General features: G+C 34.5%; 1 long non-coding RNA gene across 1 annotated transcript; it reads left to right on the top strand.

Moving 5' to 3' along the window:
• The first annotated feature begins 34,063 nt into the window (after nt 1-34,063).
• Nucleotides 34,064-69,167, top strand: LOC131912444 (uncharacterized). Its single transcript, XR_009379635.1, has 3 exons — nt 34,064-34,152; nt 34,963-35,018; nt 69,063-69,167. It is a non-coding gene; the product is annotated as an uncharacterized LOC131912444 (long non-coding RNA).
• The last annotated feature ends 2,922 nt before the right edge of the window (nt 69,168-72,089 follow it).

The following is a 72,089-nucleotide window of genomic DNA, read 5'->3' as shown; positions in this document are numbered from 1 at the left end:
GAGGTTTGTGGAGCAAGATCTTTCTTTAATGTTGTGTGACTTAGATCCATAAAAAGGTTTTCCTTTCTATGTGAAGTTTCAGGAAGTCGATATTTATGTGGCATCAAAGCTTGATGTGGCTTCTAGCATGCGATAGAAGAGCAACTTTCCTGATTATAACTAGTAAAATCTGTGCAGGATGACTACATATAAAATTTATTTTTGATCATCTTTGGCCCAATTAAAATGGGCTATATTAAAATTTAAGGATAGCTTCTAAACCATGTACATACCATTAAATTTGCAGAAATAATGAAGCCAAACAATTTGATTCCTCTTTAATAATGCATCCTTATATCTGCTCTTAAGGTAAGGTTAGCATTTATTTATTGATCATGATGCATTATCTGCATAGACGAAGCTACTAAGCACTTTTCATCTCCTGTGATATTTTTAAATAATTTAGAAACTAATTTTTGTTTTCTTTTCCTCATTAAAGTTTGTCTCTTTTAAATGTACCAAATTAAAGTGACCTATGGCTTCATTTGTTTCTGCATTTCCCAGATTGCATAATTTATATAAAATAGCTGAGTAGAATTTGCAGACAGGAGAATCTCCAGTAGTTTGGCAGTTTTCTATAGTAGTGCATTTCCTCTCCAGATGCTGAGGAGCAAACACAAGGAACAACAAAATCTAATTTTTCACATTTCTTCCCAGTCCAAACTCTGTGGCGATGGCAGACTTAAATGCCTGCATTTGCTCACTTTTCATGAACTGCTATAAATTGGAAACCGCATTTCTTCACCATTTATACATTAAAACTGAAATTCTAAAACCAACAGTCAATTCTCGATATCTTATTTGATTTTTCTGTCAAGGACAAGCGTTTGATTTTTCCTCATGTAAAGGGTACATGGACTTAAAACTTAGATTCAAAGTTAAGGATAAAGTATTCTTTGACATGGAAAAATAACAGGGATTCTGAAAAGAGAAAATAACTCTTAATGTTCTTCTCTGTTAATTCTATATTTGTTTTCTTTAAATAAATTTTTTTATTAAGAGATTTTCTGTTCATTTTACATATCAACCACAGATTCCCCTGACCTCCCTCCTCCTGCCCCCAGCCTTCCCCACAACACATCCCCCATTCCCACCTCCTCCAAGTCAAGGACTCCCATGGGAAGTCAGCAGAGCCTGGTACATTCAGTTGAGGCAGGTCCAAGTCCCTCCTTCCTGCACCAAGGCTGCACAAAGTGTCTCACCATAGGCACTAGGTTTCAAAAAACCAGCTCATGCACTAGGGACAGGTCCTGGTCCCACTGCCTGGGGACCCCCTATACAGTTCAAGCTAAACAACTGTCTCTCTTATCCAGAGGGCCTAGTCCAGTACCATGGGGGCTCCTCTGCTATGGGTCCACAGTTCATGCATTTCCAGTAGTTTGACTAGTTGTCTCTGTAATTCTATATTTCATAGCTCATCTTATAGAAATGACTTGTAGCATTGAGTTTTGTTTCCCATACAGTAATTTCTCTAATGTTTTCCTCTTCCATTTCAACCTACATGCCAGCTTGTTTATTATTTATTTACTATATTTACCAGAACTTGTCTTATTAGATTTGGTATTAGCTAAACAATGAAACTTTTGGAAAGTTAATTTCCATCTCAGTCATTCAGCTTTTAAAAGTAAGATGCAAATAATAAACACAGATTTATTATGTTGTAGTGAGAATTAATCTCCTTAATATTCATACCAAAATTAATATGATGCATTTTACTCAGTACAAAATAGAGATTCCAGAAAAAAGTAACTTATATTTTACTAAATTATTCATTAGACTGGCAATAAAGAAATCATTTGCAAAATCTTTTGAATAAAGTATTTGAGTGGTTGGATAATTGGATAATTATATCTAATCTAAAAAACTATAATTTCAAAGTAAATCATATTTTCACTAACTTGAAAGGTAAATTAATAGTACTTTTAAAATAAGATAAAAGAGAACATTTTTCTTACTTTGGAGTAGGCAGAGACTTTTTAATATACACGAAATATAATCAAACATGAAATAACAGAAAGTAACCCAGTTTTCTTAGAATACACAAATCAGAATCACAAAAATAGATCAATGGAGTGCACCATAGGATGGGCGGTAATAGTTAAAATAGACATACTAATCATGGGAGCCTCGTGCCAAGATTATAAAGGATTAATTCAGAGTCGTAAGGTTGATGACATAATAAAACTGACCAAAAGCTCAAGCATATGTTAAACAAAACATATGAAACTCGTTTTAAACCCTGCCTACTAGTAGCTTACTTTAAAGGGTAGACTAGTAAGGGAAGGGCATGGCGGAAGACAGGACAAAGAGAATTATTAAGTTGTGAATAAAATAACAAATATTCATTCATCATTATATTTTTTACATAACTGTCAACAGTTATTATTAAACAAGTGGCCAAGTCTATCTTCTTATGTGCATGATAAATGGTTTTTCTGTTTGTTTAGAAAGTACTTTTGAGAAGTTTTCCTTCAAATCCTTTTTCAGGGTAATACTCTACTGTTCCTTATGGTGCAGAATTTTTATAGACCTCATGTTGACTTTTTTGCTGTTTTCTCATCCCTGAACAAAGGAACATCTGTTATGCTGAGCACTTGCCAACAGCGGGGTGTGCCAACTGCACTTGACCCCCACTAACTGTCCACATGAACTCTTGTAGACTCTCCCACATGGATGTAAAACAGAGAGCAGGTTGAAACAGCTCCTGGTTTAATTTTCGGAGTCTTACAGAGATGCATGTTGTGCTTTCCTATCAAACTGAAGGGCTTCTTTTCCTGCCGCATGACCTTATTCTCTCAAATACAAGAAAAGGAATATATATACGTCACTTTAAAGGTTTTGCAATGTGTTCCCCAGAGACAAGCTGAAATGTTCATTCAGAAGAGAACCCCTTGAAACATACTGTGGAAATGACAGTTCTGCATATCATGGGATTTGAAAACTCTTTAATTTACTTAAAGACTTTAAGTTCCGGAAAAGAAAATGGCTTCAAATGAACAATTCGTAGGTGATATAAATTCTCTTTGACCATTTAAACTAGATGAAAACTGGAAAAAAATATCCATAACTCCCCATATACAAACTCAAAGGGATAAGCGCTTCATTTTACAAACTAACACTTTAGTGAGCCAGTGTGCTTATCACATCATAATTGCTTTTTTGAAGAATTCAATACATAGCAGACTTGAAGCAGCCCCGGAAGGGAAAGTGATGATGTAGTTGAGGGAGTAGCAATTGCCTGGATGTCTCAAAAGGCAACATAATGGCATTAGTCTGGTCGCTGCCTGTTTCCTTGCATGTGTGGATGCTGTTTTTTGAAATGCAAAGTAAAGAGAAGAAGATGAGAGCAGTGTACCACAGAGTAAAAAAAGAACGGAATAACGGGGTGGGGATTCAAACATTCAGAGTAATTTTACTCTTTCTTTGAAAAACATGCATTTGATACTAAGCTGAGTCCAGAAAACACTGTAAGAAGGTTGTCACTTTCCATTTTACATGAAAGACAACAGAACATTAAAATGAATATGATTTCCCCAAAGAATACTGTCTTTCTCTCTCAATATATAACACAATATGTACACTAACACAGAAAAGAGATTACGCATCAAGTTTAAGTAGTATTCAGGGAAATGCCTATATTTTATAAGCTCTGTTATGATACTCTAAAATGTGGATTGTAATATCCATAATGTGTATGCTATGCATTCTCACCAAATAAAGAAATATTAAAATTAATATTGTCATCATATGAAGATGAATGCCTCTAACACAGTCTCAATATTTGCAACCTGATTGTAGAGAGCGAAGAGCCTTGTGCACACAGATAAGCGCTGGAGAAGTCAGGGAAGTTAAACACACAGCTTACCTCTTCAAAGGAATGAGGTTTGAAGCTGCTCTTTTTGGAACACCAGGAATGATGTAGTTTAAACCTGGTGATCCTTTGCTGTATGATGTGACAGGCTCTCCCCTCATTCTCCAAAATTTATGTTTTTACTTATCCACAATCTTTTTCCCTAAATCTTGAATGTTGTTTTTAGACCATAAAACCAACTATTATGGATGAGATCACTTGTACTTTACGATAGCCTAAGTGACTTCTATGTTATCTTAGAATCAGACCGATCCCACTATCCACAGGCCTTATGTTTATTTACCTCATTCATTCTCCCTAGGCCTTAAATCTTGGGCACTATCTCTGAGTCAACAGGACCCATTCTTGTGAAAGAAGCCAGATGTACTTTCTAAGGAATCTCAATGTAAATATGTCTTAAATTGTTGTGCACTTGGGACTGAGCTAATTGTTATCTGAATACTTTTTTCAAAAATACGGCTGAAGTAAAATGATCTGGGCCAGACTCAAGAAGGCTTGGTCCAGCACCAGTTAGAATAAAATTGGCCTGAGCTAATTTCATTCTTGTCTCTTCATAGATTGTTTCTTCCCCTGCCTGCTGTAAAGCCTGAAGGAGAATCACTACACAGATGTATGTTACATAAGTTAAATATAATCATTATTGGTAAAGAAAGTGATGATAATTAATTTATTTTTACCTGGGAGTAAGTTGAAAGCAAAAGCCTCACATCAAATGTCTCGTTTTTCTATAGAAGCTGTTAATGTTGTGCTTGTTTGAAATGTAGGAAAACAGAACACTGATAAACTAGTATCAAATGTTAAATTTATTTTCATCTTGGTAAAGTATTTGATCTGAAAAATTACTTAATACATACTTTTTGATGAAATGTATAATTTTTGAGACAAGGAACCTCTAAAGGGCATTATTTTTAACCATGCAGTTCTTTTTGCTTATATATTATGGCTTGTGGTTTTGTGTTTTGTGAGATTTCTGTGTGTACAATTGTGTGTGTCTCTGTGTTTATATGCTTTTCTTGTGCTTTTTCTTGGGCTATTTATCTTATGCTTATTTGTTTGTTCCTATTCTGGTTTGCTTTGTTTTATTTTAGTTTATTATTATCCTTTAGATGCTTGTTTTCTGATGTGAGACAGAAGTGGTTTGAATTCCCATGGATTTGGATGAGAGGAGTAATGGCGAGGATCTTGAAAGAATTGGGGAAGGGGAAACTGTAAACAAAAGATACTATATTAAAAATCTATTTTCAGGTTGGGGATTTAGCTCAGTGGTAGAGCACAGGGCCTGGGTTCGCTTCTCAGCTCTGAAAAAAAAAATCTATTTTCAGTAAAAGAAAAATAGGAAAAAATGTACCATTTTTGTTTTAGAGTTTACAAAGAAGATTGATATATTAAATCCATGGAAATTCAGATGAAGCACATGAGACATGTTCAGTAACAATCTCCCCCTTGTGGTTTCCTGTGTCTAGAAATTTTTCTCTCAACAAATTTACCCCTCTGAATGTATTGTTCTTCTAATTGAGCAATATTACCAAGGATGTTCCGTAAGTTAAGTATAATAAATTCTTGAATTTTCTTGTACAATCTGGACAACCTTAGTCAAAAGGTTGTTTAAGGTCTGAAACACATTGTGGTTATGTGTCATGGCTTCCCGTCTCCATGTCAAATATGTTTCTTCACTCCTCTTTGATTTCTGCAATGTAATACTCCTAGGATATTTCAGCATGAAGTCCCTGCTTTGGTTATAGGTGGGCATACGTTCTTGCTACTGTTTATTCTGTACTCTTGTTTTCAGTCTCTGGTTCACTTGTCTTTTGGGATCTTCTTTACATCTGTGAAAAGTAAACTCTCTGCCCTGTCATTCCTCGCCAAGGGCATCCTAAAGAAGGCTCTGTTCAGACAGTGTCCAGTTACTGCTTCCTTTCTCACCTGAAAAAAAAAATCAGCACTCTTTTTCACTCTGTAACTACACCAAAAGAAAGTGTGTGTAAGTTATATAAATCTTCAGTGCCGTAATGGCCAGAAGAGGAAATCCAGACCCCATTCCTTGACTATAAAGAATTGTTACACTCTAGCCTAAAAGCTTTTATCTCATTTCTACTTACCCTGTACTTACTTTCCTGATATAATCTATTTTCATTGACTTCATGAGCTCTATTATTTTCTAGATGTAAGATTTTATACAAAAAATATTTCAATGTTCTACTATGGACAAGCTTTCTTTCAGAAACCCTTGCTTCTTTACATAAGCATTGTACTTAAGGGGATATTCAGATGACAATGGTTTCAATGCTACTTTCTTGATTTCAGTGTATTTTCTTAAATTTATTTTTCAATGACATTTAATGTAGAATAAAAATAACATATGTCTTCCTTCAAAAGCAAAATCAGCATACAATACAGGTAGCTATATATCATCTACCTATTGTTCAAATAATGTAGCATCTGATAAGAATATTTTCTCAGTCATTGTTAGGTTCATTTTCCACAGAAATGCCACCTGTTGAATCCCAGACTTTACATCTGAATCTGTGTATTCAGGGTTTATATTCTCTTTCTGAATCTATTTCCGTAGAAAATTTTGTAAGTGGTGATTTGTTTATGATGTTTTTTTTTCAAAGTCTTTCATGAATGATTTAATAACTTAGTAACTCTAAATTATTAAATAAAACTATTCAATATTAGTTCTGTGATATTGTGATAATGTGAACAGATTGTTTACTTCTAATGTTTACATTATGTCTGAATAACACTTCTTTTGGTTATCACATTTTCCTAAAACATTCTTCTTTTATACTTTATTTGCTGCTTTAGCTCCAAAGAGAAGGCATTTCTAAAGTTTTTATGTAGCTAGTCCAACCGTTTCAAATTCATTCAGAAAATAAGGGTCTTTGACATTTTCTCTTCATTACAATAGCAAGTACAGATTTTTTTTTTTTTTTTTTTTTTTTTTTTTTTAAGAAGAGGGGAAGCCAGGCGGTGGTGGCGCATGCCTTTAATCCCAGCACTTGGGAGGCAGAGGCAAGCAGATCTCTGTGAGTTCGAGGCCAGCCTGGGCTACAGAGTGAGTTCCAGGACAGGCTCCAATGTTACACAGAGAAACCCTGTCTTGAAAAACAAAAAAAAAAAAACCAAAAAACAAACAAACAAAAAAGGTTATAAATCAAAAGTCCAGGGTTATTGGGTTGGAGATTTAGCTCAGTGGTAGAGCGCTTGCCTAGCAAGTGCAAGGCCCTGAGTTCGGTCCTCAGCTCTGGGGAAAAAAAAAAAAAAAGAAACCTAGGGGAAATCTTTAAGTCCTCCAAGGGAGTAACAGTATAAAGTTTAAAGGCAACCTGCAGAAGGAGTCAGTGTCTGTAGCCCTCTGAACACTGTGATATTCAGTTCCATGGAGGTTAAGTCCATGAGCTGAATGTGCTTTCTCATTGAGTAGCATTACAAAACACCCAATGACTTTGTTGTCCTGCTCAGGATTACAAATCAATAACTATAGGCATATCTTCCGGATTTTCAGTCTGCAGTTTCAACTCTGGACACCAAAAATCTCTTGTACTTTCTTGTCCGATTCTTCCTGTTCCCTGTTATTGCCTGCTGCAGACGGAAGGCTGTGACAAGCTGTCCAACCACAAAGGAACCTGGCAACACTACAGCTGCATCCGTCTCAATTTTGGTTTGGCACCTGTCTGGGTTTTAGCCTCATCTGCACTTACAGGCCAGACAATCTTGGAACCTCTAAGGGATGTGGGCAGCTGGTTGTTTTTTCACATTTTAGTGGTCGTTGTGGGCAAACATTATCTACAGGAGTATTTCTCAGCTAAGCCATTTTGTCAACAATATCTTCGTGGACACTGAAAGACTTTGAAATGCACCGTTTGGCTGTTCAAGGTCCCCTAAATCTAGAAATATGTATGGCAGTAAACACAAAGGTTAGAGAGGGTTATATCAAGCTTAATGGAAAATGTTATTACAACAGAAAACTCTTTAACATGAGGTGAACTCCAACCCCAGAATATTTCAAGCTCACAAACAGATTTGCTTTCACTTCTCCCAAGATGTGTCCTTACACACACACAAAAAAAAACCAAGCAAATAAACAAATAAAAAATAGAACAACAACCAAAAAGAAAAGACTCACAACATTGTGTTTTGGTTGATTGTGGCTTTCCGTATTGGCCTTTGTCTGCTTCAAAAAGAAGATTCCTTAATAAGGGTGAGAATGACATTTGTTCATGGGTATAATGACAAACGTTCATCGATTATTTCATATTATTCTGGTTTAAATAAATTAATAGTTATGGATTCTCCCCAATAACCATGATTTTACTAGCACTCACTATCTAGTGAAATTAATTAATCCAATACCAGATACTGTCTCTCTCTGTTGTTGAGTGAATCTTAATTTCAGTGCCAAATGGTCAGCCTTGAAAACAGAAAAACATACCTACAAATAACATTATATGAACTTAAAAGATTTCAATTAGGAATATACATATATGTACAAACATGTATAGGCATGCAATAATATGAGAAATAACAACCTGCCATGAATTGAAGGGGAGTGAGGTTGAGGGTGGGTAGTTAGTTACATGGAGGGTTTGGAGGGAGGAAAGTGAAGGATAAAACTACAATTAAATTGAAATCTCAAACATTAACAAAAATTAAGCCCCAAACCTCACAATATACATTTAAATACAGTTAAACAAATTCATAAGAACTGTCAATACTAGTGTCAGCAAAATTAAAATAACGTTTATAACATTAATTTAAATTTGTCTCTGAATCGATTTGTCTGAATAAGACTCTTTTATTACCTCGACAACTCCATGTACTGATAATTACTACCATTAACTGTAGTTGTTAGCTACACTAAACTTCCTTAACATAGATGTTCCTAAATGGCAAGAGTCATCAGTATGTCCTTACTTAAATCATACAATGTTATCTTGCTCTCCTAAAAACAACTATAAAATTCTACAACTACAATTCTACCAGGCTATTTTAGATAATTCCTATTCTGTTGCCATTCACTTTCTTGTTCTTTTTCTTTTCCTTTTCATTTATTTATTTATTTATTTATTTATTTATTTATTTATTTATTTATTTTGGTTTTTTGAGACAGGGTTTCTCTGTGTAGCTTTGTACCTTTCCTGGGACTCACTTGGTAGCCCAGGCTGGCCTCGAACTCACAGAGATCTGCCTGCCTCTGCCTCCCAAGTGCTGGGATTAAAGGTGTGCACCACCACTGCCATTCATTTTCTACTCTGATTTCCAGGTGGTAAAGCATGCTTTAGCAGAAGGGGTCTTCTTGGCTTCTGGAATGCTCTATCCTCTTTTAGAATCTTAATTCGTGTAACTCTCAACCAACCATTCTAACACCATGTACTTGCTCTTTTATTTCTTGGGTACCCTCATTTGTCAGCTTTTAGAAGTAGTCCCTGACATTCCCTGGCATTCACACTGTACCACTGTTATAAAAAAAAATGATTAAGTCATGATATCACTTCCTAAGTCAGCTTTAAGTGCTTTTAATTATTTCTGTCTACTTCATTATTTTCCTTCCTTTAAATCCATTGAAATCGTGCAGAGAACATTTTAATTTTGTTCCCTCTTTAAATATTGTTCTGTATATCCATTATACAAATACTTTGATGATACTAATTTGACCCAAAATGACGTCAAATTTATCAACAGCGACATCATCATCATCAAAGAGTCATAAGTTACCAAGTTGGTCCCTGATTGCCCATATATAATTAAATGATTTTATTTAGAGAATGTACTGTCTAGGTTAAAATTCATTTAATGTGCCCTCAAGAATTAGCACTCACAGTAATTACTTCAGAAAATTAATGTTTGCTCTACTTTATAAGGTATGCAGAGATTAAGTAACTTCTTCAAAAATATGCCAGAATGACTAAATGTAAAGTCAAGATATAGACACAAAAATTCTCTTTAGCTTTGTATCATCCTGAGTTTTAAAACTGTTTATTTCACTAGGGTGGATAAATTGAGAATATTTCATAAAATTCAAAAACACACATTAAAATAATATTTAAAAATATTTTAAAAAATCTCTTTGACTGGCTCCTGGAGAGACTACTCAGGATTTCTGAAAACTGGGTGTTCTTGCAGATGACCCAGGTTCAATTCCCAGGATCCAAGAGAGAGTTCATAATTCTTTGAACCGCAGTCCTAGGGGATCTGAGATTTTCTTCTGGCTCCTAAAGGCAATACCCACGTTTTACACAGATATACATGCAGGCAATAAGTCCATACAAATAAACATAAATAAAACTTTTTAAATTTCAACCCCATATGTTTTCTAGAGTGATCTTTATAGTCATCAGAGTAAGTATATAAGGCGCTTGTTAAGCCTTTATGCCTACAATATTTAGTAACAGCCAACTAATCACACACTGCAATTTAGATGTGGAAATTATTTTCATAAATCCTATCAAAATATAATGTTGTTGTCCTTGTTCAACTCCTGTAGCAACGATAAATGAAAGAATAGTTCATGGATTTGAAAGAGAAGGAGGGTTATAATAGAGTACTTGGAGGGAAAAAAAAGAAGGGGGAAATGATATAACTAATCATGATCTCAAAAACAAAATTTAAAAGTCCTTTAAAATATAATGTGGGCCACAGAAATCCACAAAGATACCCCCACAACAGACTGCTGGCAATGGTCGAGAGACAGCCGGAACTGACCTACTCTGGTGATGGGATGGCCAAACACCCTAATTGTCGTGCTAGAAACCTCATCCAGGGACTGAGGGATCTGGATGCAGAGATCCATGGCTAGGCCCCAGGTGGAGCTCTGGGAGTCCAATCAGCGAGAAAGAGGAGGGTTTATATGAGTGAGAATTGTTGAGACCAAGGTTGGATAAAGCACAGAGACAAATAGCCAAACGAACGGAAACACATGAACTATGAACCAATGGCTGAGGGGTCACCAACTGGATCAGGCCCTCTGAGTGGGTGAGACAGTTGATTGGCCTGATCTGTTTGGGGGGCATCCAGGCAGTGGGACCGGGTCCTGTGCTCATTGCATGAGTTGGTTGTTTGAAACCTGGGGCCTATGCAGGGTCGCTTGGCTTGGCCTGGGAGGAGGGGACTGGACCTGCCTGGACTGAGTCTACCAGGTTGATCTCAGTTCGTGGGAGAGGCTTTGCCCTGGAGGAGGTGGGAATGGGGGGTGGGGTGGTGGGAAGGTGAGGAGGGTGGGAGGGGTGAGAACAAGGGAATCCGTGGCTGATATGTAGAACTGAATTGTATTACAAAATTAAAAAAACGTGGGTAATTTACAAGAAATAATTGAAAATGGACATATATAAATATTATTATCTAGAATGATTCATTGCCATGAGTGTGGTTGTTGAGTGTTATTTTTAGTTTCTGTTATGAACACAGTACATTGAGTTTCTGACAAGATTCAGTGTTGCTTAAAAGATGATCTCTAATAATATGCCCTAGATTTGTTCAAAAAAGGAGTTTCTCTGTGTCGCCCTGGCTGTCCTGGAACTCACTCTGTAGACCAGGCTGGTTTCAAACTCAGAGATTCACGTGCCTCTGCCTCCAGAGTGCTTGGATAAACGACATATGGCACCACTGCCTAGCTCTTATGTCCTGTCTTTAAAGGAGCATGCACTGTCAACAGATTCCTTGTGATGAGACCCTCAAGCCATTAGCTTAATTCTCAGTTCTAAACCTCTCCATTAACACACAGATTCAGTTTCACAAAAGATTTTAAAGTCTAATGTACATCAACTAGACGGTTGCATTGATACACACACACACACACACACACACACACACACACACACTGATCGATGGAAAGCTGGCAGATTTTATCAGTAAATTATCAAACATTATGCAAGGCAAAGCTTGGCAGGAAAGGACAGAGCATGGAATCAGTTAGGGAAGTATCGACATATGGAGATGCAGCTTCTTAAACTGATACCTACAAACTACAATGTTAAATGCAGATGATAGGGAATCAGACGGGGATTAACTTCTAAGTGCCCACTGATGTTCAAACTTAGCCAGCTGGCCAGCTTGGACTTTTGATATTTTCTTTGCAATTTGATAGCTTTTACAGAGCTGAAATTCAGACCCTTTAAAACTATTTTAGATGTGTCTGTCTGAATCTTAAACTTAGCCGTTATTTGATATCCAAACCTTAATGTATGATAGATAATTTTTTTTTGTTTAATTTGTTCATTCAGCAAAGTTGTTCTCAGAAACTCTTAAGTAAGCAAGTTACTGTGAGTTATGAATGTAGTATCTGGATATATGCGAAGATAACTCTGATAGATTTAGGTTTTCTTTCTTTTTTTTCTTTTTTTTTTTTTTTTTTTTTTGATTTTTCGAGACAAGGTTTCTCTGTGTAGCTTTGTGCCTTTCCTGGAACTCACTTGGTAGCCCAGGCTGGCCTCGAACTCACAGAGATCCGCCTGGCTCTGCCTCCTGAGTGCTGGGATTAAAGGCGTGCGCCACCACCGCCCGGCCGATTTAGGTTTTCTAATCATCATGTGAAACAGAACTTTATGGAAGGTTCATAAGGCTTCAAAGGGGTGTATTTCATAGCAGTGTATCAGAGGAAAAGAACTTCAGTATCCAAAGAGTGTATTTTCTACTTTCATTAAATTTATCCAAATGTGATTTATCTTCCTTGGACTCAAAGCTTAAGCATATAGACTTGAGTTAATTACTATGACTACCTCATTGAACAAAAGTTGTTTTATGTTTATAGCGAAAACAATTACTTTGTTTCTAATGAATGTGTACATAACATGAATACATGTATAATTTGAGCTCAGATGATTTTCTGTCTTTTGATTTGCTTAATATTTTCATTTTAATTAAATTAATAGAGACTAGAAAGGTGATCCATGCTACTACAGAAAATTGACTTTGACTCATTTTCAAATTGAGTGACTTACATTTTCACAATAAGCAGTAGTGGATAATATTCATGAAATTTACTTCCTACTTAAAAAAAGGAAATTTTTTCACAATGCTTAAATGTCAAGAAAAATTTCTAACAGGGATATTATATTAAGATGCTCTTTACATAACTGGATGAAAGAAAGGAAAGGAACCATTATCTGAAAAGCGTTTTTAAAAAGCACTATTTGCTCAGTGAAAACAAGTTCTATCATTTCTGTATTTTAGTACTGAATAACTCAATATTGAATAGAATTCTAAGATATCTGTTACTGGATAGCTTTATCTTGATTCTGGGGAGTCCTACAGACTGAGATTATTTATACACAAGGAATAAGAAAGGTATCTGTTCAGTATGACTACACAAGTTAAAAGACATGGACTTCTTCCTAAGTCAGTTTTCTGTTGACACTAACAAGAGCTTCAGGGTCACATAAGGAAGGGGCCAAGGAGGTAGGAGAGTCTTTGCGGTCAATCAGTACAGATTAAATTGTAAACTGCGATCATTATCTTATATCTGTTTCTGTGAGATCCTGTCAGCTCCAAGGATATTATCAGTGTGAAAAAGGGCAATTTAGTTCATGGATTGAGGTTATTGCTCCAGGTCAGATGTCAACCTTGGTTCAAATCACAAGGGACCTGCTCCTAAATCTTTCAATGCTTGAAAATAATTTGCTTTTATTTTTATGTACTCTGACTTCACGCAGAACAAGATATCATACATAAACATTGAATTTTCCGTGTCAAGAAAGAGACTTCAAAAGTAATTGCCATGTTTATACACAGAGTTAAGCAGGAAACTTACTGAGTGATCAACACAGCACAAGGGACAGATACTGACACAGCTGGGGTCAGTGCTTTCAGCAAGAGCAACCTGCATGTATGGCCAGTGTTCATGTTTCAGGAGACCTTACTACTTGGTGTACTTACCTGACGTTACAAGTTGAACATGTAGATCATTTTAAATAAAAGCACAAATTGGCATCGCGGTGCTGGTGAAATACCAGAAATCTCAAGTGTCTAAGACAATTAGGTTAATTAATCATTAATAAAAAGAAGTCAATGAGTTCCTTTCTCCATTTTCTAATATTGAACAATATGCAAGTTCCCTAGACCAGATTATTAGAGATATGATTAAAAACATTCTGAAAATGGAGTCTACAGCATTTTTGTGGCCATTGTTCCATCCTGGAACTGGAACAATGTTGCTCCTAATAAACCAGTAAAGCTGTTGAAAATTCATGATGCAACCTAATTGTACTAGAATTAGCCTCATAGGCATTAAGAAAAAAATTTAGAAGTCCCAACAAGCATGAACATGTTACACAGAGTCAACAATATCCCAAGGGTTCACAAAAGAGCCAAAGAAATAATTCTGCATCACAGGTCACCAGATATATCTCCTCTCCTCAACAGAGGGGTTCTGCACATAAAACGTAACATATGTTATTATAGTATGATTATTATAGTGATGAGTTTGTTTGAGGCACTGTCCCTGTAATATACAATTCTTTAATCAATGATCTAGATTCCTCTTTCAGAGCTGTATTGTTAAAGTGGTAATTTAAGAAATTTGATTAACCTTATGTCTATTTTCTTTTTCCTAAAGATATGATAGTTACACAGTCTTAGCATCATGGCTGAAAGAATTAAAAAAATAGAGTTTCTGTCCTCTATACAGTATTTAAAACTACTAGTTATTAATATAATCATTAGTGCTAATAGTTATTTCTATGCTTTAGTCCAATGTCCCAGAGGGTTGACAACAGTCCTTGTTCTTTGTATTTGTAGACTATCACACAAAGCCCAGGATCAAATAGACACTACTTTAATTATTTGCTGATTTTAATACAAGTAGGTCAAACAAAATTAGGACTTTATATCTGTAAAATAGGAGAGGTTTACAGGAACAGGCATTCTGGAGAAACACAGCCACAACTTAAAAAACAATATGTGCAGGAATTTAATACAAATAACTAGAATAGAAAATGGGAAGATATCAGCTTGCATAAAACAGTGAAGAACAGATAGAAGATAAGTATCAACAGACTTGAATAGGAAGAACCCTAATAACTGCCCTTATGCTGCATGGGTTAATACTGACAACATCAGGTAGATAGTTTAGAAACTACCCTAATTTTCTCTAACATATAAGAAACCATATTAAGTTTTAATTTTAAATGGTAGTTATTTAAGTATATGTAGGTCCTCTAGAACACATTCTTTGTCTTAATTTTTATCCCAATTTCCCCCTACATGTGCAAATGCAAACTATCTTAAATTAGAGGAAACTAAGATTCACAGGTATTTCTTATGTATTATTTTACACACAATGTTGAAATAAAAATTCTTGCTGCTTTTCCATGATTTAAATTTAACTCAAATATCTTATTTGTTAATTTGCTAAACTGAATTTTCTGTATGATGACTGGGTGCTAACCTAAGCAAGACCTGAATGGAACAAAATGATGTCAGTATTGTTCAATAAAGGCAAGGCCAACAGGTTACTGAGAAGGATGAATCTATACTGGAATTCAAGCTTGGTCACAGAAAAGCTGAATCTTCAGAAGTCAGGCCAAGAAGCCCTTCTCAGGTTCCTCATGACTTCCTAAGATGAGTAAGAAGACTGAGTACCACTGCTTTAAAAATTGCAGGCTCTCCTCTTTTTCTCTAGTGAGATACTGATTGATACTGAGTCTGAAAGAAACCTGAAAATGTGAATACAAGAAGGAAACTTAACAGAGATTCATGTACATTTTCAAAATTTATTTTATTGTTTTACATTGTACTCAATTACATAGACTGTTTCAGTTCCTATTGGGTATACATTAAGACAGATCTGGAAAGAATGAATGGCTCTAGCTTGCTCAACTGAAAGCAATTGTAATGAAACTAAAACAGATATTCAGCCAGAATCTAAGGATAAAATTGCTTTCCTTGCTACCTTAATTGAAAGCTTTAACTATGCTGCCAGTCTACCTCTTTAAATGAAGCATTTCCATGGCTGGAGAGAGAGTTCAGTGGTAAAGGGCACTAGATGCTCTTCCAGAGGACCCACATTCAATTTCTAGGAACTCCATGGGGTGCCAACCTTCTGTAACTCTAGTTCCAGCGGGGCTGATAGCCTTGTCTGGTCACTGTTTGCACCAAGTGCACATAGGGTTCATGGATATACATTCAGGTAAAACACACACATCCACTTAAAGTAAAAATAATGTTTATTTTTTGTTAAATGTAAGCTAGTCACTTGATATTCTTGGTAAATTAATTTTGCATTTCATTTTTGCAGCTTTGTATTGGACTTTCAGAAGCTCATCTTTTGAATGCAGTCTTGATTAAATTTTAAAAAAAATAAGTTTTTTTTTCTCAGGGACATGTGGGACCATGTTGTTAGAAGTTGCTTTATTTAACTATTGGAGTTTTTAATGTAAAGTTTCTCTTTGCTTTCTATGGTTTTGGTCTTAAATGCTGGTCATCAAAAAGTAATGCCATCTATATTTCATAAATTTTCATACATTTATTCCATTTATATTGAGCATATCCATGAGCCAAGACCTCCTCCCCAACTCACCCCAGTATATTTAACTCTGTCTCCCTCCAAATATCTTGTCCTCTTCTGTTTTAGTTTTATTAATCAGCCCCTGAATCTTTCCAGTGCTATCTATATGTGTATGGGTGTGGGCATCAGCTGAGGCATAAGCAGCATACCAGGCACTTCTTCCAAGAAGAGACTTTCATTCACTCATCATTTCTCTGTGCCAATATTTCCTCTGAGAGGTGTGAGGCCGCAGTGTACTTTCAGTGATTTAGGGACATTTCAAAATATACATATTTTGTAAGATTAAATACATTTTATGTTCTCAAAGGAAATCTTCAGTATTTACTTTTCAAGTTGTTTTGTTTCTAGTTACATGGAGGTGTGTAACATATTAGAATTTTTATTTTCAGACTAGATGGCAAAAATCTTGACTGAATTCAATAAATTACTAATACTTAAGACAATGTATCGCTTAGAATACTCTATGGTGATGCTCATTATAAAGTATCATTTCTGCAAGTTTTATATTGTAACATCCAAGTCCTTTCCTTGAAGTTCAGACAGAGCTTGGCCTTGAGAAACCAGAAACATCCCTTCTCCTCATACAGAGGATGAGTACTCATGATAGGACATTTAGCACAGCACTGTCTTTAACAAACTTTAAGAAATACTATTATGTATAAGAATTGTGGCTATGGAACACAATTCATATTGTTAGTTTTCACTGATACAAGAATCAATATCTCATCAACTGAAAAAGAACGAAAACTATGGCTGGGAACTCCTCTCTCCCCACAGTCTTTCAATGGCCATTTATTCCTTTAGATTCCATATTTAAAATGCATTGGGACTTCGGAAGTCATTCTGGTACTGATTCTTTCTTTATGACTGTCATCCAAGTTATCTTTCTTAATAAATGTATGTGATTGTACCTTCTCTGGTTATAGAGCAGTAGTTTAATTGAGGTTTTGACTGAGGAAGAAGGAGTGTAGAGACATCGCTTTCCCAGGAAAAACCTCCCATATAATCATCACTCAATAATTTCTTATGCAATTTAATGCTTATCTTAAAGACACTTAGAGCATAGGGAAATGGGTTTCGAACCACTAAAGTCCACAGATCTCTCTCCTCCCTCCTAAGTACCCAAGTGGTATGCATAATAAATTTTTATTGCTCATATGAATCTCTAAAATCACTAATTCAAAAATGGGAAAGAAGAAAGCCTAAATATTTGAAAGTGAAAATTGTTTGCTTATGTGGTTTTTCTGTTGCTTTGCCACTGCTTAGTTTTGTGAAATGAAGTTATCTGTGCCCAGATTGAAGTACAAGGGATCAATTACTGGTAACAACTGTATTACTTTAACCAAATGCAGGTTGAAGAAATACTGCAATCTGAGTTATCAGTGATGATTGTAAATGCTAGGCTACAAAGCTATGTTAATACAAGAGCTATGATCTTCCTCCTCCATCATAAAGCACTCTGATAGGCATGTATACATATAATCAGAATGTCCATGCTAGAATGGTAAATGTATTCATAATAAAGCTTTCCAAAGAAAGAAAATCAAGAGATACAGCTAGGAATTTTCTGGTTTTTGAAGCATGTACTCTTCACTATATTGTATTGATGCTGTGTAATATATAATACCAGGGTCTGGTATTATATATCTATATAAACTATCCACACATGCCCTACTATCTGTATTTAATCTTCCAAAGAATGAACAACATTAGAAGTTAGAATATATGCCTATCCAATAAAATATCTGCATCTAATACCAATGACAAAAAAACTACCATTTACTCCCAAAGAAATGATTCTTTATACCAACAGTTTTCCTCCATTTTAAAAATTAGTGAATATACACTTCCGCATATTTTATGTTCTGTAAAACAAACAAACAAACAAACAAAGTAAAGCCCAAATCTATCATTAATGCCTGTGTAGTATATAAAATGTAATAGAGAAGGGAAAAATAAGGATACATGTGTGAAATCTAAACTTGGTTTAATTGCCACAAAGTGAGTCATACAACTACTATGCACACCATAGTGTTTGATTTCAAGTTAAATATCTAAGATCTAATGTTGAACTTAAAAGTACACTTTCAGTGTTCTGTGGAAGTAATTGATATTCAAGTATTTTTGATTGATAACTCAGACAATAGGTTGCTTTGTGATGTGTTTCTGTATGCTGTGAATATGTGTTGCTCTAATTGGTTGATAAATACAATTCTGACTGGTCAGTAGCCAGGCAGGAAGTATAGGCAGGGCAAGCAGACAAGGAGAATGCTAGGAAGAGGAAGGGCAGAGTCAGGAGTCACTGGCCAGACACACAGGAAGCAAGATGGCAAGGCAGAACTGAGAAAAGGTACCAAGCCTTGTGGCTAAACATAGATAAGAATTATGGATTAATTTAAGTGTAAGAGCTAGTCAGTAATAAGCCTGAGCTAATGGCCAAGCAGTTAAAATTAATATAAGCCTCTGTGTGATTATCTTATAAGTGGGCCAATGGACTGCAGGGGCCTGGTGGGACCACAGAAACCTTCCTACTACAATAGGTGGTCAGAAAGTTGGCCTGATTTCTAAAGGTGTTTAAGGCAGAATAGTTGTACCTGTTTTGGAGCAATATACCAAGAATAGAAATAAATAGCCATCCCTTTCCTTTTCTGGTCATGTACCTTCCATCAGCTAGCAAACTGAAATCCATTCCAAGACCCCCAGTCTTCTAAAATCTTCCTCAAAACTTAGATTCATTGAGGACATTCTATTTCAATTTGTTTTACTCATATCAAATGGCTTGGATTATGCAAAAAGACACTGGATAAGCATCGTGACAGTTTAGAAAGCTTAGGTTGGTTATTTTACATTTAAATAAAAAGACATAAAAATAATGATCATTAATTCTTGCCCTGTTTACCTTCATTAAAGCATCAGACAGCTTAAAAGTCATCTGAAGGAAGAAAAACACAATAAAAATCCTAGAGGAAAGTGAATGAATTTCTATCAACTTCTCAGCTTTAAAACAGAAAAAAAAATCTTTCTTTGAGTTGGAAGAATAATTTTCTAAACTTTTATGTGATGGTATACTGTGTACCCTAATAAAATTTACCTGAAGATCAGAGAGAAAACAGGAACAAGCCACTGCTATGTCTTACCTCGCCAACTCTGCAAATCCTCTCACTGTTTGCCTCTGTGTTCTCAGCAGAAAGAATCCTACCAAAAAATAGCCTCTAGTTGAAAGGCCATTAGTTCCTGTCTCCTCATGCCTTATATACCTTTCTCCATCCAGCCATCCCTTCCTGGAATTAAAGGTGTGTGTGCTTCGAAGTACTGGTATTAAAGTCGTGTGCCACCACTGCCTGGCTCTGTTTCTCTTCTAAACTGAGTCAATCTCATGTAATTCAGGATGACTTTGAATTTACTGAAATCCAGATGGATCTCTGCCTACTGAGTGCTAGAATTAAAGGTGTGTGCCACCACTGCCTGGCCTCTGTTTAATCTAGTGGCTTGTTCTTTTTTCTGATCTTCAGGAAAATTTTATTAAAGTACATAATATATCCCCACATTTCCACTTTTTTTTTGTCTAAAAATAACAAAAGAGGGTTAAAATTAAATAATTCAATTAAAATTTTTTAAATTTGTATATTAAAATAGAAGCACAAACTGAGCATGGTAACTCTGTCTGTGATCTTAGCACAGAGGAGCTGAAGCAGATTGACTGACTCTCAGTTGTAGGCTAGCCTCGACTCATTCCCACAACTTAGTAAAAATGTGAGGCGGTACTTTGAAACCTAAACTAAACCAAATGACATGAGCTTGGGAAAGAAACCTGTAGAGATAGGAAGAGAGGAAAGACTAAGGGCATTAGTTAAGAGATCTGTCTGAAACTGTCAAAAGTTATTTTTAAAAAAGACATATGCAAACATTTCTAATACATGTTGACATTTGAAAACAAAAATTTTATTGTGATTCCTTAAAGCAAAATTAATGCCAACACAATGTGCTGAGTTCATTGAATAAAACATATTTTTTAAATGAATTATATTATAATTATGTGTAATAATTTTAATATGTATTAACTAACAAAACTGTGCTAAAATTTTAAAATAAAATGAGTAATTACAATGCATAAGAACTATTAATTTTAATATTTTTAATTATGTCTAACTGCAAATGTCTTAGTGTGGTAGGTAGCACATATGCGTTCAGATGCTCAAGAATTCCAGAAGAGGACATCAGGTCTCTTGGAACTAGGGTAGCAATTGCTTGTGAGCCACTGACATGGTTCTGTGAATTGAACTGGGTCCTCTGAAAGAGTAGTATGTACTCCTTAATGCTGAATTATGTCTCTAGCCCCAGAAGCTCTGTTTTGTCTTGTGTTCATCATCAAAATTATCTCATGCTTGACAACTACTTTCCCCATTTGTATTTATATTCCATCAGAGACATATATTAAATTTATGTATAAGATGATTTAGTGATCCATAGCCACATTAAAATACACTCAAATGATATGATTAAATTTATTGTCCATTTCTTGGAGCTTTGGATACAGACTGAATTCTTTTCACCCAAAGTTTTATCAGTTTAGAATGTAGTTCGGTATGTATTAATTTTGGGAAGTGAAGGGAGTGGGATGTTCTGTTGCTTCCATTTCCTCAACAGCCACAGATCAGTTTATAGTTCCTGGCATGAGTTCACTCCAAAGGAGATGATCTTAAGACCAATTAGACAACTGTTGCTCTACGTACCCCTGCTGCACCATTGGAGATCTCTTGCCATGATGGTCTTTGTTGTGGTTTGTAGGGTTTATAACTGGGTCAGACTATTGATTGTTTTTCTCTCTTGGTACCTTCATATACTCTTTTTTTTAAATTTTATTTTGTAATTTAATTTAATTTTACATATCAACCACGAATTCCCTTGTTCTCCTCCTCCCACCGCCTTCCCCCCAACCCGCCCCACATTCCCATCTCCTCCATGGCAAATACTCCCCTGAGGATTGAGTTCAACTTGGTAGATTCAGTCCAGGCAGGTCCAGTCTCCTCCTCCCAGGCTGATTAAAGCTGCTCTTAAGTGAAAAGGTTTTCAGGTTGGTTCCAGCTCAATTCCTCCAAGTTTTGTGCCCAGAGTGTAAGACATTTTCACCAGTTGAGTTTTGCTTTCAAAGTGTGGGAAGATTATAGCCACAGTTTTGTGCAATTCTTGTCAATCACCAAAGAAGGTTCTTATTGTAGCAAGTGTGGACTGCTAAAGAGATCCAGAAAATTCAGAGAACTATAGACCGTGGAGTACCTAACCCTAGTTGACAATTCTACTACACCATGTCTACCCCTAAGGCTCAGGCAAACATCATGGAAGAGAGTAAGGAATGACTTTAAGAGCAGAATGATCAAGACATATGCTGTGAGATAGTGTCTTCTGTATATGACAGGGCAGCTGCATCTATGAAATCGCAGCAATGTATTCTTCCAACTTTACCTACATAATGACAACTCCAAAGTAGAACATGAAATTCATCAATCACTGAGCCTTCTCTCCACTTAACACCAACAAAGACACTGATAATCATTCAATACTGGACAAACACTTTCCAAACGGCCAGTAATTACTTTTATTTTTCTTCTTAGTGTACCACATCTTGCATCATTTTAATGAAATACTCATATAATATAATAGTCTAATTACAATTATACCAGAGCCACATTCAAGACTTAAAAATGAAGGAAAGTTCCAAGATGAATGAGAAGTATTTCTTCAGCAACATTAATTTTTAGATTTAACAAATATTTTTGTTTATTTGAAAGTTTTTGTAAAGTGAAATAATTTTAAAAGCCACAAGATAGACGTTGGGTGCAATACCCACCTATGGCACTTCTCTTAGAAATGTATACAAAAATATCCTTTGCTTATATAAAGTTTTTCATGTATCATATGGAAATATCATGTATACTTAGTAAACAGGACTCCAAGAGAATTTAAAAGATTATGTGAAGACAGTCATGTCAGGAAAGAGATTTCCACACTGCAACACAGTTTCTTCTGTTTTGGTAATCTACTTTGTTCCACCTCCCTTTAAATTAATTTTTCACACAGATCATGTTTCCCTCCCCCACAAAATACAATTTTTTATCTGGAGAGGAAGAATGTTGCAGTGCAGGCAGAGTTAGGAGAAGGCATATCCCTCTCAGACCTGAATTCCTATATTTATTTATTTTCTCTGTCTGTCTGTCTGTCTATTTTCTATCTATCTATCTATCTATCTATCTATCTATCTATCTATCTATCTATCTATCATCTATCTATCTATCATCTATCTACCTATTTATCATCTATCAATCACCTATTTATCTATATATTATCATCTATCATCTATCTATTTATCTATCTATCTATCTATCTATCTATCTATCTATCATCTGTCTATCATCTATCTATCTATCATCTATTTACCTATTTATCATCTATCATTTATCTATCGCCTATTTATCTATATATTTATCATCTATCATCTATCTATCTATCTATCTATCTATCTATCTATCTATCTATCTAATCTATCTATCATCTATATCTTCTTTTATTTATTCTCCTCGTACATATTACATCCAAAGTACACAGTTTTCCTTCTCTCCTCTCTTCTCAGTCATCTTCTAGCCCCTTCTCCCCAAGATACACTCCTCATCTGTTTCCCTTCATATAAAAGTTAGCCTCACAGGGATACCTGTCAAACATGGCACAACCAGTTACACTAAAGCTTGGCTCATACTTGTGGTGATATTTTATGTGTGCTCTAACAAATAAAGCTTCCCTGGAGATCAGAGTGTAGATCCAGCCACTAGAGGCCAGGCAGTGGTGGCACACACCTTTAATCCCAGCACTTGGAATCTTATGTCTTTGATTCCCATAAGTGGGAGGCACATACCTTTAATCCCAGTGCCTGGGAGGAGGAAACAGGAAGTGATATAGCTGGGCAGAGAGAGGAAGTGATAAGGGGAGGGGGTGGAGGTAGGAGCTCTCCCCTTTCAGTCTGAGGATTCCTAGAGGTAAGAAGTCTTTCAAATGGTTGGCTGCTCTGCTTCTCTGATCTTTCAGCTTTCACCCTGATATCTGACTCCAGGGTTTTATTATTAAGACCAATCAGAACTTGTGCTGCACATACTTCATATCAAGGCTTTATGAGGCAATCCAATAGGAAGAAAAGGATCCCTAAAGCAGACAAATGAATCAGAGATAGTCCCTGCTCCCAGGGGTAGGAGGCACACCGTAACACCAAACTACACAACCATAATATGTATGCAGAGGACCTAACTCAGACACATACAGGCTAGTGATTGTTGCTTTGGTCTTTGTGAGCCTTTATGAGCTCTGGTTAGTCGACTCTGTGAGCCTTGTTCTTCTGAAATCCTTGCAACTCCCTTTACCTCCAGTCTTCTTCACTATTTCTCAGATCCACCTACTGTTTGGTTGTGGGTCTCTGCATCTGCTCCTATACTTCTATCAGTTGCTGGATGAAGTCTCTCTGATGGTGATTATGCTAGGCTCCTGTCTACAAGTATAGCAGCATATCATTAGGAAAAAATGTCATTTTTTTTTTTTTTGCCAGTTATGTTTGGTTCTATCTTAAGTCTCTGGGCTGTCCAGTCCCTGGTTTCTGGCACTCTAATGTCAAGTGTAAATTCCCTCTACTGGCATGTGTCTCAAGTTTGACCAGTTATTGGTTGGCCATTCCCAAAAGTTCTGTGCCACCTTTACCCCAGCACATCTTGAAGGCAAGACAAATTTGTAGGTTGAAGGTTTGTGGCTGGATTGGTGTGCCAGTCCATCTACTGGAAGCCTGGCCTGGTTCAGATTCCTAATCCCCATTACTAGGAGTCTTCCCTAGGATCAATCTCATAGATTACAGAGAGTTTCCATTGCAGTAGATTTCTACCTCACTCTTTAATTCTTTACTGTTATTTCAGGCTCCTGCGTGTCAAGAGCACACAGTTACCAACAAGGATAAAAACAACCAGAGAGCTCTATAACTTTCTTCCCACATTCTTTTTTAAAATGTTTTAGTGTCTTAAACATTAATCTGAATAATAATTAGTTAATTAAATTAAACTGATAACACAGCTTTTAAATAGTTGCAAAAAAAGTGAAAATCCTTTTAGTAAAGCAAGTCATGACATAAAAATCATTCCATTTTGGTTTTGAAAATATAGTAATGAATAAAGATGAGAAATGTGATCAATAAATTTTTACAAATTCATTTTGGTTTCTGAAAAGAAAATTATATGTGCCTAATAACAGGTTCATTTTGTGTATCATTAATGCAAATAAACATCTTCACCCAGAACTTGGAGGGAATCTTACAATCTATCCTATTGAAATACAAAGGAGAAAAAAAAATGTGGTCCCAAGACTTCGCAATAACTGGATCATTTTTTTAACTTATTGTTTAACTGCTTTTCTGACACATCCGAGATACAGCAACTAAACTTGTGAAGAAACAGAGACATGCAAAGCTATGTTTAAAAAATTACATAAACGTTTTGCTCAGAGACATAATTTATATTGCCGTAACTTTGTCTGTTTTAGAAACTTTATATTTTATTTAAAACAATGCATTAGAGAGTGCTTTGTTTTATTTTTTATGTGATAGCATTATGGAGAGATAATTCACATACCATAAAACTCCCTTAAATGGTAGTATTTAATGGTTTTTCTCTTTGATTTTGTATTTGTTAGCTATATAGTCTTCATCAAAATCCAATTTTAGAAGTTTTTGATTAGCTCAAAAGGATGTCTCATAACAGCACCCTCGGGCAGCCACTATTCTGCTTTTGGTTTGAGATCAGTTTATACTGGGCATGTCAATTAAATTAAAGTCATAAATATGTATATTTTAGAATGTTCTTTTTTCGCTTTACATAGTGTTTTGATAGTATGAAGTATTTTTGATACTTAAATACATGTCAAAACATCCATCCAGTTAGAATATGTGACTTAGTTATTTCAATTATAGTCATAGTTATTTTAATATTAATAGTAATTAACCTCAGAACACTTTTGACCTCCTGAAAAAAAAAAAACACTCACTAGCAGTTGATTCTCATTTACCAGACTACACAGCTATTACTGTACTTTCTGTCTCTTGTCTCTGTCTTCTATGGAAATTTCATGTTATTGAGAAAGTACAAGGTGTTTTATGACTATCTTCATTCAGTTAACTTAATCACTTCAGGTTTACCCATGTTACATCATTAGCCAGTATTTCATTAGGATTATTAGCATAATAATATGAAGATAATATTTAATTATAGATTCACTTGGCTTATTTGCCACTTGGGACTAGTGTGAATTGCTGTTGTGAACCTTTATGTATTAGTATTTTTATGCAGTATCATGCCAGAAGACACACAGCTATTTCTTTTTTTCTTTCTGGTTTATGTGGTGTATATTTATCTTTCTTATTATCTTTTTGGTCTTAGTAGAAAAAATTGTAAAATAGTGAATATAGTTATCTCAGAGTAAAGTGTTAGTTATGCTATCATTATGTTTGTTGTTAGCAGGTGTTGATGGTCATATAGAGGAAGAAATTCTTTCTTTTCAGTGTGTGTATGTGTGTGTGTGTGTGAATGTGAAAGTGTACACGAGTCTTTTGCATTTGTGTGCATCTTTGCATGTGTGTGCATGTCTTTGTACTTTTATGAGTGCATGTACATGTATACATGTGTGTGCATGTACATATGTTTGCATGCTTTTGTGCATATGTGTGTATGTGTGTCCATGTGTACATATAATATTTTCCTCTCAATTTAACCATTAGAATTACATCATTTGTACACTATTAAAATATAATACAGTTCCATAATTGTAAAAATGATTATATCTTATTTGTCTACTTTTTGTTCAAAATTTACAATTTTGGTCTTTCCAAATTCAATTTCTTTATTTTTCACTTCTGTATTGTCCATATTTTCAGTTGTTTCAGAGATTAGTTTTGCTCTTGCTGTTAAAGTATGTTCTCTTCCATAATACGTTGAATTCATTCTGGATGATGATGCCAACTCCAGAATTCATATCTAGTGCTATTTGTTTAACTGGCAATTTCTTCAGTGATACAATTTCGTGGTCTCTTTTCCTTTGGTTGTGCCAAACTGATTTACTCATGTGATCTTTCTTCCTTCCTTTTTTCTTCCTTCCTTCCTTCCTTTTTGATGAAAAGCATCATTTTATTCAGAAAGTACTCCTGGGATACCACAGTTTCATAGTCATTGATAAAAGATGATATGTGTTTATGACCCCTGTTTCATCAATGTTTTCACTTTTCATTGATGGAAAAACATAGACATTGGAGTCTGTTTTCACAGTTCAACAGGTTTGCATGTTAGATCACTGGTCCTCAAGAAACTAGTAGCTTCCAGGTTTTCTCATTGGCTAGTCTGGAGGAATCACACACTTAGAGCACAGGAGTACTTCTCTAAAACTCCGTGCATGAAGATAGGTTAGCAGTGCTCTCGTTTAGGATACTTTTCCTCTAGCCTATAACTAATAATGGTGACTGATATTATCAACTTGAGAAGACAAATTATCACCTAGGAGTCTAGGATCAAAGTGTGTTCTAGCTAGAGATACTATCACAGTAATGAAACATTGGAGCAGAAAGCATGTTGGGGAAGGAAGGGTTTTTTTGTCTTACGCTTGTGCTGGGAATTTAACAGAGTCATTGTATCTAGAGTAAACCTTAGACTATATTAGCTGTTTCTCACTGTATCTAGGGTAACAGTAGAATGTATTTGTGTTTGTTGGAGTTACCTAGACCTGGAAGAAATTATAGTAGAGAACAGTGATAGTTTTTTCTTATAATTTATAGAGTTGTTTTACTGAAGGGGTTTTTCATCTGTTGCATGACTTTAGTCACAAGACTATTCAGGCACACTTGGAGAATCTTGAATTATTTGGTACTGCCAACAGTACACAATAATGACTAAAGTTTATATGGTGTGATGATTTCCTTCAGAGAACATATAGAACAGATCAAAGGGCCTTTGGTATGAAGAACTTGTTCTACCCCAAACACAATCATTGTGTACAATCAATAAATATGCTTCTGAATGGAAGTCCAAGATTCAGTTCACAGAAACTGTTCCTCCTTGCTGCCAGAGAGCCTAAAATTACATTATGGAGTGACTCTCCTTATTTGAACATTACACAGAACACAGAACAATTGCCATATACTTCCATATAGTCCATCATTGAAGGAAATCAGAATAGGAACTCAAACAGAGCAGAAAACTGGAGACAAGAGTTGATGCAGAGAGCATGGTGGTGGGGTTGCATTTGCTTACTGGCTTGCTCCTCATAGCTTGCTCTATCTGCATTCTTATATAACCCAGGACCACTAGACTCAACCTCAGTGGGCTAGGATCTCCTCAATCAGTCACTAATTAAGAAAATACCCTACAACCAGGTATTTTGGAGAGTTTTCTTATTTGAAGTTCTATCCTTTCAGCTGTCTCTAGCTTATGTCACATTGACATACAAGTAGACAATCCAGGGTGTGCCTGTGAAGGATTGTGTAGATTAAGTTATTCTGTCAGCAAGTTTGTGTGGGATAATCTAGATCAGTTTAAGTGAGGTGAGAATATCCACTTTAAGGGTAGGCTGAAAATTTCAATGACTGGAGTCCTAGACTGAATATAATGGAGAAAAAAAGCTGAGCACAAACCTTCATCTTTTCTGGTTTTGAATATATATATACAATGTGATTAGCAGTCACTTGCTCCTACTGCCATGCTTTCCCCATCAATCATGAACTGTAAGGATTGGAACTATAAATTGGAAGGAGTTGTTCATCCTTAAGTTATTTTGTTTGGTACTGTGCAACAGTAATGATTAAAGTAACCAATACACCAAAATTCAAAAATCTTGTTGAATACCTCCATTTTGATTTGTTTTAAGACTGTCAATGTTCAGATGCTGAACAATGGTTTTTGACCTTTTATAATCTGTCTGAGTTTAACATGAACTGTTCACATAGCTGCTTCAGGATTTCTTGCTAGTTCTAAATGCCAAGCTACATCAAAGTAAAATGTCCTCAAATATCATAAATATTTGAGAAAAGCCTATGTTTGATTTTCAGTTAAGAGTCCTTCCTAAGAAAACTTAGTTTAAATATTTGGAGTAAAATTTTACTTTTACAAATCTCTTAGTGTTTAAGAGGTAAATCTAATTTTAAAAAATGTATTTGGCTTAAAAGGTAAATCTTATAATAGTGTGTGTCTGGATATAGTCTTGTTATTATAGTTTGTAAGACAGAATTACAGTTTTAGTCAACACATAAATGGAACACAATGGCAACATTAATCATATTCATCATCAAACCTGTTGTTCACATGCAGTCTTTCTCTCACTGCAGCAAACATACCATAGAAGAGTGTCTGAACAAGTGTAAGGCTAAATAATAGGTCATTCTCTTAGAAATCATTACTATGGGAGGCAACATGTTGGTGTGGTTTGTCACTGCTTTTGTTTCCAGGATCAGACTCATGAATCTGGAGCACTTAGTTGGATAAATCTCTTTTCATCTTGTGCTGAGCACTACTCTTCTTTCAGGGAGATGTATGCAGTGTTGGGAGTGGACTCAGCTTTAGGATTGTTGATATATTGCATTCTTCTGTGAGACTGGCATTGAAGGTTACATGTTCTACTGCAGAATTCTTTAAATAGTCCACTTCTATCAGTGCTAATAGTCTGACGTGTAATGAGTTATTAGGCTAATACAATGGCTATTATATTCCTACCTGGCTCTCTCATCAATGGCCTACTACTGATGTGGCTTTCCAACCCATGGATGCCCTACACTGAGTCAGCTCTGGTCTGATTCCCCTCTTTCTCTAATACCTACATCTTGGGTGAGCTTCCACCAGCCTCCATATCTTACTGGCTTCCTTGAGTCAAGGGAATTGGCACTGGATTTTGGAGCTTTTGATTTGTGTTCTTTTGTAATGCTCCAGCTCTGACTATCTTCCCTGGGTTCACATCTCTACTATAACAAACTCAGGGTATGTGGGCCCTTGCACAGGTCTGACCTCCACCCTAGGTATCAGATTTCTGATGAAACTTCCAGCCTGTGTGCCTTTGCCTGGCTATGTTCTAGCATCCTCAGTATCTGTCCATGTAGTGATTTCTAAACAAAAAGGAAATACACCAAATTTATGAATTATGGATTTGCTCTCCCTGTCAAAGCAATATATTATGTATGTTTCACTTTTCAATAGTAAATAATGGGCACTAACATTAAAACATTACTGAAATAAAGCTTACACATAACTAGTAAACAATAATAAACAGAGTAAAAACATATTTCATATAAGTCCTATTATAAATTTTCCATTGTAATATTTAAATATTAAATTCTATTCCAAATTGGGGTTTTGATCATATAACAATAATATTCATAAAATATTTTTAGCCTGGTTGTACCAGAAGTCATCATTGTACTGGGCTCTCTCAGAGAATTCAAAAGGGAGTGGATTAGGGTTAATTCCGTATTGAGTAGGGTTTGAAGACTGTAATTAAAGTTCAGGGAGAAAAGGCAATATTTCTGGCATGTGCTTTTCAAAGTAGATAAATATTACTGCTGAGTATAAAGGACATTAATTTTTAGATTTAATAAGGATTAAAATCAATTGAAAATAAATAAGTCATGGGGAGAAGATAATCTTATCAAATTTGACTTAATTATTTTTATTGCATTAATGCTAGTGTTTTCTCATTTCTACTACTGTAATAGAAAATTAAATTCTTAATATTCAATCATAGCAACAACAGATAAAATTTCAACCTAATGGTTTAACATGGTTAACCCCAAACTATATGTCACAAACCTTCTGATTTTTATTGTAGGTATAAGATAACATTGATGTGCTATACTATCAGGCTGATGAATTAATAAAGTAAGCCACTAAGATGCCTGGACATAAATATCTCATTAAAATAGATTTAATGTTTACATAATTAAGCATAATAAAACTATATTTAAATCCTGAAGAATTCAAACACAAGAAAGTAAACATTTTTAGGTTCAAAATATTTGCTCAACTCTATTCTTTCTCTTGTGGTTAAGGGATCAGTGATAATAGATCTTTATTTTTTTATTTTTATTTTTTATTTTTTTGGTTTTTCAAGACAGGGTTTCTCTGTGTAGCTTTGCGCCTTTACTGGAACTCACTCTGTAGACCAGGCTGGCCTTGAACTCACAGATATCCTCCTGCTTCTGATAATAGATCTTTAATTCTGTGATATTTTCAACTTATGGTACAGATCTGTTTGTTTTTATTTATATATGATTACAATATTAATTATAAACATTCACATAAGTCATTTCAGACTCTAGAAATAACAGCAAAAATAAACCTTAAGGTAATACTTTAATGAAGAGTGATAGGCCAAGCCCCAGTGATGTGTTGTTGAGTCTGAATTTCTGCAATAAGATGTCTGTCTTCCATCTTGAGTTCTCTTCACTCTGTTGCCAAGATCCTAGATTCCATAAAAACACACATAGTTCTGAAATCATACATTAAAAATCTGAAATACCAGAATCACTGTGAGTGACCTCTAAAGTCATTAAACTCCCAGTATGTCCCACTTAAAGTTAAAGCTTTTAGAAGATTTAACAACAGTCAGTTGGGTTTCCCTCAATTTACTTAGAAAATTGTGCAATATTCAGGAATGGTTCTTGATGAACTTCCTACTACTCCATGGCCCCAGGGTTCTGTAAATTCAGAATTCTTTCTTGTAAGTCCTTCTTTCCATTTCTCTTTCTATTGTTACAGCTGATGTTCTAGACCTGCCATACACCGTACTTTCAAAAATAGCTTTTGTTGATATTTTTACTTTTGCATTTGAAATATTCTAGACATACCATTTAAAATTTTTAGAATGCCATGTTCAAGACTAAAAATCAAATAAATGACTATTTATGACTTTACAATGTATTTCCTTCATAACCCCAACAAAGCCATGCAATCAGTAAATCAACACTAGTTTAGCCACCTTCAAGAACATTTCTTGCTTTCATAATCATGTCCCATTATCTTTTGTAATAAAATGATCCTCATGTGCAAAAAAATAACCATTTCACAAATAACTGTCATATCTCAGGCAGTGCAATGAACAATTGAATTTTGCTGTCATATTGGTACCTAACTTTTTGGTTTAAACATGACTAACATATATTATAGAAGAGTTTGTAGCAATCAAGAGAGATGGATAAGCTTACAAATCTTGGGAGGCATAAGGCCAGGTCAACTTAATAATGAAGGCCACTGGTTAATTATTCATTCAAATGAACGAAGGAGTTCACATCAACATTTTCAGCAAGTAGAGATTCTTCCTTGTAAAGCGTAATTTTAAATGGTAAAGTTGTGGGCAAAGGAAACACAATGTATCAATATTTATTAAGATCATTACCTAACCAGAGACTCAGTAATTTCCATTTGCTGATTCAAGAAGCACCTGCAAAACTAGGATACAAGTGTAATAAATGTTAGCATACACTTTGTGCATTAGATATGAAATTGTTTAGTGATCAAAAGGCCACACATTTTTAGAATTATTTGATCCAGTGAAGAAAAATAGTTTTGCTCTGTTGGTCAACATATATGAGTCATCAAATAGCTTCACAATCTGAGATCATTAATCAATAGCAACTAATCACATGTGTTAAATTTTTTTCTAATGAACAATCACAATACAGTGGAAATACAAGGCAAGATACAGGAGTAACTTTTATTACTTTTACTTAATTCAGTATACAAATGTATGATCCAATCAATACAAAACTGAGACTGTCTGGCTTTTTCTATTATCTTTTAAATAACTTTATTTATTAATATGTCATGATTCAAGTGTACACCACTTGTTGTGGTTTTTGATATTTCATTGGTCACAATGCACCTTCATTGGCTACTTCTGATTCTATATAAAATGTTTTCACTCCTTGAAAAATTCCCTTTTTAATCACCTTTTCTCTTACTGTTTTTATTTTTAAGATTATCCTTAAAAGCATAATTATATTGTGTTTATCTTTTGAAATTTCATTTAACATTAGATAATGTCATTAGACATTTTTAGTCAATTTAAATATAGCTAGTTGATAGATGGAGAGTAGATACATAAATTAAAAGGGTGTTTTAATTGTTATTCTATATGATTTAATAACTGTTATTTTTTAATTATTTTGTATTAGATACTTGGTATCTTTATTGCTTTCACCCTTTGTAATTTTTGTCAGTATGTAATAAGCACATTAAATCCATTTGTATAAGTTTTCACATCTGTTGTTATTATTATTTAAAATTCTCTTAAACATACTAGATTATGAGCTTGTGATGTAGCTCAGCAGTTAAAACATTTGCTTCAGAGGCAGGAAAAGTTGAGCTCAGTGCCCCAGATTCCATGGAAACGCTGGCTGAGCCCTGTGACCTCATTGCAATCCCATCACTGTGCAAGTGGAGTGCCAGGATCCCCAGAGCATGTAGAGCAAGCTTGACTAAACATATCAGTTAGCTCTGGGTTCAATTGACCATCCTTGGGTAAATTAATAAACTGGAGAGTGATCCAATAAGACCATTGGGCTTGACTTTTGGGCCTTTACAAGCATGTAAAGACATTTGTACACCTCTCCACACACAGACATACACAAACATGCAAACAGTCAGATACACACTTACATCCAAAGGATGTAAGAAATCAAGGGATTATATTTCATTCAGTACAGAGGAGTTTTAACTTAAGTCAACTTACATACTTTCCTCTGCCTTAACTGTTTTTGTTGTTTTTTAATTTGTTGTTTTTTGTGTTTTCTCGTTCTTCCTTTGGCTTCTTTTGTGGCTGTTTTCTTTACTTTCGTGTGTTTATTGAACTGGAAGATATGCATCTTGTTTAATTTTCATTAGCAGTTCCTTGCAATTTTTAAAAGATATTCAAAATAACTTTTTTTTTGTTGTTGTTGTTGTTGTTTTGATTTCAAGACAGGGTTTCTCTGTGTAGCTTTGCGCCTTTCCTGGAACTCGCTTTGGAGACCAGGCTGGCCTCGAACTCACAGAGATCCGCCTACCTCTGTCTCCCGAGTGCTGGGATTAAAGCCATGTGCCACCACCGCCCGGCCAAAATAACTTTTTTTATTAATAAAATAGCAGTAGTGACTAAAATAATATTTTTGAGATTTTTTTTTAATTAAAACTGCTCAGCCATTTGCTCAGGCTAACTATTGACTAGCTCCTACAACTTAAATTAACTCATAATTCTTATTTATGTTTAGCCACATGGCTTGCTACCTTTTCTCAGTTCTGCCTTCACATCTTGCTTCCTCTGTGTCTGGCTGGTGACTTTGACTCTTCCCAGAATTCTCTTCTCCGCTTGTCCTGTCTATACTTCCTGCCAGGCTACTAGAACACTTTATTTATTAACCAATCAGAGCAATACATTCATAGCATATGTTGAAGTTAAAACCTTCCTTTTAAATAGAAAAAAAAGGAGTTTTTTTTTTTATACTCATATGTGCTGTGGGATGGTCTGTATGTCAAATTGGTCTGATTGGTCAATAAATAAAACACTGATTGGCCAGTGGCCAGGCAGGAAGTAGGCGGGACAAGGAGAGAGGAGAATTCTGAGAAGTGGAAGGCTGAGTGAGAGAGACACTGCCAACCGCCGCCATGACAAGCAGCATGTGAAGATGCCTGTAAGCCATGAGACATGTGGCAAGGTATAGATTTATAGAAATGGATTAATTTAAGATATAAGAACAGTTAGCAAGAAGCCTGCCATGGCCATACTGGCGGTTGGTAGAGGTTTGTCCTGACTGTGGGCCAGGCAGGAAAACTATAGCTACAAATATGTGCAAGTATTTGCACATATGTTTGCACATATGTATGTGTACCATGGACATGCTTGTATCTGTGGGGTTGAGAAGAGGTCATCATATACCATGGTACTACTAGAGGAACAGACAGCCATAAGCAGCCAGATGTGCTTGCTGTGAACTAAATCAGGATCCTTTGTAGGAGTGGAAAATGCTATTAATCATTGAGTTAACTCTCCAGACCTGGAAACTAAGTCTTCTGACACCCTCTCTAAGTTGGAAAATCTGATGCCTGAAATATAAAACTAAAGGGAACTCAGCTCTGGTATATCCTGTAAGCTGTACTATTTCTCAGCACTCTTCTTGATTACTCTCCTAAACAAAGTAACTTGTTCAGTTCTAATTGCTAGGTGGATGGGTTTGTTTCATTTCTACCAGGTCCTGCAATAGGTATGGAATTACTTCTGTATTAATGAGAAGAAATAGCTGGTTTTATAAAGAGAACAAATTGTGGTCAAGGTTACTAAGGAAACACAAGGGTAGTTTAGTATTTAGTACAGAAGCCTTACTCTGTCTTTTTCTTTTTCTCTCTCTCTCACTTTCATTTACCACATCCCATAAATAATAACTTTACAGCCCCTTGGTATGTTTATAATTGACATTGCATAGTCTTGCACTTATTGCAGAGATGATTTCTATTTTCTCTTTTTACAGCTGACTCCATGTGAATTGTAATCACAATTTGTTTTCATCCTCGAATGAAAGTTAAGGTACAGTATGAAGGCAACTCCAAATTTGGTCTCTTAAAGCTGATGTTTACTTTATTTTTTTATTTTTTTATAATTTTTTTCAATACAATTCAGTTCTACACATCAGCCACGGATTCCCCTGTTCTCCCCCCTCCCGCCCCCCTCACCTTCCCTCCAGCCCACCCCCCTGATGTTTACTTTAAATAATGACTACACATCAGGTTGAATTAAGCTCAGGAAGAAATATAACTTGCCAACAAAATATAGCAAAAATAGTGAATTAAGCTGTTCTAGCTTTCTGTAAAACTTAATAGGATGTGGAGAACTGAAAATAGTGAGTACATAGTTTTTCTGACTTTCAGGCTTGTACTTGAAATTTGTTTGGCTAGTGATAAAAAATGACTAGTGATCAAATGTGGTATACTAGACAAGCAAGGTAAAGGAAATCAGTATTCATGTAAGAAAGGTGTCTAACTTTGAATACCTTTCATTATTTGTCCATAAATGCTATCATGGACACAGCTTTGCTTGAAGTCCACAATTTATTCAGTGAGTAGTGAAAATTATCATCACATTTTTATAGTACAGATGGGTTTACTGACAAGAATGATTCTTTGCTTCTTGTTATTTTCTATTGACTGCAAGTTAATTGCTAGCAAAAGGAAAATTGTATTATAAATATTTTCATAATATATTTGATGCAGGTTCTTTTCTTTCACTTTTTTAAGTAAGGTTTTTCTTTACTAAACACAATCAACAAATAAATAAAACAAGAAACAAATAGGCATTCATTTTGATATATAAAGAAGGATTAACACATGATGTTAAATCATTACACTTTTTCACCGTTGATGAAATTATGAATGGGGATGTACTAGAATATAGATGGAAACCAACAACTGTGACTGTGTTTTTCTTTTTTTTTTTCTTAAGAAACTTTCTATCCATTTTACATACCAACCACATATCCCCCTCTCTTCCCTCCTCTCCTGCCCCAGCCTTCCCCAACTCCTATTCCTAACTCCTCCAAGGCAAGGTCTCCCATATGGAGTCAGCAGAGCCTGATACATTCAGCTGAGGCAAGTCCAAGCCCCTCCCCCCTTGATGTAGGTTCTTTATGCATACAAGATATTGTGATCCTTGTTTCATTTAGAAAAATGTAGAATTTTATACCGAAGTATTGATTTTTGTTTTGTTTTGTTTTTTGAGACAGGGTTTCTCTGTGTAGCTTTGTAACTTTCCTGGATCTCGCTCTGTAGTCCAGGCTGGATATTATTGAATATCCATAGATTTCACGATTGGAAACTTTAATCTTTAAGAAACCAGACTTATCTGTTCTAAGATATATAAATTTATGTAGTTTTATTTATAGATTTCATAGGCATATTTGCTAGCATTATTTTGCAATTCATAAGAACAAAAATATTTTAAATTATTTAACAAGGAGAAATAATAATTGAATGTGCAAAATTGAAAAATAATTTAAAAAATGTCTTATTGAACATAGGCTTAAATTCTTTTTCCTACAGTCACTTAATGGCAATTATATTATTTGTCTTGAAGGGATAAGAATAGCTTGTTTTACTAATACACTAATTGCCTAAGTCCATAGTAGTTCACAGTACTTTAAACACATTGGTTCATAAGTGTTCTGATTTCAAAACATAGCACATGGTGTTCATTAATGGTTTTAAATACAAATATTGCTTTTCAAGTTCTCCAGACATGAAAACAAAAAGTTTTATTTTGTTTTGTTTTCTTCTCTTCCCGTTGAGTGTGCTGCTCTGGATGTTGTATAAAATGTGGTGGCAACTCGAGCATCACGAGTTTCTCTGTCCCTTTGACAATTCTTGAATTAGAAATGTTCTAACTTGCTCCTATTCTGAATAGTCCTTCACCATATCTTGTAGGATATTTCTTAAACTATTCAAAACCTAGAATAAATCAAAATAGTATAAGAGGCAAGAATGAATTAAACATAGAAATGTAGTTATCCACAAGGTTTTCATGAAAGTTGTCAATGTGACCTTCTCTGTAGATGGTGAAATAACTCTCAACCCTGAAAGAATTTTTTCCTCAAGAGAAATGTGTCAGAATCTATCAACTGCAAAACTTAGCATGGATCTGAAAAATCTCATGAAGTTTCAAAGTACCATATTCTGTTTGAAGGAATGATTCAATTTTGTCAGGTTTTCTTCTACCTGGAAAATGTTTTTTTTTTTAATGTGATCATCAATAAATATCAGATAGATACATAAACAGATAGGCAAATAGATTTTAAACTGTGATTAAGGCAGATTTTTTAATCATCTTATTTAGTTATGAAAGTTTATATAAAATATCTCTTATTTCTTAATGTTAAGAAAATATGATTTTTAATTAAGAGCCTCCCTATTCCCTTCTGCAGTTTCCTAAGATTATGAAAGATGAAAGATTCAAAATTTAAGTAATTTTGTTCATGAAGTTTGTCTTCAGATAATGATAATTTTAATTTACTGGAATTGTAATAATTCCAAGGTTTTTTTTTTTTTTAAGTGATAGAACTCTTTTGTGGGAAAATGGTTAAATACTTAAGATTCTTCAATATTATAGAAATATTCCCAGGATTTATAAGAGAAAAGATGAGGAGGGCTTTTCCAGGTGGTTGTTGTAGACACTGCTCATCATCATTAACTATCTATCTTACAATAAATTAGATGTGAATCTGTTGAGAATTCATCATTCAGCGTTGTTTAGATTTTAAGACAGTGTTGTGTACTTGACTGAGATTTCATGTTTCAAAATTAAATGAATGTATTCTAATTTAAAGGTTCTTTTTTTCATTGATTGGGTTTGTTTGAGATACTCTTCATATAAATGAACAGAGATGTTCAGGAATGACACACACATGTGAAAAGGGTGTTTATTTTCTTAGCTGTGCTCTGTTACTACATCTAGCTGTAAGAACTGGTATCAAGTCAAATAAAAACAAAAGCAAAACTTATATATCACAGTTATCTCACTGGATAATATCTAAACATTCAAGAAAAAAAGCTATGGTTATAACTTGGTAAAATAACTTGAATGTTATCTCCCCTGATGCAATGTACTAATCGCTTCTGAATAAGTTAGTACCATATTATAATATTTTTGATTATTATGTTGCTTTAAAGAAATGTTCAAACCTAATGTAACAGCTTTGATAATTTTTTTTCAGTCATAAAGAAAATGTTGACTTCCATCCATCTAGAACATTATTGATTATATTACTGTCAGCATTGTTCTAGTCTTAATACTGTATTAAGAATGAGGTGAAGAAATAATAATAGGATGATTTCTTTATAAAGACAGTATATTGTATGTAAAAATTAAGGTTATTTATTGTTCCTTAACCTATTTTCTTCTATATAATTTGCTAAAATGTGTAAAAACTTCAGAAAAAAAAACTTTTCAAATCAGATCAAATCCCAACATAGAGAGTGGAGTTAGATACACAATTCCAACCATAGCTGTGGAGCTACTTGCAATTGTTAGGTGCTGGATAAGGGAGAATCAGTTTTCCTTAAGATTGTGACCTCCAGATGAGTTCATCATTATCCAGGGTAAATATATGTCCAAAAGTGTTTGGGAAGGTCAAATTCATCTTGAAAGGGACACGGGTAAAATGAAAACAGATATAATATGTGTGTGGGGGGGTATATCTGAGAATAGTTGGAAAAGGAAGATGAATATAACTAAAACATAAACTAAGAAACTTTGAAATACGTAATAAAAATTTTACTAAACAAGGTTCTGGGCTGGACAGAAAGCCCAGCTATTAAAAGCTAGGCTCACAATAAAATAGCCAAGAATAATTTTCCTGTTCATCAGGAATATCACATTAAATTTTATTCATTTTGTTCCATATAAAATTTTATCCTTGATATACTCAATCCATTAATGATCCACTAAAGCCCTCAAGATCGAATCATCACCCAATATTGAATCTTTTATGGAGAAACAAAACTTCAAGACATAAGCTTTTGGGGGCAATATTCTATTAACATGATGAGAATAACAGAGCCTTTCAATTAGCTTGGTATATTATCTAAATACATAAAAATTAAAATAACATACAAGCATAAAATAAAGGTAATTATTTTTCAATTTCATTTTTAGTGTTTTAGATGAAAATCAAAAATACATCTTATTATTAAAAATGAGCTAACAAAAGTATCAAGAATTCCATTGATTCCAATTATTAGAATCAAATATTGTTTCTCTTTAATAATTTTTTAGTAACGACTACATGTAGCTATCAGAAACACTTAAGAAAATTAATGTGAAATAGAAAAGATTTATTTTATCTCATTCATTACTTTGGGCAGAACATCATGACAGAGAAGTTGTGGTATAACAGAGCTGCTCACCTCATGACCTTTGGGTGTAGAAAGATAGTTAGAAAATGGTCATTTAAAGTACCTCTTTAAAGACACTCTTCCAGTGACCTATGTCTTCCAACCAGGTCCTACCATCTCCCATTATTATCCTCTGATTATGAATCAGTAAATTCATTACTCAGTTGAAGAAATTAGAACTTGAAAACAAAACAAAACTTCAAAAACATATTTACTTGTGAATTCCAAAACTTTATTTTTCTTAAAAGAATTTATTCTGTAAATATACCATATTGTTTGCTGTGGAACAATCCTTTTCTACACAATGAATAAGTATTACTCTCATTGGATGGTTGGTCAATAGCTGGGCTGGAAGGGATTGAGTGGGACAGCCAAACTAGGAGAATTCTGGTAAGAGGAAGGGCAGAGTAATGAGATGCAAGGCAGATGCCAGACAGGGAGGATGTGTAGAAAATGATGTAACAAGCCATGAGCCATGTGTCAAAGCATAGATAGAAATATGGGTTAATTTATGCATAAGATTTAGCTACTAACAACCCTAAGCTATTGACTGAGCATTTCTAATTAATATAAGCCTCTGAGTGATTATTTGGGAATAGGTAATTAGGACATGAAACATCAATTTACAATCGATTAATTTAAATTCACTTGCTGAGGGCTGTCTAGGCTGTTTTCACTTCCTGGCTCTTGTGAATGTAGCAGCAATAAGCATGAATGATCATATTTCCCTTTACTAGGATTTAAAGTCTTTTGAGTATAAGCTCCAAAGTGGTATAGTTAGATCACACTGTAGCTCTATATCTACGTTTTTTGAATAAATTAGGAAATTAGTAAGTGGTCATGAGGAAAGGTAAGTTAGTTATCAAGTGAATGAAGATAAAAGCCAGTGATAGAAATGGGAAAGTGGAAAAATGGAGCAGGAAGTATTCAGTGAGGTAGGAGATGGGAGGGAAAGGTAAAGCAGTCAATGTGAGGAGAGACAGCTAATACTAAAGACCTTCTAAAAGCGCTGTATGAAAAATTTCCACTGTGGAAACTTCTTAAAATATATATATATATGCACATGACTATAGATTAAATTCAATTGCACTATAATGGGGCTATAATGCCTCTAATAGACACTATAGGCTAATAAATAAAATATACAGTGTTATGAATGAACTATTTCTATTGGAGTTGTTGGGCCATAAATTGCTTTTGCTTTGTTCTTGGTTACTTATCAGAACTTAATTGTAAGATCCGATTCCTAAAGACATCAACTTGACTAATTGAACGTGGACAAAAACAGGCTGTTACTGACCTAGAATCCGCATCCCTACTAGATATGTTTTATATGTTAGTAGGTCCTATACCCTCTATCAGAGGTAATCATTAGTTTTACGCAACCGTAAACCCTTAGAGCTACAGTGATGACTTGTCTGGCAAGATATGCACACTGGAACAATAAGGGCAGTAATGTCCTTAGTGTAATCAACTACTTTCTCATTGGATTTGAGGCCCATGATATACAAGATGGAACCCATACCTGGCACAGTTTTTGAGGCCAAAAAACCTATGGCTAGACAAGTCACAGGCCCTATGGGAGAATCTATCACTAGTATGCTGACAATGAGAGATAATATGAAATTGACTATTACTGATTTCTCAGTATACTCATAGATTAGTACAACTCTCAAACCTAATCATAGAAGCTTGATTTTTCTGAAGATGATGATTACTACATAGATTCACAACTGATCAATATAGAAAGAATAGGTGACTGCAGAGTATATAACCCTGTCTCACAATCCCCTCCTCTCAATGCTCCTTCCTCATTATGGAAGACAAAACAGAAGGTTGTGGTGGTATTGTGTTCCCCAAAATATTGTGTACCCTAATAAACTTATCTGGGGTCAGAGGACAGAAAAGCCACTAGATACTTAGGATAGGCAGTGGTAGCACACACCTTTAATCCTAGCATTCCAGAGGCAGAAATCCAAATGTTCAAGGATACAGCCAAGCATGGTGACTCACACCTTTAATCCCAGAAAACGAGTTTTTAATCCCAGGGAGTAATGGTAGAAAGCAGAAAGGTATATAAGGCGTGAGGACTAGAAACTAGAAGCATTTGGCTGGTTAAGCTTTCAGGCTTTGGAGCAACAGTTCAGCTGAGAGCGATTCGGATATGAGAACTCAGAGGCTTCCAGTCTGAGGAAACAAGATCAGCTGAGAAGTTGGCCAGCTGAGGTTAGCTGTGGCTTTTTCTGTCTCTCTGATCTTCCAGATTTAACCCAATACCTGGCTCAGGTTTGTTTTTATTAATAAGAACTTTTAAGAAAGAGGAGGGTTTATATGAGCAAGAATTGTTGAGACCAAGATTGGATAAAGCACAGAGACAAATAGCCAAATGAATGGAAACACATTAACTATGAACCAATGGCTGAGGGGCCCCCAACTGGATCAGGCCCTCTGAATGGGTGAGACAGTTGATTGGCTTGATCTGTTTGGGAGGCATTCAGACAGTGGGACCGGGTCCTGTGCTCATGGCATGAGTTAGCTGTTTGAAACCTGGGGCCTATGAAGGGTCGCTTGGCTCGGCCTGCGAAGAGGGGACTGGACCTGCCTGGACTGAGTCTACAAGGTTGATCTCAGTCCGCGGGGGAGGCTTTGCCCAGAAGGAGGTGGGAATGGGGAGTGTGCTGGGGGGAAGGAGAGGGGAGCGGGAGGGGTGAGAACAAGGGAATCTGTGGCTGATACGTAGAACTGAATTGTATTGTAAAATAAAAGAAAATAAAAGAAAAGAAAAAAAAAAGAAATACAAAAAAAAAAAAAAAAAGATTCCTGCTACAGAAGGTCTGTAAGAGGCAAGAGTTGTGAATGAGTACAAGCAAAAGTGTTTATGGACAGAAAAGTATAGTTCCACACATTAACTCACAACAGTCATGGTAGCACACACAGGAACTTCAAAAGCTCAAGTCACCATCAGGCCTTGACATGGAGGAAAGAGGTATTCATGAATTTATACACCTAACTGAAGAGTTATTGGCAATTGGTAGCTATCAGAAAATAGAGAATTAGCTGTTTTAAGGACATGGCCTCTTATAGGTCTGACAACTGCCAGTGATTTCCATACAAAAGTAATAGGACTCATTGTATTTAAAAACAAAATGAGTATCCAAAGAAGTGAGGTGATGGAATTGGAGTGATTTTTGTCATGATATGAGGAAGTATATATTACTTAAATGAAACAAAATGTTGAAACAATAGTAATTGAATTGAAATAGTTTAAAATAATATTTATTTAATGGCCGAATTTTGAAAACTGCACAAATATTTTAAATAATAATTTTAAGGTAAGGGAACCATTTAGGAAATAATAATAATTAGAAGTAAATTAAAAGGCCATAGAGCAGTGATATTCCAGTTTATAAGATAACTCCCTGAAGGAAGCTTCCACAAAATAAAGTTGAAATAATCTATGTTTTAATTTCAAAGGCTGAACAAAATAGAGATTACATAATAGTTAGAAGTAAAGGGTTTAGAATATAACAATATACCTAGTCACAGCTACGAGGACAAAGTCAAAATATAGATAAAATACTGGTACCTTATTATTAGTAGGTATTATTAACTATTTGAAAATTACAAACATTGCAAAAAGCAATAATAATTACTTATATATTTTAAAGAGTGAATATCTGCTCTACAAAAAATTTAAAAACCACAGAAATTCATTTCAAAGATCAGTAACTTAGAATTCATTAACAAAAAATCTTAAGAGACAACTGTAGCATTTTCCTTTACCAAATATTATATCTTCTAAGATTATCTCACAATTTAGGTAAAGATTTGGCATATGAAGAAAATTAAATCTGAAAAACAAATTACTAATTTGACTTTTGACCAAGAAAGCTAAGTATAAGATGATTCATAGAATTCTGTGTTCTGTGAGAAATTAAGGAGTGTTATGGGGTGTTGAAAATATTTCAGTTTTTACATTCAGGATCTCATTTATGTTGAAGAATCACGAAAGTGTCACTGCTATCATCTGTGATACAAATGTCCACGTTAGAGAGCTATACAGAGCAAGCTGAACTCCAAACCTCCACATGCATAGCTCTATTATAGTACCCTGTTCTACTTCAGTTAATCCTTATGAGGTAGTTTAGAAACCAGATACAGCAGAAGTCATAACTTAGTGTTTCTCAATGAGGGCAATATCACTTAATGTGATAAATTCAGTCAAAAGAGCTTGTGCCTGAAGGACGGCTCTTCTTGGTTTCCAGTCTTAAAGTCTGTATTTCACCATAGGGCAATTCTATAAAGCAAGATTTATTATGTTTTCACCATTCTTTCCATATCTAAGAGTGCATAATTGAGGATTCCAAAGAGATGGATTTATGATTTCTGAGCCCATAAGACTCTTCTTAGCCCAGCTGTCTTTAGGGCAGACACTGAACACTTCTGTTAGGATGCATTTGTGGCAGCGCTCATCTGTTATTAAGACAGCTGAAATATAGAGATCACCCATGCTGTGCTCAGTTAACTTGGCACATAGATTCAAGGTGCTGCACAGAACCAGTGATTAGAATAGAGCTGGTTTAATTAAAGCACAACATGTGTAGAGACAGGACTCCCACTCAATTCATGGACACAAAGAAGATACAGAGCTAATTAAAACAATATTGCCTAAAATATTAATATGATCTTGTGTAGGTGAGATACACAGAAGAATAACAGCCAATGGGACATGTACTTAAGTGATTTTATGACCCTGGGAAAGCTATAGTAACAAACATTTTACAGCTATGTGTGTTTGATTATAAAAACCACCCTGTATCTCTTCATCACAGTAAGAATTATTTATTATAAGCTTTAATTTTTTAAACATGTATATGAGTAGTATTTTAAATTATTTAGAGTTATGTCTCTTGGTTTTCAATTTGCAAAAACAAAATCATAAAGAACACAATTTGCCAGAAGTTAAAATGGGTTATCATATATAACAGGCAAGGACTCAGTTTTTCATGGGTAGTCAAATTGCTTGTCATATATATAGCCAGTCATTTGGGTAGTCCTGTATGCTAAATGACCAATTCTCTGCATAAAATTTAGACAGCAAGGTCAAGATGAATTGTCCTGATTGGTATTGTCTGATTTCTGTAGACCACATAGTTAAAGTAATTAGGCATTCTGTATACACTAATGGGGAAGAAAACATAAATTCCAGGGTTGCTTCTTGTATTCTGCCTTGTTCACCACTTATCTTTGCAATGTTTTTCAGCATTCTTTTTGTTTACACAAACATGATTTTCAGAGTCTTGGCTTTCATGAATTCCTCGAATTATTAAACTCCATGATGCAACCTGTGAATGATCTTGGAGACTTCTAGAACAGAAGAATAGATGTACATAATGTGAGATATTTTTCCCCTCTTAAATTAAATTGTTAAAAATTATTTCTTTAGTTTTGACATTATATATAATTATATAATTTTGCCTTTTTTTTATTTTGTCCAGACCCTCACATATACCTCTTCTTTCTCTTTTTCAAATTCACAGCCTCTTTTTCATTAATTGTTTTACACATATGTTCATATGTTTTTAATATATGTGTATGTATGTGTGCATGTGAATATACATAAATATATTCCTAAATATATAAGTACAATTTAGTATTTTTAATGTTCCTTGTCTTTGTGTTTTGTGCTAACCACTGGCACTAGATAAGCATTGCTGTGCTCTTTCCTGGGGAAGACTATTTCTCCCACTTTTGACATTCCCCAATTGCCCTTAGTTCTGTATGTCAGATTGAAGCCTCATGAGCTTTCCCTGTTTACATTAGCACATCTGTTGGTGCTGTCCTTACTCAACTCATGTATAGGGATTTGTATTGGTGAGACTGTATGTGTGTAGCTTCTGATATTATTAGGAGACACAATCACACAGCAAACATCTGTCCCTCTTTCTTTTTATAATTTGTTGCCCCTTTTCTACAGTGATCACGGAGCCTGAGATGTGGGAGTTGTATTGTAGCTATACCCCTGGGGAATGGGCATGTTGCTTGATTATAGTTTTGAGGTATGATTTCTGTTTGCTGCAAAGAGAAGTTTCCTTAATGAAGAATGAGGACTACACTGATCTGTGGGTAAAAGGGCGATTGTTTAGAATGACACCACCAACAACCATACCCAGAAAGAGATCATGGGCATACTCCCATTCACAATAGCCTCATAGGGATAAAATATCTAGGAATTATCTAACCAAGGAAGTGAAGGACCTTTATAATGAAGACTTTAAACCCCCAAAGGAAGAGCTAGAGAAAGACCAGGAAATGGAACGACAGCCCATGATCATGGATTGATTTAATTAATACTGTGAAAATGACCATTTAACCAGAAGATATTTACAGATTCAATGCAATGACAATCAGAATCCCCGTATCATTTTTCACAAAAGTAGAGAATTTTTCTTATGAAACAATTTGAAGAATGATACTGACAACTATCACCGTATAGTTTATTTTAATTGTTTTACTAGCAGTCATAAGTAGATACATTTCCACTAATTGCTTTATACCATAATGATAATCCAGAAGACAACTTAGAAGACTTAGAGTTACACTCTGACTCTCATATTTCCAATTTGAAAATGATATGAGAAACAAATCAATATGAAAATCCTCCTAAAAGGAGACATTCAGTCTGGGAAAACCACAACTCTACTTGATGTGGGCACTGCCCAGTGCAACTGAATGACCACATGTATCCTAATGTTTGTTTCTGCCAGCAAAAACATCTAGGTCAGAGATATCAAGCTTTTCCTTCAGTTATACCAAGGTATTTTTCCAGAAACCAGACATTCTGGGGGAAATTAAATTGAATGCTCTCTTCACACATACAGTGATTAAAAACAACATGGAGTACTAACTACAATTCAACCTGTTTTAAGTGCATACATCCAGGCAAATATGTGTACATTTTTCCAATTTAAATAAAATTGTATTTGTGAATATCTCTAAATCAGTGTGTTAACACCCATAGTCCTGTACAAGCAGACTTTCCAGGATTTTAATAGTTCTCACGATACTCCTGCAGTTAATACTTTGTATTCTTATCATTGATATATTTGTTTTATAGATAAGAATACTTTGAACAGACTTTAAGTGATATGAAAATATAAAGCTCATAAAGGAATATTGTGTTTTGGTTTAACAACAAAGTGTGAAACAGTGGTCCAAGCAGTACAATGGTTAAAATGTGGCAGCCACATTTTGTCCCCGTTAAGTACTTCACTGTAGTTGACTCATGTTTTTCACCCACAAATCACAACAACCATACCTAAAGTAATGATGTAAATATTAAATTATTGAATGCATAACAAGAACAAATTAAGGTAGAGTCTATAAAACTCCTAAAAGGTATTTTGTCTGGTTTTATATTAATAATGTGTAGACAAATTTCTAAACATTCTTATTAAGTAAGAAGCACAGAGCCAAATACAGAGGTGCAAGCCTAGAGTTCAGAGCAATAGCCACTGACTGACCTTAGCTTATCACCTCCTGTAGCTTCCCAAGAGAGCCTCTTCCTGTCTAACCTGCACCTTTATTGCCTTCCTGTTCTGCCTTCTCATAGGCTCTTAGCCCAGCCACATCACTTCCTCATCACTGCCTGTCTATACAGACTTCCAGGTCTCTATGGTTGGTACAGGGATTAAAGGCGTGTGTCACTACACTTGGCTGTGTCCTTGAACACACAGAGACTCTGCCTGCCATGTGATCAGATTAAGAGTGTGTGCCACCACTGCTTGACTTCTGTTTATGGCTTGCTATGACCTCTAATCCTGATCTCCAGGCAAACTTTATTTATTAACATACAAATAAAATATCACATTTCAGCACAAATAAAATATCACCACAATAATGGGCAGATATTTATCAGTCAATTATTAGACAAGACTCTTTGAATTGCCTTGTATAAATGCATTTTACATTGGAGCAGTTAAATTTGTTAGTGAAGGCCTAACTGAAAAACATGAATTCAATTTCAGCTTGAAATATGGTAAGGTCATTAGGATGGTATATTGTTCTCATATAATAAATGCACCTATAGCTGACATACACTCTTTTATTTAATTAGAGACCATTAGGGATTTATTCAGAATTTTTACATTAATCTATAAACTCATTTAGTCTGAAGTATTCTGTTCCTTTCTGTACTACACAGCTAACTTGATTAAGCAACTGGAGGATTTGTTTGGCATTAATGTGTCTCCTACTGACAGTGCTTTTCTTATGAACTCTGATTGTGTAAACTAAGATTTTCAAACCTCTGCTAAGTTATACAGCATTGTCAAAGCAAATTATTTCCTACTGTTTTGTTTATACAATGCCTAATTTACAAATATAAATATTTCTAAAGTGATATTCTTATCAGGATATGTAAGACATTGAAGTCGTATAAAAATTGCTTGGAATAAAAATAATGATAACAAAATAAAATCTAGCAGTTTTTTAGTCTAAAGGGGAAGAAGGCACCTTTGTTTATGGTTCCAAGTATTGCTGGGATTTTTGTCCTGGTGGAAAGACACAATAGCAAGACTATTACTAATGAGAGTGACAAATAGAGGAAGTACACGGGGAGAGAGTGACATTGGGACATTTTTCCAAAGGGTCAATGTTGACTTCTCAGCTGACCTGAGCAGATCTTATTTGCTGGACCCGGGATCTGAGGACCTGAAAGAATGGGGCAGACTACAGACTAATGCTGTAGACACCTTACTTCAGTTTCAGTGCACTTTATACATGACTGTAACAAAGAAAGCAATGATCTAACAAATATTGTTAGATCAATATTTGTTAGAACAAATATTGAGTTCAGAAAAATAGGATTAGGAATACATGATCAGAAAAACATGTAAATAAACATCAGTAAGAACATACTAAACATGACCAGAGCACCCATTTCCCAGAACCTTTTCAGGACAGAAAATATGAACACAATTGCCTATCTATTGCTGTAGACTGTATCCTGGAAAGCATAAAAGCAAGGTAGGAGGTGATATCCAGATTCAGGGTACACTGACCAGATTGAGTTCTATAGCTTTGTTCTGACATACAACAAGAATGCACATGTCTTATGAGTTGAATGTAAATGTTTGTCACAGAAGGCAGGAAATCGCATCCAATAAAAATCCAGGCAATGTAGTACAGTTGAGGTACAGTTCCCCAAAGTATTGTTCACCATGCATCATTCTTTCGGCCATGTTCCCACAGCACAATATCACAAAAGTCATGGAAATGCAAATTTAAAAATGACTATTTACAGAACATTAACTTTGAAATGTTTAGGATAAGAAAAGATGTTCTTTACTTAAAATCAAACATTTCTAGAGGTTGCAGGGGTGGGGGTTGGAACTCCTCAGTGGTTAAATCTCCTGCAGTATGAGTGAAGATCAGCCGGGCGGTGGTGGCACACGCCTTTAATCCCAGCACTCGGGAGGCAGAGCCAGGCGGATCTCTGTGAGTTCGAGGCCAGCCCGGGCTACCAAGTGAGTTCCAGGAAAGGCGCAAAACTACAAAGAGAAACCCTGTCTCGAAAAACCAAAAAAAAAAAAAAAAAAACCAAAAAAAAAAAAAACCAAAAAAGAGTGAGGATCAAAATTCAGATTCCACAATCCACTTAAATGTAAATCAGCAAAGAGTCTGCCTCTTATGCTAACCCCGGAAAAACAGAGACAGGGGATCCATGAAGTCGGATGTATAGACACAACTGCCAGCAGTGTGTTCAAGTGAGCCCACCTCAATGAAAAAGATATAGAGCAATCAAGTAACACTCCAGGTAAAAACCATGCATATGCACACATTTGCACTAGTACATAGATGAATGCACATGTATGATTGCATAACACACACAAATCATCATCATCAACAACCATAACAACAATGGCAACAACCACAAAACTGATTCAAATAAGAAAGCAAAGCAATCCACAACACATTGATAAGGAAATAGAAGAAAAACAGTCATTGGTGATACCATAGGCAAAATTGGTGCCTATTTACTGTCAGATGGTTGGGCAATATAAACCTTCCTCTTTAAGTTTGCCTTATCCATTCTTATTTATACAAAGTTATATAAATTCAAGTGTGAATGGTATTAACATAATGTTGATGGTAATGTAGAAATTATAAGGAGTGCTGATGTGATATATTTATCAACATTCAACCTTTCTATCTTTTAAAGTACTGATGGGTTCTTAGCCACTATATAAGCAAGGGACATCTTTTCAACGAAGAAACTAGAAAACGCTTTTGTTCAAAATGGTTCTTGCTGTGAATTTCCAAAACCCAAGACTCTGCTGCTGCCTCCTAACAGGAGATACCTTTGTTCACTGCTCTTACCTACCCTTCACTGTGTCCTCATAATTTTATTTACTTTATCTTCTATGCTTCTTCAGAGATTGCTATGTGGGTGCTTCACATCAGAGTCCAGTTGCCTAAGATCACAGATGTGTCATGGGTAGGGATTCAACCCAAAGTAGGAAAGCCTTGTAAGTGCCAATCCCAGGTCAAATTCTAGCCGTATTCTCAGAGGAATAAGGCAACCAACCAATGGAATCAGCATAGAATTTGAAGCCCGATCTTTACATAAGTCAAAAAAGTTTACTTGGGAAACTCAGTTTTAGTCTTAACTTTTGGGAACATTTTTTCTTTCATTTTAAGAAGAATCAATACCAATGTTTTAGCAGCCAGCACATGGAATTTGTAGGAAAGATAACTTTTCTGTCTTTCTCAATAATGATTATCTGAAAAGAGCATATTTCTGTTTTACTTAAAGTATCTTCATTTTCAGCTGAAGTTTATTCATAAAACATGTTCTTAATTAAAGTTCATTCAATGATAGTACTCTAGAAAGATATGCACCTAGCTTTTAGCAGTGACAATACAGGAATTCTGTCATATATGTGGCTAGAAATGATGAACTGCTATTGATGTTAATGATATGACTGCCAGGAGCTAACAACATTTTATTCAGACCTATGAGCAAGTAGTGTGTCCCTACCTAATTGCTAACTGTTTATGAGGCAATAAGCCTTCTCCAGACTGAATCAGCAATTATACCACCATACTATAACGGATTGTAATCATACAAGGGAGAAACCACTTTACATCATTCACACGAAGGTTTTAGTCTCATAAAGACGGTGAACATATTCTTTCTAAGTTTTATATTGTACTTTGAGATATGAAAAGGTGAATTGCAAAATTATTCTGTTTGGTTATAGTCACAGATAGAATACAACCTGTTATTATCAGTAACTAATATGTTTACAGAGTTGCCATTATTTTCTTCAGACTCAGAAGGTTAAAGTTTTAGTCTATTGAAGCTCAACGTACAAAAATAACAATTTGCTTGAAAAAAAACACAATAATTCATTTCACGCATTTCTGAAGTCTAGCAAGTCAAAGAGTAACATTCAGTTTCCAGTGACTGATTACCTAAAACATCATAGATATGTGTCTTCAGAATATTGCCTTGCATGACTGAAAGCAAGTTCTATGGTATTGCTCACTGAAGCATGAATCCTGTTCATGATGCCTATTCTCAAGATTTAATGCCCTCCCAATTGTCTCATCTTCTAATACCATCCCATTGGGGTTATGATTTCAGCCTACGGTTTTTTGGAATACAGAATAATATCAACCATTTATTTATAAAGAACTTGTAGTCAAAGGTTTTCAATGTCTATACGATGAACTTAAGTGCCAACTCTTCCAAGATTTTACTTGTTTATGAAATAAGTATGTATTGTTGTTTTTTTGAGGAGGACACTATCATTATATAAAGGAATCACCATAGAGGATCTTCAGGAAAACTAAAAGTAGATTTTCGATGTGACACAACAATGCCACTCCTTAGCAGATAACCAGTCAAAGGATTCCACATCCTACTCCATAAATACTTGCTCAGCTATGTTCAGCGCTGCTATACTCACAATACCTGGGAAATGCATTATTCTAATTATGTAGATTCTCATTCAGTCTTTAATGAAGTACATTGGAGGATGCAAAAGAGTTCTGAGATTTTCAGTGATGAGTAATTAAAGCCATGAACCTAGCAAAAAATAAAATTGTTAATAAGACCTACAAAGAAATCTATGCTTATTAGTATTTTTCTAATGCAGAAGAAAGGTATAATAAAACATTATTTTAATTTTTATTAAAACAATGTAGTGTATTCTTCTTAGAAATGACAGTTTCTATAAAGTAGAATCCTGTAAGAAATTACCTGAGAATCTTAAAATGTGTTTTACCTTTTGTTTTATTTACATCATTTGGAAATATATTTGCTTCAGTTTCATATGAACATATATGCATGTATGCTTGTGTGTACACACATATATGAATATGTGACTATGAAATATAAATGTGAGCCGGGCAGTGGTGGCACTCGCTTTTAATCCCAGCACTCAGGAGGCAGAGATAGGAAGATCTCTGTGAGTTTGAGGCCAGCCTGGTCTACAAAGCGAGATACAGGACAGGCACCAAAACTATACAGAGAAATCCTGTCTCAAAAACAACAACAACAATATATATATATGTGTGTGTGTGTGTGTGTGTGTGTGTGTGTGTGTGTGCATTTGTGTTTATATGCATATGTATGAATATATAAACATGTAATGATTGCAAGTGTGTATATTTACACATACATGCATGAGTGGGAGAATATGTGATATATACATATGTTTGTATATATGCACACTTATAATTACTATACATATATGCATATTCTTACATTGATTTTATTAGATACATATTACTATATATATTTTAACATTTTCATGATTCTTTTGATACTAGCTTTCCATAAACAGAATTGTCTCCTATTATTTCTAAAATAGAAGAAACTAAGCATTTCAAAGTATAGAAATTAGAAGGCATACAATGAAATAAATAAACTCATTATTTAATCTTAGTCCTTATTTTTCTTATAGAATAGTTTCCTCATTGTGCATTACATTTGAGAAGACAATAAACTTTTGAAAATTAAATTTACATTGTTAACATTATACTTGATAGTAGAGTTTTACTTCTATTATATATGAATATTAACTCAGAAGAACATGGACATTATTACCCTCTTCATAATAGCTCATAAGTTATGTTTTCAATTTGATGCATTTGAAGGATGTGTGTGTGTGTGTGTGTGTTTGTATAAAATTCTTAAGAGTGAGGTGTTGGAAATATAAATTTTAAACAAAACAATAAACAATGCTACAATAAGATTAATGTAATGCTTATTAGTAATAAACTGCTATACTAACATGAAGTTATTTTCAATAATTGATAACATTTTTATATACTTTGAATATTTTGCAGAATCAAGTAAATAGTTTTGCCTGTCCACCTGTAAAATATAATTTTAAATTATGTTATCCTCAATATCTCTTACTGTCTTGGACAGACCCAATTTCACTTGACAGAATTCATGTTTGAATTACATAGTATCATAGTCTAAGAGCCCATGACTTTTTCAATGATAAATTAAAGTTTCTCAGGCAATTATAACATACAAGCTATTGAGCAAAATGTTTGTGCAGTAAGGGAATTATATAACTGCATAGGTATACATCATCCTTTTAATTTTTTAAAATAAAACACAACTACTAGAATATTAGTAGAAACATTTAAATTGGACATACTAAATAATTCTTCATTAGGCCAAAACAATTGATATATGCAAAAGCTATGAAGTGATTTGCAGCATTAAAGAAGTAGCAACAGTCAATCTAATGTGATTCATTGAATATATTTGTAAATTATTATAATTCATAAACAACATGTATTTCAAAGTTGTTTCACCACTGCTAGCTTTCTTATGTAGCAACATAAATTTTGCATATATTATAAACTGAGACATTACTATTATATCATATTAAAATATATCATAACGAGTAATATATTTCTAAAGTACATTTTCAAGACTGAAGTACTGTTTCACTTTCTATTCATCAATTGGTAATCAGTTTGATGTCTGTTAATAATTTATTTAAAGAAGTGAATTCTATCCAAGCATTCTAGAATACAAGGTTTTCAGGTTATATACTTTTTATTAAATTAAGTATGCTAGAGCTAACCATAAGTGCATCTTTCTTATACTTTTAGAGAGAAAAATAATAACTTTCATTTCTACACAGTCTGAAGCCACTTAATGCATTGTATATTATTTTCAATATATTGCTCAGATGGATTATGAATAACATAACTAACAAAAGACTCCTGCTAAAATATGACAAATTAGAGGGAACCAGAACCAGATAAGAATTAAAATGAAGAAAAATGATTCATATGCACTGTAAATTTCCTGTCTCTTTTTGTTGCTATTCTCCATAAAACTCTATGATTGAAATTGATTTGTGTTAAATAAGTGCTACTATTTTAATAGGCGATCAAAAGAATCTTAGGAGAATCAATTGTATAAAAATAGATTTACTTTTTTTTCTGTCTTATTTTTTCAAACTTTTAAGCTCTGAGAAACATCTTAGCAGTTTTTGTTTCTCATTTCCTTTCAGATGACACTGGGTTGATTTCTGGTACTTAAAGACAAAGCCAGCATGATCATATTAGAAAATCATTTCTGAAAGTTTTAGGAAATCTTAAGCTTAACAGCAAAATTGGCTATAAAATAAGTGAGTTTAAGAACACTATTTCTTCTTCATTTACACAATTTATCTATTAGCAACATTTACTTCAGTGTTTTTAAATGATTTTGAATGAATTTTGCATGAATATTAACTCAAGTTAATGTTATACATGAAGCTTCATTTTTTAGTGTACTAGTCTCTGTTTTCATTTTGTTAACTGTCAAAATGACTACTTATGTCAGGATATGTTGTTATCTCTTTGGTCTTATCTAATATTTACTAGGTGTTTTGGTTATCTTTTTCTTCTAGAATAAGATGAAATGCTATAATTAAAAATAGGAAGTTCTTGAGTGGCTTCCCTCTCCTGTGTAGGGTGTGTGTGTGTGTGTGTGTGTGTGTGTGTGTGTGTGTGTGTGTGTATCCTCATGTAATTAAAGTTAAGCAAATATTTACATATTCACATTTATATTTGTCTCACAATATTTCTAAAAGTATATTATTTCTGTGTGCTTAATTTTGAATCAAAAGAGATACTTTTAAAAACAATATTTATAAATTACATCATTTTAAAAACACCATATTTGGTTTTGAAAATGAGAACAAATGACAGGTGGTAGCAAATGACACTAAATGGACACTCAGCATTCCATTCCTTTCAGCCTAGATAATGCAACTGTTCAGAACCAAAGCAAAATATAGCAAGAAAATGTGAGGCATTTTTAAATTCAATAATTTTCTATCTCCATGGGATTTTCTAATGGCTCTTGACATCATATCTGAAAGTTCTAAATATCATTGGAGCTGAATCTTTTATGAACTATTCAGTCTGTTGGAAGCAGAGACAAATGAGGCCATCAACCCATAAATGATTTCTATTCCACATGGTGATTTAAAAATGAATTTCAGCTTACATTTGAGGATCTGAATAAAGAAACAGTTTCCATCACAGATTCCACATATCAACACAGAAGATCAATAATGTGCCTCTGCATTTGAGAAATGCTGCAAATTACCCAAGAAAAAGTACTTTTCAACAACCAAAAAGATGAAACTGCTTTGAAAGTGTGGTGATAATATTAAATAATTTTTTTCAGTATGGCCAGTAGGCCCTTAGAAATGTAGTTTATGATAATTTAGGGATAAAACTTTAAGACATGTTTTAATTTTCAATAGCAAACTATATCTTAAATACTATGTTTTGGAAAATAGCAATATCTTTCATTTTGTTCTCTACTAGCCAACACTGACATATTATTAAGTTTTTATAATTTAAATGATAATTGGCTACAATTTCTGTGGCTATTGAAGACACACTTATGCAAGATGATGATATAAGAATAAACATAACTCCACCTTTCTGCTGCATCACTTTGTGATCATTGATTTTCCTTTAGTCAATACAGGACTGCTTTTATCATTGTCAAGTTACTAATATTTGTGTTCTTTATTACTGCCAAGTACTCTCCATTTTCCCTGGGTCAATTTTAATGTTAAAAAAGTTTCAGTTATCTCAATGTGATAATACACATTGTTATTTTCACCTCAACTGGAGTTCTGTATTTACTTTTTTTTGTTCTCCTTTTAATAATACATAGCTCTCTTGGGCATTAGAAAGATTAAGTTCTTATATCATTACTTCCCTTCTTAATTTCAGTAATTGAAAAATATGCTAATTTTATTACCATCTGGTCACATTTTAAATATTTTTTATTTCAATTTTTAATTTATTTATTTTTCCATAAATTTAGTGAGCTTCAATAAATAAAACATTTATATTCTTTCAAATATCCTCATATTTGGTGCTATTACACATTGATCATTTTCATAGTCAGTTAATATATGTTATAAATATAAATGTTGCAGTATATTAGTTAAGAACTTGCTAGCTCTAATTGTAATAGATATTTAAGCAATTATTTTTAAGTTATTACATTAAATAAGTAATGCTTTAAGGAAGTTCACACATTCCTCTAAAGTGTCCTGTGAAAAACAAAATTCCATCTTCATAACTTTAAAATGTCTTTTCTGAAAATTCATATTTTCTTAGTGTATTAATTACTTTTATCACTGCTACCACACACAAAAAAAAAATACCTGGCAATAGTAATATATAAAAGGGAAAAGTTTTGTTCATAGTTTGAGGTGGTGTCGAGGCCTGGGAAGCATGATGTCAGAATCATCTATCCTGGAGCTCTGTCTGGTGCCTGGCTGTGGATCTCTGCATCTACTTCCATCAGTTGCTGGAGAAAAGCTCTGTGATGATAGTTAAGTATTCACTAATCTGATCTCTGGGGCAAGCCAGTTCAGTTCAGACACCCTCTCCATTATTTCTAGTAGTCCAAGTTGGGGTCATTCCTGGCGGGTGGGTTGGGAAGGGGAGGCTGGGGGGAGGAGAGGAGGGAAGAGGGGATCTTTGATCAGTATATAAAATGAATGTAAAAATTTTCTTAATAATAATAATAATAATAATAATAATAATAAAGAATTATCTATCATGTGGTTCCTCAGTCACGACCAGACAGAGATGAAACCAAAGCTGAGCTTGCTTTCTCCTCTTTACTCAGACTAGGATCCCAAATCTCAACAGCACCATCTACAGTTAAGGTGAATCTGCTCACTTCAATTAATCTAATCTAGAAACTTCCTCATAAAACATTCTCAGAAATCTCTTTCCATGGTATTTCCCAAAATGTGGAACTGACAATCAAATTCACTCTCACAGATTTATAGACCATCTATCCCTCCCCTGTGCCTTCCTGTTCTTCTGCTTCCATTGTGTTGAAGACAACATAGGTACATTCTAGAGGTGGGATTTTGCAGAGCAAAATAATTCATGAAAGTTCATGTTTGGAGTGAGTTTTATTTTATGATATTCAGCTCTTTACCTGAATATGTACTTTTAATTTGCAAATATTACCTCAGGACATAAAAGTCTCCAGCCACATATCAGATTTAAAAAAAAAAATTCTAAGCATTCTTTAAACTTTTAACACATTTCATTCTTTCACAAATTCAACTTTTAAGAATATGTCCTCATTTGAGTATAATTATTACAGTATTTTGATTCCCTCTTCATGAAATACTATTTCACTTTATAATGTCTAATTATTTTGTCTTAGTATTCTGTTTCTTTCTAATATACATATATAGCATCAGCTTCCTTCTTTCATAGTTGAAGAATGATGGGAAAAGTGCTGGTAGTTGGCCTGTTATTTGAGGTATTAGGGAGTGGCAATTGTCACTATCAGAATAGTGCCTTTTATCAAAATAAATTTCATATACAGGAAAAATGAATAGATGGTATAAGGTCAGCATCAGGATTTCCTAGTTATCAATATTAAATACTATTATTTTGTGTGAATAAGTGGCTTCCATATAATTATTTCATCAGTATTATCTTTAGCCTCTGTTATACTTCAATATTATCAGGAAGTTGCCTAAATTTTAAAGTGAAAATTTATCTGTTTAAAACATCATTACAGTAAAACTTGTAAATACGTAGTATATAATCATTAGTAAACTGTCCTACATTTTAGAATAATTAGTTGAATTTTAATCTATTAGCAAAGTTTTATTACCTTAAGTGTCTGTGTACCTTTGGGGTTTAATTTTTTTAAGATGTAAATGTAAATTAAAGGACTTTACATTTTTTGTTTTTTACATTTTTTGTTTTTTTTCTTTTTCCCCCTCTTCCCTCCTCTCGACCCCCCCCCCCCCGCCTGCCTTCTCCACTCCCCCCCACCTCCACTCCCCCTCCCACAAGAAGGCAAGGCCTCCCAGGAGGAGGCATATCCAGTAGCCACTCCCCCTGCTTCAAGGCTGCAAGAGGTGTCCCATCATAGGTAGAAGGCTCCAAAAAGCCTGCTCATGCACCAGGGATGGATTCTGATCTTAATGCCAGGGGGCACCCAAGCAGATCAAGCTACACAACTGTCTCACCATGCAGAAGGCCTAGTCCAGTAGCATGCAGGCTCCATAGCCATTGATCCAGGTTTCATGAGTTCCCACTAGTTTGGTTTGGTTGTCTGCGGGTTTCCCCATCATGATCTTGATGCACTTGCTCATAGAATCCCTCTTTTCTCTCTTTGACTGGACTCCTGGGAGCTCTGTCTGGTGTTTGGCTGTGGAACTCTGCAGGACTTCATTTTTTAAAAACTCAGTTACAGGATGAACGTAATATAAGATATTAAAGGGAACTTTAATGATGATGGATGCCTAAGACACTACATTCAGTTAAAAAGAACCAGCTATGAAGGAGTAAAATGTAGTTCATTTTTTACATTTACTTTTACTTTTATATTACATTTACTTATTCTCTATCTATCTGGTGTGTGTGTGTGTGTGTGTGTGTGTGTGTGTGTGTGTGTGTGTGTGTAAGAGAGAGAGAGAGAGAGAGAGAGAGAGAGAGAGAGAGAGAGAGAGAGAGAGAGAGAGAGAGAGAGAAAGAGAGAGAGACACTAGTTTGTGAGTGAATTTTCTCCTTCATTATATGTGTCCAGAAGATTAACTCAGGTCATCAGGCTTAGTGGCAAAAGTCTTTACCCATAGAACAATCTTGCAGTCTGCAATGTGGTCTTTAATTTTGTATTCCAAAATTATAGTGACCCTGCTGTGAGTCTGAAAGGAATTTGTTTTAAGTTGTTAACGATTTAAATTGATACAATATAAAGGGAAGCATTATTTCAACATTAGACATATTTGGGGCCACTTAAAATATCACAAACAATAATTGCAAGACAATCCTGTTCTTGTAACTTCATTTTGAAATGTTTTATTTCAGTACTGTTCAAGAATTCTGTAATTCAGGATGATTATGTTAAACTTTGTGTGATAAATGTCTCTCAATGGCTCATATAACAAAGGGTTTTTCTCTAGAGAAGGGTAATGGTGAAAGAATGAGGAAGTAGAGCTTATTGGGAGAAACTTGCATCTTTGAGGGCCTACATTTAAGGGTTTCCTATGGTCCCATCACTGTTTTTTCTCTGTTTTACTTTAAGGTAGTTGTGAGATGAGAAACTTGATACCATGCTCGTCAACATGATACTAAGCCTCACCACAAGCCCAAAATTATGAGGAAGTTGGTAATGGATAGAAACCACTGAAAATGGGAACAAAATGAATGTTTCATTTCACCATGTTCCTTTTCTTGGGCATTGTGTCACAGTAACAGAAAAATAATTTATGACTAATAGTCCCTGGAAGGTTAAGAATTCTTAAGAATTATGAGCAGGTTTTATAATGGTTTTTCTTGTTTTCTAAGTGCATTAAAGATTAATTTCATAAATCGCATAACAATATGCAAGAGTGTTAATAGCTATAACTCTGCTAGGTAGCTCAAAAATAAGATTATCAATTTCTCCTAAAAATAGAAATGTTATTAATCATAAAATGATTCTGTATTATATAAATAATATAAGCATTGCATTTCTTCTTGTTACTATATGTCTTTCTTTTAATTTCTTCATTTAATTTATTTATTTGATTATATAGGAATGTATATACACGGCCATTGTATAACAGGGCACACATGTGGAGGTCAGAAGATAACTTTGGGGATTCAGTTTTCTTATACCAAATGAATTCTGGGTTTAGAACTCAACTCATCAGTCTTACTAGGAAATGCTTCTCACCAATTAGCCATCTAGCTGGGACTATTATTACACTCTCTTAAGATTTAAATGTGTGTTTCTGCCTCTTTTCGAATTCATTTAAAAAAGGTAGAATGCATACAATCTTTTTATTTATATACTTAATGGACATAATTTGGCCTACTAATCAGATTTAAGTATGTTTTATTTCAGTAGTGTTTTTGTCAGCATAAAAAGTGAAATCACTTTCAGGATCAATACAAATATTGTTTAACATAGTGTTGATCAAATTTCTGTGAACTTGAAACAAATGGCATATAGTCTTAGATTGATATTAAGTTTAGATTTTAATGTATATTTACTGATTACAGCAATGGCTGAACATACATTCAGTGTAATAATAAAATATTATGCATACAAATTAGCTAAGTTTAAATTATGTGCAATTAAATTTTCTTGAAGAATTTACTCATATATATGTATATGATGTTTTGCTTTAATTAATGATTGAAGAAATATCATAAATCTTTTGAAAGAGGTTTCATGAAAGGTATTCAATCTTAATTGCATGCTAAATGACTTTTGTGTTACATTTAGAACTCCTGCATTTAATTTTACCTGCAATCTAATATTATATCTCTGAAAGCATATTGAAAATGGATAGTAGCTTTCCTTTGCAGCAAATAACAATGACATAAAATTAAAATAATATCAAATAATTGGATGTCGTTAATCTAGAAAATAATACATTAGTTCCAATCATAGATATTTAATTTTAATACTGAAATAAGTAGAAATGTAATATAATTACTCATAATTCTTATTAAAAAGTTACAATATGTAATGTTCTTTGAAAACAGTAAAACACTACTTTCAGTGATTTTACTTTTCTTCAGTTTTTCTCATTAGCTCATGCATTTTGGGAAGTGTGCATTATTTATTTAAAACCAGCACCAAAATATATATCATCTACACATGAATTGATTAGTAATATTAAAATAAATATTCATAATATATATTTCTTATACTCTTAATTGTGATATCATATTTTGATATTTTTTCCAAAGCTAGGATCTGAGGTCTTAAAAATAGGACAAAAAAAAATCAGTTCTGAAGTCATTAAGAATGTGCTCAAGGTCCAAGAAAACTTTGGTGACTTAAGAATAAACCAAAGCTGTAGACTTGGGCTTTTAAGACTCATTAAGTATTTAACAGGTATTAACCAAAAGCTTCTGGCAATATTATTTGCTACAAAGAACCTTGCTTCTGTACCTCTATATGAAAATATCTTGGGGGATGTGATTGATTTATTTAAGGTCACTTTGTTTTGTTTAGGATAAGTAGTAACAAAATATTGCTGTCTAGGTTATTTTTGATTTTTTTTTTTGCAGATAAAGTTACATTGGGCATTTAAGTGCTGGCAAATACACAAATAAACACAAAAGACAGAAAAAAGCTTTAAAAATATTATTTTGTATTGCTTTTCAAGTGTTCACAACTACAGATTTCGATGGGAAAATATATTTCAATTATAGCTCTGAAATCTTATGTTTGAGGAAAATGTCACTGGTGAGTTTAACATCAAATAAAAACAACTATTGACATAATAATACACTGTTTATGAATCATTGAGCATCTGCCACCATGCTAAAATGTCACTAGTGAAATGAATGTTGCTTCTGTCATGGAGCCTTACTTACCTGGAAGTCTGTGTCATAAGAGAAAATGTCAACAGAGACAGAATTTATAGTATGCCAACACTGGGTACTCTGCTAGAGAATAATAATCTTCAAATTAACCAGGCATCTTCTAGAAGTGATAACTGAAATATTACTGTGAATGAAATCTATGTGTTAACAAAAATCTTGAGCAACATAAATGAAATATTCTGCTCAAATCATAACCCACACCCTACCTCCAACAAAACTTCCATTCATATAAAATCATCTGTCTAGATTTTTTGCATTATACATTTCTACCTGTTACACTAGGAAGACACATCCTAAAAAGTATATATTAAAGGGACCAATAACTTTATAATCAGCACATTGAAAACATGCTGGTTTAGAATATTTTTCTCTCATATTTTATTTTCATTTAATTTGGATTACATTGATAAGTAATTAAATAATAGTATCTCCATAAATAATACTATATGCTAATCTCTTCTGACTTCTCCTTGTTTCCATCCAGAAACTGTAATGTTAATACCTCTTGCATTTACTACTCCCTCACATCTCTATGAAGTATAAGTCAAGGACTTAACTTTCTTCATGCACTGGGATATTATACATATAAAAACACATGTGCTTTTTGGATAATTTAAAAAGACTAATAGAAGGAGAATCCCAATGGACATACCTCAAGCCTGCCTACATGCAGCTGGAATATAACAAATTAAACCTATCTCTAATTACAGAACTGCAGTTAAAAAGGAGAGGGCATGAGGAGAAGAGGGGGCAGAAATTGGCTAAGGCAATTTAGGGCAAGAAAAAGACCCCCACCCCAATAAAAATGAAGTACACAGCTTCTCTTTTGGCTAGATACTATAAATATCTTTGGGCCTCCTGGGAGCCTCCTCCTTTCCAGATCCTAAAGATGACAGAAGTTTTGGAGGCTCTGGTCCCTCGTCTGGTTCTTAAATTATTTCAGAGTTACCTCTTTTAAGGGATGGTTTATGGTGGTTAGAATGAAAATGTTCCCCATAGACTTGTAGGGAGTGTCATTATTGGAAGTACGGTCTTGCTGAAGGAATTTTGTCACTATGGGTGGACTTTGAGGTTTCAAATACTCAAGTCAAGCCCAATGTCACTCTCTTTTCCTGCTGCCTGCCATTCTAGGTGCAGAACTCCCAGCTTCTTCTCCAGTGCCATGTCTGCTTGAGTGCCACCATGCTTCTTGTCATGAAGATAATGGCCTAATACCCTGAAACTGTACGCCAGCCCTGATTTAATGTTTTCCTTCATAAGAGCTGTCATGGCCATGGTGTCCCTTCCCAGCAATAGAAACCCTAAGACATGGTTAATGATGTTAATAGAGCAGCAGTAAAGGTCTCTTAAGGGAAAGCTTCTAGTCAAGAGGAGAGAATCTCTGTCATGGGAGGAGATAACATTCCAGTTGCATGAGACAATCAGTCAACTTGGACAAGAGAACTACAAGAGAACCTCTGGAAGGAGGGAAAACCTAGAAAGCAAGCCCACTCCAAGCCATGTTAAACAGATAAGCATTAGAATACATGCATCTGAGTAACATTATAATGACTGAGCTTGTTTTATTTAGGTATATATATACATATATATGCGAATGCACATATAACTATTAACAACACATATACATTTAAGATGTACATACAAACTCACAGAGATTGTGGCAATACACATGAGTTCAGGAGAGACAGGGTCTCAGCAATGAAGAAGGGAAGTAAACTCAGTACTCCATTCTTAACTAAGATGCTATCTGCAATAAATATCTGCTAGCAATAGAAAAATAAATTTTTCCAATGAAGTTTCACTGGATATATTAACCCCAATTCAAGGTAGACCCCTTTCCCAGGAGTAGTTGGCCTAAACAAATGAATTCATTGGGGATTTTTTGGGGGTGGGGTGGGGTGCGAAGACTTTTGGTCTCATTTTGCTTTATATTTGCATTTTTGTCTTATTTCCCTTTTGTTTGTTTATTTTTATTTCTACTTTTGTGACATGGGTTGTACATTTTTCTTGGTTTTGTATTGTATTGCTTTCATTTCTTTGTTTTTGTTTCTTTTTTATAAAAAGAGAAAAAAGTTGTGGGTACCAATTTGGGGGGATATAGGAAGAAATGACGGATAGGAAAACATGATCGAAGTATATAGTGTCTAAAACTTCTTCCCAATTAAAAAATAACCTCAAATGAATGAAAATCACTGAACTATGGCAGAAGATGGGGGGATGTGTGGTGGAATTATAGATTCACACTACTGTGTTTGCCTTCCTACCCATTCTCAGGGTCTAAATTCTGATCCAGATGCTTGTACTTCCAGCTCTGTACCCACTGGAGGCATCTCCACATTCAATTAATACATTTTTTAAATATAGGAAGTCAGTCAGTCAACTAAGTATCACAATAGAAGTGAAGAAAGATGAATTGAATTTAATTATGTTATCTAAAATTTCTCAGTTCATAGAAGTGAGTGAATATAGTCCAGGTATCTTTGAATGCTTATAGCAGTCCATTCCTTTAGAGCCTATAAAGAAAGGAAAACATTTGGGAACAGAAAATTATTTGAAGTAACTTGGTGACTATTATTAACTGTAAATTTGATTAAAAATGGCTGAGAGGCTGGTAAATTAAAACTTTGGGTGTTTTTGTTACAAGCCAAAGGAATCGTGAAAAATGAAGACTATTGGGAGGCTAAGTACTTGTGTTTGTGTGTAAAACTTGGCCAGCCCTTCCTGTTACAAATCCTCTTTTTGCTTTCCTCTGTGATATGGTGAACAACAGCGTTTTTCACACACATCTTCTTCACTCTGATGTTCTGCCTAAGCATGTGAGGCCAGATGTGCATGAACTAAGCCCTCTAAAACAGTTAGACAAAATAAATAGTTATTCTCTAATGATAATTTTCGTAGTATTCAAAGTCTAATAAAGAAATACTTTAGGGGTTTTTCCTGACATTGTGGAAGTTACATTTTACAAAAGTGAGAAAGTAAATTAAATTTAAATTTAATAACCTTAAAGAAAATAACATTTAGAAAGAACATAATTAAGTTGCTGATAGGCCATAGAACACATTACAACAAAGAGATGATTTGAGAAACATTAAAAGCAGGTACAATATTTTAACTTTCCCTTGAGTCATCTTTCCTGAACCAAGGCATAAAACAAAACCAAGAAAGGTCATTTTTGACCCTTGATCTTCTAGACCTTTATGTGACAGGTGTTATACCCTCTAACAGAGGGAAGATTTCCATCACAGAATACTAAGGAAAAACAACAGGCCTTAGTGTGTTACTTCTAGTTTGTGACTGTTAAAATACAGTCCTTTTCATCTGTTCTGCATGACTGTCCACGAATACACTCCTTCCTGTTTCCTGAAGCCTTCATCTCTGAAAGCTATTCTGTCACATGATAAACTTGAATATAATTTTGCAATATTTCTACTAAATTTTCTTTTATACAGAGGTCTCCATTATGGGTCATTTACATTTGAGAGAAATATTTTGCTTTTTTCTTCTATATTGATGAAAATGGAAAAAAATCATCTAGGAAAAAATAACTGGAGTCTTACTGCATATATATTATTTAGAAAATCAGAAATAAAGTGTCTGGTTGGGTCATTTCATGAATGAACTTTGAGTAGCTGTGATAGTACTAAGAAGAACAAATCTCATTATGTATGGTGGGGGGATAACAAAGGGCCACTCCTACTTGAGGAACTATTAGCAACTGCTGCCTGCTGGATAAGGAGGAAGTCAATATTCTTCAGGGATAGAGCCCATGATAAGTTCCCTATGCTCCATCAGATGTCCAACATACAAGCTCATACAGACAGTGTTGTGGACTATGGGTGTAATATACAGAGAATATATAATATAGAGAAGTGCATGTATTCCAGTTACCCATATGTTTTTATCATAAGACACCTTGTCACACACACACACACAAATACAATATCACTGTAGAAATACACACCCGCAACTGATACATTTACCATACAATACTAGACCTAAGGTTTAGAAGGCATCTCTAGAAGGTTAGAAAGACTGTAAGAGCTATAGTATCAGGACATTTGCTGAAAGGTTGTGCTTCCACATATGACAGAGAATCTGCACCCAGAGTATCACCTAAACAAGACCTAAAAATAGACAAAATCAATTGACATGCCACTGAAACCCTCACAGGCCCAGCCTTTAGATAAAGAACTACAAGCAATTGATACTGCTGGTAAGTCTAGAACCACTGAACTAGAATTTTATACTTGACCTTTAGCCACTTTGGAGTTCTAATGCCCTTAAGCCAAGTCTAAGAAAAAAAAAACTGTATTAGGAGGGGCATTTGATCCAGATTACCAAGAAGAGATTGGATTGCTCCTTCACAATGGAGGTAAGAGAGACTATGTCTGGAGTGTAGGAGATCATTTATATGCTACCAGGCCTTGTGATTAAAGTCATTGGGAAATTACTAAATAAATAAATAAATAAATAAATAAATAAATAAATAAATAAATAAATAAAATCCAGACAGGATGACAGGATACAGACCCTGAAGAATGAAGATACACCTCCAGAAAAAGAGTCAAGACCTACTAAGGTGTGGCTGAGGGTGCAGGAAATACAGAATTAGTAGTAGAGGAAGGTAGATAAAAATAACAGCTAAGGCCATGTGACCAGTTGCAGAAGATAGGATTATAATTGACATGAGTGTTCCAGCATTATTTTGTTAAGAATGTATTTGTACAGATATTTGTGTTTCTTTCCTTTATTTTTTATCAAGTCATATAAAATCAATTAAGAGATATCAGTTGTCATCAAATTTATACTTGAGATGACAATAGAATGTCACTTAAGAGACCTTGTCACCTATTCTAAATATGTAAAGTTTTTGATGTTGTTTAAGGGATATTTATATCATGTTAGGCATAATTATGATCAAGTTAAATATATAATGTATCTGTATATAGGATAGTTATATAATGTTAGGCATGATTATGACTTAATATTGTTTTCATTTGGAAATTAAGACAACATAAGAGATATGATTGTGTGTCAAATTGATAAGAGATGGACTTGTGATGGCTATTTTTGTTTTTTGTTGTGACTGCATCTAGGATTAACTAAATCCCAAATGGCTCGGCACATGTTAAGAATTTTTTTCTTAATTAAATAACTTGAAGTAGAAACCTAGATTGTTGAGGTAGGAAGATATACCTTTAATCTAGACTTTACGAGTTAGGGAGATTCACCTTCAATATAGGCTGCACCTTCTACTGGCACCCTACAAAAATTACAGAAAGAAGGTAATTTGTTTTCTGCTTATTCTCACTCTCATCATCAAGTCCATTCCTTCAAAGACATTATAATTTAATTCTTCAGGTTTATAGCATACACAGAGGAACAGCTGAGACATTCAGCTTCATGGACTGAACAGTTACTGTATTCTTAGTCCTTCCATTGGAAGACAGCCATAGTTGGGTTAGCTGGACCACAGCCTCTATAAATCAGGCTAATAAATCCCCCTTCTATATACATATAGATTCTTTCTGTAAGTTTTATTCACCTAGAAATCCCTGACTAATATAGAGGCTATTCTCATTCAATCCACCACATTCCATTCCCTTATCCGCATAGGTTTGTAGTTCTGTCATAATGCAAAAATGCATTCAGTTGAGGGTGAAAAATCCTCATGGTATTTCACAATCTAAATACTACTTAAAAGTCTAAAGTCTCATCTGAGATTCAAGGCACTCTCTTAATTGTGCATTATCTGTAAAATTAAAATCAGAGAGCACATCACACAATCCAACATACAATAGCACAGAATATATATTTGCCATTCTCAAAGCAAGGAAAGGGAGAATAACGAAGAAATACTGGACCAAAGCAAGGCTGAAAGCAAACAAGACAAACTCCAAATTCTACATCTCTACCTCTATTATCAAAATGCTCTACCGATCTCCAACTACTTTTAGTTTTGTTGATGACAAGTACTTCTCCCTCATGGGCTAGTGCTACACCGTGATAGAAGCACTCTTTGAAAGTTATCTTCAGTCTTCTTAGACATCTCCAACAACTTGAGGTCTCCAACTCAATCCAAGATTTGCCTTCATAGGTACATGCAATGGCCTCTCTGGACCTCCATGCCTGGGAACCCCTGACACACATCTGAACTCAGTGTTGTCCTTATCTGTGGAGAGAGACTCCACAACCTCTTTTGTGTTTTCTTCACTTTAAGGTCAGAATCAAGTGGGTTAAGCTGCCAAGTTCTGTTCCTTACTGGATCTAGAACTTGGGCTCTTGCTTGTATTATATTTTCACAAGTTTCCCTTGGCTTTTGGTGTCCTTTGTTGCTTAAACTTTCTTTCAATTCTTTCTCACATGTTGGAAGCTTAACCAGTGGGATCTTGCCCTAAGGTCACCATCTATACTGTTTATCATAAAGTACAATTTTTTATATGAAAGGTTTGTTTCTCTTACTAATTTTTTCATCAAAAATTATCTTTACCCCAAGACATTAATGTTCTTTAAATTTAATAAGTATATGAAGATTTTACTGTGCTCATGAAAGAGATATCTTGATAGAGGGAGACCTTGTGGGGAAACCTGGTGCTAGGGAAATTCCCAGGAATTCATAAAGACAACCCCAGATTAGACTACTATCAACAGTGGAGAGGGTACCTACAATGGCCTACCCTGTAATCAGATTGGTGAATACCATAACTGTCATCAGAGGGCCTTCATCCAATAACTGATGGAAGCAGATGAAGAGATCCACAACCATACACCAGGCTGAACTCCAGAAGTCCAGTTAAGGAGAGGAAATGGATTATATGAGCAAGGCGGGGCAGTGGTCAAGATTGTGATGAGGACATAATCTTGACCACTGCCCTGCCTTGCTCATAAATTGTAAAAATTCATATTTAAATACTGCTGATTTTTAAAAGAAAATTCAATGAATTAAGTTGAATTAACTGAGGCAGAAAATTCAATTGTGTATCATAACTCAGATTGTCTTAGTTTGGTAGTATTTTTCTTTACAATACACTGTTGTTGGTATTTTTTTAAAAAAATTATAATTCTCCCATGCAAATATCTAGAAGTAGAGTAAGGTTCAAAATATCTGTGAAAAGGTAAAATTCATTCCTATATATGTTAGCAATATATGTTTTCTTTCTCACCTAATATATATGAGCTATATCTAATCTTATTGGATTGCTCAAAAAACATTATTTGGAATTCTCAGTTGTAATAGAAGTTAATTTTGTGTGACCCTTTGCTTCTAAAATTTATTTTCTCGTCTCAAACTCACTTCCTTTGTGTATGAGGAATAAAGAAATTTATTACCACAGAACATACATTTCTGATATTGTGAATCTACTGTGTGACACATAATTTTGTTGACTCAATTGGATTTTTTGCTAAATTACTTGTTTTTAATGAGAACTCATACACAGTTAAAATTCCAGTATATTTAATTTCTCCTGGAGGCTTGCAGGATACACGCAATTATGCTAATGGGATTGTCAAGGGATTCTTGCAAAGAAGAGGAACAAGAAATAACTCCAGCAAGTACAAGTTGACTTCTCAAAAATGAAGGACAGAGATTTTTCTCATATTTCTCAAAAAGAAGTTTGACCAATCTCATGAATTTCATTTAAAACAAATGATTCAGTAAATTATACTCTCAAATAATCTTCCTCTATTCTCTCATATAATGGAATATATTGCTTGTATGCTCCAGGGAATAATATAGAGAAGAGTAACATATTGTGACTTGTTACAGAAATTCCCCAGTGAACTCCAATAATATCCAAGCAAGTGGGAAGAAGTTATTTACTGCTGGAACAAACATTGGAGACTTCCTTCTGAACTGTGGGGTACATAAAGGCAAGCTGAACCCTGTGTTTCTAAATACGATCAGCATTAAAAATATCCACTCATTAAATCACTGGGAAAATGATCAAAATTGAAACTTTTTGATTCTTACTTAAGTGTCCTGATAAGCATTAATATATGTAATCAGAGAATGAAAGTGGGGTGGATAGAAAGAACATATTGTTTATGCATTAATTCTTTCTTCCAGCCAGCCAGTCAATTTTCAGCCTATTGTAACTCACCGTTAGTATCTTATTTGGATGTTGTATCAACGCACCACATTGCCTGTGCATGGAATGCAAGTTACCAGCTTAACAATAAATGTAGTGAGACCAGGATTTAGGGAATGGCTTTATAGTGGGAAAATAAGTTAATAAGTCCCCAAAATTTATTGTGCCCAATTGAATATATGAAGCAGAAGTAACAGAATATGTGTTCTTGGAAAGTATGATTCAGGCATCATTAGGCTTTAATTATGAAATAAAATAAAATACTAAGAAAGGTTAGGTAGCATATGGGAACTCCATGGTTTATAAAAATTAGCCAACTCACCCAAGGTCTCATAGCAAGTAATTGTTAGAGATGCTTTTAGGTTTGTCTCTAACAATTAAGCTTGCAATCTTACCCTATATATGATACTTCAATGTATGTAAAGCAAGTTGAGTTATGCAGACAATAACTAGGTCATTTCCTTTCTACTCTATCTCCAGTGAAAGGAGTGACAATAAAAAGTACGAACAGGCTTAATATGTGGAATCTATATTGTTCTCCCCTGTTAGGATTTAATAGCAAATTTTAATTTGTTTTAGGGAATAGACATTGCTTATAATTTTCTTCCTTATAGGATTTTCCAGGGAAGAGCACACCAATTGATTGTCCAGTACCAAATGGCTAGCACTGAAAACATACATAAAACTTACAAGTAACATTAAACAAGCTGAATAGGTTACATTTTAGAATGTGTGTGAATATAAATATACATATATACGTAGACATACACACATGCTATAATAATTCTTGAAAACAGAAAAAGACTATGCATTTGAAAAAGAGCAAGAACAGGTATAAGTGAGAGTTTGGAGGGAAGAAGAGGAAGAAAAATCTTTGTAATTGTATTGTAGTCTCAGAGACAAAAATAGTATAAACTTAAAATTTAGTTAAAATATACTGTACCTACTTGTTCAAGTCTTTTGAAATCTCAAAGCCTACCCCCCAGTGACAACCCCCCCAAAGGCCTTATCTTCTATTTCTTCTCAAATAGTTCCATCAACTGGCCAATAAATACTCAAACCTATGAGTCTATGAGTGCCATTCTCCTTTAAATCACCCCTCCTGCACACACACTATGCTCACAGCCATACCATAATGGAAGATGCGTTTAGTCCATTTTCAAATGTCTCCATAGTCTTTCACAGTCTTACCACCATTTAAAGGCCAAGTCCCTTCTGAGACTCAAGGTAATCTCTTAATTGTTACCCCATGTGAAATCGAAAGTCAAATTACATACTTCCAACATACAACGGCACAGAATATACATTAGAACTCCAAAAGGAGATGTGTGGGCATAGTGAGTAAATACTTAAATACTTAAGCAAAACGAAATTGAAATCATTCAGGGGAAATCCCAAGCCCTGTATCTCCATGGCTGGTATCAGAGGGCTTTGATGCACCACTCTTCAGACTTTGCTACCTGCAATCTACTTCTTTTTTTTCCTGGGGCTGGTTTGAGTCCCTGCCACAGCTCCCCTTTGAAGATATCCCTTGACTCTGGTACCCTAAATAGCTGAGGGTCTCTTCTGGATTCTAGGCTCCACTTTCACACATTCACACAATAGCTTCTAAGGTCTCTTTCCCACTCACAGCCTTTATGCAGAGACTGCCCTGCTATACCCTGCTCTGACCTCAACAATAAACCATAGAAGCCTATGAGGGATCATGTACAGTTGGAGTTAATTATTGTAGTGTTTTAAATTACAAGCATATTTACTTACACCAGAGTTTAATTTTTAATTAACTTGTGGTTAAATACTTATAGATGTAGTGGAAGAGTGAGAATTAAGTGAAATGAAAATTTTATACTAAATTTTAGTGGCCACACTGTAAACAGCAAGGCAAGGTGACACAGGTCTTTAATCCCAGGATGTGATGGCAAGAAGCAGAAAGGTATACAAGGCATGAGGACCAGGAACTGGAGCCTGGTTAAGCTTTTAGGCTTTTGAGCAGCAGTTCAGCAGAGATTCTTTGGATGAGGACTCAGAGGCATCCAGTCTGAGGAAACAGGATCAGCTGAGGAACTGGCGAGATGTGGAAGCTGTGGCTTGTTCTGCTTCTCTGATCTTTCAACATTCACCCCAATACCTGGTTTAAGGTTTGATTTTATTAATAAGACCATTTAAGATTTGTGTTACACACTTTTATTCCTACGATATTTTGAAGTGGTTTATTTGTTTGCTTATTTGTTTATTTGTTTACTAGAATCAGGATCATGGATGAAGAGTTATTGATAAGAGCATAGTCATCTTGTTAAAGGCTACATCAGTGAAGAAACTCTGTCTCTCCCAAAACATGTGGACTGCCAACAGATACATTTGTGGAGCAATTCATGGCTGCTGTGAGGTTGGGTGTAAAAGTATCATGTTCTTCCTGGAAGACAAACGAGCAAATCATTACTGCTTAATCCAACTCTCGAAAATTCTGTCTGCCTTTCTATGGTGTTACTGGAGGCTATGTCCAAGCTTGTATAGATATGAGAAATCCTTTCTGTATATGACAAGTTTATTTCAGTAAAAATAAAGTTTTAAACTACATTTGAAAATAATACCCAATCAATATTTATAATTTTATTATTACTATAAAAAAGATAGGTGTTGATTATATGCATGTTCTCTTCTGATTAATATTTTGGCAAATACTGGGTACACTTTGATGCTTTACC

This window comes from Peromyscus eremicus, chromosome 6 (assembly GCF_949786415.1).
Source record: "Peromyscus eremicus chromosome 6, PerEre_H2_v1, whole genome shotgun sequence".
NCBI classification, from domain to species: domain Eukaryota; kingdom Metazoa; phylum Chordata; class Mammalia; order Rodentia; family Cricetidae; genus Peromyscus; species Peromyscus eremicus.
This window is presented reverse-complemented; position numbering and strand designations above follow the sequence as displayed.